The sequence below is a fragment of the Eriocheir sinensis genome, chromosome 51 (genome assembly GCF_024679095.1).
Source record: "Eriocheir sinensis breed Jianghai 21 chromosome 51, ASM2467909v1, whole genome shotgun sequence".
Classification (NCBI taxonomy): domain Eukaryota; kingdom Metazoa; phylum Arthropoda; class Malacostraca; order Decapoda; family Varunidae; genus Eriocheir; species Eriocheir sinensis.
The window spans coordinates 5,051,093-5,117,255 of NC_066559.1; the positions used below are offsets into that span (position 1 = coordinate 5,051,093).

The following is a 66,163-nucleotide window of genomic DNA, read 5'->3' on the forward strand; positions in this document are numbered from 1 at the left end:
AAGAAGCAGCGAATCCCTTTCTCCCTCTGAATCTCCACCTGTAGGAAAGGGAGTCAGCATGCTGCAAGGGCGGAATAAGCGGTATACATGTTACCAGTGTTCTCGGATCACCCAAGACAATGGTCTCGCTTCGTACCACCGGATAGCAGCATCGAGGTCACACAGCGCCAGCATCGCTGCCCTCACGCCGCTCTCAGACTTGACTGATCCGTCATGGGCGAGGAACGCAGAAACTACCTCCGCCGTGTCCTTCGTGGCGGCCTCCAGGCAGCGGGCCAGGAAGCCGAACACCATGGAGGACAGCTGAACGGGCAGTATGAGGTGGAAGATGTACGAGGCACTCAAAACGAGAATTACCATAACTTCGAGAAACTCCTGGTAATTCCAATTTGTCGTAACGTACAAAGTCATGAACATCGTCGTGAATGTGAACAGAGACAGGAACGCCAGAGTCTTGGGTCTGCAGTACCAGCGGTGTGTGGGCGGCGGGGTGACACCCTGCACCCCCGACATGGCATGCAGGATGGCTGCCAGCTCGGGGCTCTTCACACCAAGGAGCAAGGGAAGGAAGCTCAATATGATTAACGTGAAGGAACCGCAGTAGATGAATGCTTTGCTGCCCAGTTGAGGCGTTAGATTGTATTTTGCTATATTTGTGCAGGTCATACTAAACGTTGGAAACATAAACATCTGATAAAAGACAGCCCACAGGCAGAGCGACAAGCTGAAAGTTGGCGGGCCGCCTGTCATGGACATCCTGTAAGGGAAGCAGCCGCTGAACTGTATCAGGGGCACCATCACGCGCCACGGCAGCAGGCTGGAGTATGTGTCCGGCGGCAGCATCCTGTTGGCGACTGAGTTACCTGACAGCCTAATAGACTTGGACCCCTGTGCTCTTTTCCTGCTGGCTGAGGGGTGGTTGTGGGGGCTTTGTGCGGAGCAGAATGGGGGTGCACGGCCTGCCGCGCCGAGAGCCAGTGGCACAACGGCCGCCGCGTCAAGGAGCTCACTGAATGCCTGGTATCGAGCGGTCAGCAGCTGCTGCCCACTAACTACTTCGCATACCGTTCGGTCTCGGGTGTCATCAGCTATGCTTTAGTTGCATTAACAATAAAATTGAAATAAGACGATCACAACATTGATGGAATAGTTTGCCCTCTCTATATTGCCCTGCAAAAGATATTGCATTTTCCCTTGAATATTAGAAAAGTCTTCAAGTAATTTATAAATTGATAGCGGAGAACTTTGAACATAATTTCAATGAACGCTTTTCAAACAGGATCATACGATGAAAGGAAAGAGTGTTTTCGGCTTAATATGAAAAACTACTGTCAGTCCTTGCAACTAGGCACTGACGGTCAAGTACACCAATGGATCGCGAATTGGTCACTAGTGGCGTCCCTCAGGGCTTGGTTCTTGGCCCAGTGCTCTTCATTATTTACATCAACGATGTGGATGTTAGAATCAATAATCGCATTAGTAAATTTGCAGACGACACAAATTGGTAACTCTGTTCTCACTGACAAAGACAGGCAAAGCCTCCAAGAGGATTGCATAAAATTTCAGCTTGGTCGGATAGATGGGAGATGCCCTTTAATGTAGACAAATGCCAGGTCCTTCAAGTTGAAACAAGAAATAAGACGTTCGATTATGAAATGCGCGACGTCAAACTCAAAAGCGTTCAATACGTCAAGGACCTGGGTGTCAAAATCGCGTCAAACCTCAAATTCTCACAGCAATGCATCGATGCAGCAAATAAAGCGAACAGAATGTTGAGCTTTATTAAAAGAAACTTTTTATTCAAAAATAAAGATGTACTTCCGCTCTACAATAGTTTAATCAGACCCCACTTGGAATATGCGGTACAGCTTTGATCTCTCCACCATGCAAAGGACATTGCTAAATTAGAAGCGTCAGGCAACAAAAATGACCCCTTCCTTGCACAACAAACCCAACGAAGAAAGACTTTCCGCCCTTAACATGTTCTCTCTTGAGAAACGTCGCCTCCGAGGAAAACTGATCGAATGTTTTAAAATACTTAATGGATTCACGAATGTGGACAAATCAAAATTGTTTATGATCGATGACACTTTTCGAACGAGGAATAATGACACAAAACTTAAATATAGGCAAGTAAATTCAGACTGCACCAAATTTTTCTTCACCAACGTTGTAGTGCGAGAATGGAATAAATTCCCACCTTCAGTGGTCCAGTGTAACACGATTGACTCCTTTAAAAACAAGCTCAACCGACACTTCCTTCAATTTAAAAATTAACTAGAGTAGAAATACAAAGTTTTGGAGCCATCTGATTAATGTAGAATCACTTAGGTCTAAGGACAGACCACCTAGTCTGGACCATGGGGTCTGTGTGGTCTGATTTTCTATGTAAATCTACGTAAACCAGTCACCCAGGAAACAAAGAATCATTAATCAAATTCATCGCACAACATAAGGAAATCAACCACAAAACAGTTGCCTTCACTCCTTTATCGGAGGGATTCATTTATCCTGCTGGTTCATTCTGTTTTTCTATAGTTTCTTTTGTGACTGACCCAGATCAGCCCTTACATGAAACTCACTTTATCATCGTCTTTAATATTCCTCCTTTTTTTTTGGGCACCTTAAGAGATGTAGATGGCAGGACATGGTTTTGTTGAGCCTGGATGTCGTTTTTAGCTTCAACACCACGCAGGAAACCCTTCACAGAATATAACCATGATAATTTTATTGTTAGTATTACCGTCATGACATATATGACGGCCTTCTTACAAACTGATAATAACATATTTCTAAGAATGCAGTCGTGATACTAAATTAACTTCACATCTTAAAATTTTCATTTTCCTCGATACTCTTGAAGTAAGCTAATTTCTTGGACTCTTTGTGAAGTCCACCTGCACCAGTCGGCCCAGGAACACCTTATCCGAGGGGACCTGTTGGCTCTGCCGAGACCGAGGCGTTGCTTGGAGAGGAGGAGGAGGAGGAGGAGGAAGGATCAATGAGGACGTGTTTTCCCACTTGGAAGATTATCACCACGTACGTCAGCATTGTGTTGATCAGCTGCAAGCAAAGGGGAAGAGTTGAGAAAAGAAGTAATAATTATTAACATTTATTAGGAGGGAAAGAAAGAAGAGCACGTTAAGAAGGGTTTGCTAAGACAAGAAATATACGAATAACAGTTGACAGATAAAGCAGAGTAAAAATATTTCAACCTACTCATGTTCATCAGTGACATATTTACGGAACCATGGCGACAACTATTGGTTATAGTGTTTGAAGAATGGCGGGAGACAAGGAGCAAACTCATTTCAACAAGCAGAAGGAAACAAGGGTGTCAGCAAAGTGTTCAGAGAAGTAAAGGAATGAACGATGGGAACATAAGCAAATAATACATGAATGAATGCGTGACTGGCGACAGTAAGTGAAGCCTCGCTGAAGGGCCGGGGCAGGGGAGTGGCGCGGCACCTACCCCGAGGAAGGAGGCGTAGTCCAGCCTGTACCAGCCACACATGTCGAAGGCAAGGTTGTGCGACAGCCTCCCCATCAACTGGCTCACCTGCCGAACACACCCATTACTCGGGCGTTGACCTGTCACTTGCTTACTCATTGACTCCGAGGCCCGAGGAATAGCGCGTCTTGATCATAGAATGTAAGAACTTTATCCCAAGTAACATGCGAGAAATGCAGGGAGAGAATAAAGGCATCATTGTTTTCATGTCATTAATAACAATAATGATAATAATAAAAATAACAGTAATAATAATAATAATAATAATAATAATAATAATAATAATAATAATAATAATAATTATTATTATAGTTGGCCATATCAAACCAGCTGAGGCCAGCCAACCAGCATTGGATCCCGTCCCCGCTGCTTCGCCCACGCCGTCAAAAGTGAGACTCGCGTGCCGCCCTTCAGTCCTCGACCCCAAGGGCGCAGCTCTGATTCTGGACCGTCCCGATACAGAGTTTGAGGACATATATAAGTCTTGAAATTCCATTCCTTGCTGTTCTTGTTTCTTGAGTGCTGCCTTGCCCTTTACGAAGCTGAGCATTGCTAATCAGCAGAACCCAGACACGCAACGTTGCGGTCACAATCGTGTTTAGTCGTTGGCCTTGAAGCTTTATGACGTCGCTGACACCTGCCTCAAACATTTTGTGCAACTTTGGAGACTTGTCTCAAAATATTTACTTCGATGTGTCAAATTAACTATCACAATTCAACTACTTTGTTGCCCAAATACATATTTTTTTTGCTTATAAAATTGATTGTCAACTAGCACGTTGACGAATGAAATGTAAATAAGTTCCAAGTAATTTCGTTGAACTCTGAATATTAATAACTACTAGTAGACTTTGATGTCTTCTCGATATTGATTTGATTTATATCTTGCTCCCAACCAACAAAGGTTGGAGACCGCAAGTGGGGCGGTAAGTGGTGAACATAATGAACTTTGTAGAATGTTGATTGTTTATATTGAGCTGGAGGAAAAAAAAGCATATGTCAGGTGCGAGTTGCATAACCGACTATTATAGTACCTCCTTTGATACAGCCAGCCAGAAGACGAGCTGTGATGGCCAACACATTAGTTTCGTGGTTGCCAAAATTTGTGGGACAGATGAAATTCTTGCATTCAAATTCTATTAAAAACAGTGTTGCGATTAAGTTAAGCCTCACACACCTGTACACATCTAGCATCAGACAATATTCTCTCAGGGCTGATATGTATTGTTATCTGCACTGCTGCTTCACCACACACAAACCCAAACATAAAGCCGCCCACAAACCTTCAAGTTAAAGCTGAGAATAGGACTTTTTACTGTCAGGCCTCTCAGGAGTCCTTCGGCCTCGCTAACCTGAAATTAAGCAATGGTTATTGGAGAGGGAGGTAATATGACGCAATCGAGACACTGACTTACATGTAAAACAAGGCACTTGTCAGACGGTGCCCACCTGGTTGACGAAGGTCTGGCCCAGGTGACAGAAGCTGCCCATGATGTAGTAAGCGACGCCCAAAATAATGATGGTGCTCCCGTTCATCTGGAGATCATTAAGAATGGCGTAGGGGCACGCGATGGCCTGCAGGACGGCCAGCAGCAGCCACATGGTGATCACCGGGAAGAAGCAGCGAGTCCCCACTTCCCGCTGCAGTTCCACCTGCGAGAAAGGAATTCACACCGTCGGAATATGGACCTAAGGGCGAAGAAGACAATTGTTCTAACAAAGATAAACTCTCACCCTTGACGCCTTAGGCAATACTCTTGCTCCATACCTCCCAGATGGTAGCGTCGAGGTCACGCAGCGCCCGCATCGCCGCCTTCAGGTCGCTCTCACTCTTGAAGGATCCGTCTGAGGCGAGGAGCGAGGAGACCGAGGCCACTGCGTCCTCCGTGGCAGCCACCAGGCGACGCCCCAGGAGGCCAAACACCATCGAAGGCACTTGTGCTGGCATCATGAAACCCATGCCGCCGTAAATGGACAAAGGTATGAAGATCAAACATTCAGTGATCTCTTTCAAGCCCAAATGGATGGCGATGTATGCCGAGAAGACCGTGAGCGCGGTTATGAGGACAATAACAAACTGTGTCTTTGGTTTGCAGTACCAGCGGTATGTGGGCGGCGGGGAGACTCCCGTGACCCTCGACAGGTCATGCAGGAGCTGAGCCAGCTGGTGGCTCCTCACGCCCATGGCAACGGGGGTCAAAAACATGACGGCCACCGTGAATAAGGTGGTGCTCATGTACACGATATCGCCCACCTCAGACTTTACATAGTGTAGCAACTTTACTTCAAGTCCCTTACTGCCAAAGGCTGTATGTAGAAGGATCATAAAGACTGACCACAGGCATAAAGGGAGACTGAAGGTTGGCGGTCCGCTCGTGGCTGACATCCTGTAGGGGAAACAGCCGTACACCTGCATCGCGGGCACCATCACTCGCCACGGGAAAAGCGTCGATGAGGTGTCCGGCGGCAACATCCTGGCGGCGGCGGCGGCGGTGACCACTCTTCTGGACTGCTGGCCGAGCGGTGGCGGAAGGTTGTCTGTCCGGGGCGTGGCTGAGGAGGCTTGTGTGTTGCCTTGCCGGGTCAGGTCGGCGGAGTAAAGGCGTAGTAGACGACACCAGTGTTGTCAGGTTTTCTATGTGAGAAAATGCCAACTCTTGCCCATTGCCATTAAAAAAAAAAAAACTTTCTTAAAACATGCCATGAAAAATGCCAACTCTTTATACTTTGCTTTCATATAAAAGGACGCACGTTTGGCTTAATCAGACACTCTTGGACCTGGAAGAGTCATGTGAACTCTTCCATTTATTTTATCCTTAGGCATGATTCTGCATTTGTCTCACCATTGGGCGGGTGCCTCACCGTCACTCCGTCAAGAAGAAAAGTCAACATACAAAAGTAGAAAACTAGACAGGAAAAATCGTATCTGGCCTAACTTTTGTCTGTCCGAGTTGTTTGCAATGTTTACGCGCCAGCAATAAAACAAACAAACAAATGGACCAGTTATATTTTGTCCCTTCTATGGGTGATTAATTTAGTTTTAATGAGTTTTGAGCTATTGGCAATATCGAATGTTACTCTTGTCACATCCTACAATCCAAGTGTACCAAGAAATATCATACTTTCTCAAGGAATACCAAGAAAAATGCCAAATTCTTAGTAAACGCCAACCATCAAAATTTCATGCCAAGGAGTTGGCATGAAATATGCCAACCTGGCAGCCCTGAGACACTGACAAGCATTGAGCGGCGCGGCGAACTGCAGTTAATCATCTCTGGAGCTGCGTCATGTTTGTTTTGCACCAAGCCCTCGATCCCTCTCTCTGCTGCACGCTGCACGCCCTAAGCATATTGACTATTTAACGAGAAAGTTTAAACCATTATAGTAATGGAGAGAGGCGTGGCCAGACGAGAGTTTTAGATTCGTCTTATCATCTATTGAAGGTTTATCAGCAATGCCCCGCGTTAACTTACAATAATAGACCTGATCATTGCAAAACGCTGAGTGCATTAAACTAAAAAATTCCAATGACAACAGGAATGTTCGATCCAGGATCAAAATGGTTCGGTCTCTCTGCCAATATATCGGCTTATAACGATCAGGCGAACGTTTCATTTCACGTCAATTAATCATTAGAAGGTACGTAGCCTGCACCTGTGATCTATCCGTGTAGTCTCGTGAATGATAGTGGCTCCTTCATAGATTTAAAGGTCATTTTTGTCCGTCTCTTATATAATTCTGCTTCACTCATTAGCAGTGTGTCGACACGTGTGTCAAATCACATCCATCCTTATGTTTCCTTATATTTACCAGCCACGAAGTCAGACGCTGTTCTTTTTAACTTAGTGTGTGAATGTTTAAAGAAAAAGAAAAAAAAAATCAGATGAATTTGTGTTTTAATTAAGATGTGTTTTTGTGTGCAGTTTTTTTTTTGTATATGTGTGTGTGTGTGTGTGTGTCATTCTATCAACTGATAGAGCCTATATATATATATATATATATATATATATATATATATATATATATATATAGAGAGAGAGAGAGAGAGAGAGAGAGAGAGAGAGAGAGATTTACATAGATTTACATAGAAATCAGACCACACAGACCCCATGGTCCAGACTTGGTGGTCTGTCCTTAAACCTAAGTGATTTTACATTAATCAGAAGACTCCAAAACGTTGCATTTCTACTCTAGTTGATATTAAGTTGAAGGAAGTGACGGTCGAGCTTATTTTTGAAGGAGTCAATCGTGTTACACTGGACCACTGATGATGGGAGCTTATTCCATTCTCGCACTACAACGTTGGTGAAGAAAAATTTGGTGCAGTCTGAATTTACTTGTCTACATCTGAGTTTTACGCCATTGTTCCTCGTGCGCAAAGTGTCATCGATCATAAACAATGTTGATCTGTCTACATTCGTGAAACCATTAAGTATTTTAAAACATTCGATCAGTTTTCCTCGGAGGCGACGTTTCTCAAGAGAGAACATGTTAAGGGTAGAAAGCCTTTCTTCGTAGGATTTGTTGCGCAAGGAAGGATAATTTTCGTTGCCCGACGCTGAACACCTTCTAATTTAGCAATATCCTTTGCATGGTGAGGAGACCAAAACTGTACCGCATATTCCAAGTGGGGTCTGACTAAACTGTTGTAGAGCGGGAGTATTACATCTTTATTCTTAAATAAAAGTTTCTTTTAATGAAGCCCAACATTCTGTTCGCTTTATTTGCTGCATCGATGCATTGCTGTGAGAATTTGAGGTTTGACGCGATTTTGACCCCAAGTCCTTGACGCATTGAACGCTTTTGAGTTTAACGCCGCGCATTTCGTAATCAAACTTTTTATTCCTCGTTCCAACTTGAAGGACCTGGCACTTGTCTACGTTAAAGGGCATCTCCCATCTATCCGACCAAGCTGAAATTTTGTGCAAATCCTCTTGGAGGCTTTGCCTGTCTTCGTCAGTGAGAACCGAGTTACCAATCTTTGTGTCGTCTGCAAATTTACTAATGCGGTTATTGAGTCCAACATCCACGTCGTTGATGTAAATAATGAAGAGCACTGGGCCAAGAACCGAGCCCTGAGGGACGCCACTAGTGACAGGCGCCCACTCTGAGTTAAATCCGTCAATGGAGAGAGAGAGAGAGAGAGAGAGAGAGAGAGAGAGAGAGAGAGAGAGAGAGAGAGAGAGAGAGAGAGAGAGAGAGAGAGAGAGAGAGAGAGAGAGAGAGAGAGAGAGAGAGATTTACATAGAAAATTAAACCACACAGACCCCATGGTCCAGAGTAGGTGGTCTGTCCTAAACCTATGTGATTCTACATTAATCAGATGGCTCTAAAACGTTGCATTTCAACTTTAGTTAATATTAAGTTGAAGGAAGTGACGGTCGAGCTTGTTTTTAAAGGAGTCAGTCGTGTTACCCTGGACCACTGAAGGTGGGAGCTTATTCCATTCTCGCACTACAATGTTGGTGAAGAAAAATTTGGTGCAGTCTGAATTTACTTATCTACATTTGAGTTTTTTGCCATTGTTCCTCGTTCGTAAAGTGTCATCGATCATAAACAATTTTGCTCCGTCTACATTCGTGAAACCATTAAGTATTTTAAAACTTTCGATCAGCTTTCCTCGGAGGCGACGTTTCTTGAGAGAGAACATGTTAAGGGTGGAAAGCCTTTCTTCGTAGGATTTGTTGCACAAGGAAGGGATCATTTTTGTTGCCCGACACTGAGAGAGAGAGAGAGAGAGAGAGAGAGAGTACTCAGAGTGAGTGAGTGATGTCACACACCTGTCTCATCCATACAAACACCAAAACTCTCATCCTCTCTGCATTCACATCCATATGAGAAGATCTGATACTTTTAAGTAAACTGTCTCCCCCACCATAGCCTATATCTTGAGGACATCACATAAACCCTTCCTGTTGATCCTGTCATAAGCTTTCTCCATGTTCATGAAAACAGCAAATTGCTTCCTATCCATTCCCAAGCACCCTTTAATTATCATTATGTGCAAAAAGTTGATTCCCACATCCCCTCGTTCCTAAAATTCCCTCGATTATTGTCCACAGCACTATTGGTCATTTTCATCATCCCGGCGAGACTCACCACTGCTCTTTTTCAAACCCTTTCATAAACCTTTCCTAGCAGGCTAGCACACTCATTAAGCTGTTTCCTTATGACTTACAGCCATTCCAACTCTTTCTTTGTGCAGCAGAACAATGAAGGTCCTTCTCCAATCTTCTGGCACCTCACCCTTCTTCTGTGCTAGATTGAATATCCACATCATCCACTCTCAACACCCACTCCACAACTACATCTCCTCCATAATTGCTCTCATGTCATCAATTGCTTCCTATCTCCATATTCTTCACCTTTTCCTGTGCATTTAGCAGGCCTATAGTATTTTGACTCCCATACTGGTCACTTCTGGTCCCTGTACCACATTCTCATTCATCACGGATTCAAAATGCCTCTTCCATATCTACTAAATCTTAATCTTTTTCATCAGCATCCCATCACTTTTTGATTTTGCAAGTATATAACTCTTTCCCTTACTTCTCTGTTATTTCAAAAGAGCTTTTTGTTCTATGTATTTTGCTGATATCTTTCTTTCAAATTCCACTCACACAGCTCTCCTTGACAGAGTGGAGTCAAAGGCTCATCGTCTCATCAGCTCTCCTCCTCATACTGTTAGTCTTCTACCTCTCAAATTCTGCTGCCATGTTGCCTCTCTTTCTATCTTCTATCAATATTTTCATGCTGACTGCTCTTCTGAACTTGCTAACTGCATGCCTTCACCCCTCCCACGGCCCTGCTGCACATGACGTTCTACTTATTCTCATCCCTATACTGTCCAAACCCCTTATGCAAGAGTCAACCAGCATCTTCACTCTTTCATCCCTCACGCTGGTAAACTCTGGAACAATCTTCCTTCATCTAAATTTCCTCCTGCCTACGACTTGAACTCTTTCAAGAGGAGGGTGTCAGGACACCTCTCCTCCCGAAGTTAACCTCTCTTTTTGGACACTCCTTTGACCTCTGTTCGGGAGCAGTGAGTAGCGGTTTTTTTTTTCTTTCTTTTTTTGAGCCCTTGAGCTGTCTCCTAAGATGTAAAAAAAAAAAAATAATAATAAATCAGTGATCAGTCCTGCATTTTCCAACTAGTTCCTTCATCTCATTTTCCCTCTTCCCCTTTCTTTTAAATTACCCATTTCTTGCATTTTTACTCTTGTTACTACTTACTGCAAAGTGATCAGAACCATTGAACATTCCTCTTGAAAATTTTCCATCCAGTAAATCCTTCTTTCACTTACGGTACCATTTACTGCTATAAAAATCTATTAAGCTTCTTTCGTTCCTCCTTTTCCACGTAAACCTGTAGATCAACTTTTGCTGGATAAAGGCTTTTGCTAAGAAGAACAAACTGCTTCCACCACAGACACTCCCAAGGTACTATTACCTATTCTCATTTACTTCACCAATACCTCCCTTCACAATCACACCCCCAACCTTCATGCTCTTCAAACAGTTGCCTAAATCCTTCCATTATTTCTCATTCTTGCCTTACTTGATGATACCTATATGATTCGTCAGCCATGCAATCCATCCCTCTCCAGTACTTACCCACTATTAATCTGTTTGTGGTGATCTACTCCAGATGCAGTTTCCCTCAGTCTTGCTCTCATATATCCTCCTTTATATTTGTGTCGAATACCATTGTTCACCTATTCCACTTGTGCATAGTCCACTTCCCTTGCTCTTAAACCATTACAAACAGCCCCATTTATTCTCATAATTTTTTCAAACCTAATTCTTTTCCTTTATTTTACAGGAAACAAAGAGCTAAGCTGCACAAGATGAGAACTGATTTTTCAGCTGTGCGGTGACTGGATGGCAGGCAGACAACAAATACATGTACATAGGTAGGTTACGTATGCTTGTTTGCACTTGGGGTTGAGTAGTGGCCTGTGAAGTGGACCAGTAGGGTGAGTGAGTATTGGAGTTAGAGAGTTGGAAGTTCGGGATTGAATGTGCTAGAACAGGGAGATATGGAGACACTTCTGCTGCGGCCGCCCCCTTGAGGGAAGTTTCCGCGATATAGCAAGGTGTCGGAGATATAGATAGAATAGTGGTCTTCAAATTATTTTGGTGTTGTCCAACCTTATGGAGATATTGGAGAACCTGACCACCATAGATGGTCAATAGCTTACATAAAATACCTCCCAAAATGTCCTAAGTCATAACTACCTAAAAAAGTCTTCGGAGAAGAAGCAGTAGCCTGATTTGTTAAAACAAACAAGATGATTGGCCCTGCCTTTATATGTTATTATTGAATAAGTTACAAAATTCTCTAAATTAGATTAATATTGGTGCTTCTTGCAGAAACGTTGCACTGTGGACTTGTCAGGTATCCCAACCCTCCAAGAAGCCGTGATCCCATTCAGGTACTGCAACCCTTCAACATGCCGTGCGTAGCTGTCACGGAACAGTTTTTTTTCATTCAGGCAGTCTGTCAGGGAGACGGGAAAGATGTTAACTCTTGCTATTAGAGCAATTCTAAATGTAATTCAATGACCTTGCATGGCATGCTGATTGTGGCAATGTTTTGACTAAGCTTTGTACCTGTTTACAATATGTCTGGAAGTGATTATAAGAGTGTGGGAAAGGTCATAAATATAAGGTTGCTACTTTGCGGATTTTCGCATTTCGTGGGGGGTTCTGGAATAGACGAGGGATTACTGTAACAATAACAATGATGATGATAATAAAATTTATCTAGTTTCTCATAAAGCTATAAAGGTCATGCATGGCAACTAAGTGAATGAACCAGTTTACAGGGATGTGCATTACTATACCTTGTTCATTTAAGCTAGATTCCTGGCGCCTAGGCAGGTTGGAGCTGATTGGCTGCACCACTCTCCCGCTAACACTTGTGTCGGACCACATCTAGCATGCTCTAGTGAGACATGTTTCTATATTATATGCCATAGCCAGTTTTGGTTGACACCATCAGACTCAGCAGTGACTGTAGAATCAAGATGTATTGTAAAAACTCGACAAAATAACAAAAAAATGGTATTACGATGAGTTGAACTGTAAAGATGTTAGAAAGAAGTTTTAATTATGCTCACTATTTTCAACATTTGTTCATTGACTGCAGAAATATATTATTAAGGTATGTAAGAAAATCTCTTGTGAACATGATAGTGTGATCAGAATGCAGGTAAGGCTCCACATATTGAAAACGCAGGGTTATTTATAGCAACATGTCACTCGCTCGCTGTGATGGTTGCGGCGTGTGACATGTTGCTATAAATATGTAATAATATATTTCTGCAGTCAATGAACAACTGTTGAAAACAGCAAGCATATGTAAAACGTGTTATAAACATTTTTTTTAACATCTTCACGGTTCAACTCATCGTAATACCATTTCTTATTTGTTTTGTCGAGCTTTTAAAATACATCTTGATTCTACAGTCACTACTGAGTCTGGTGGTGTCAACCAAAACTGGCTATCTCGTATGTGAGGTGAGCTATGGCATATAATAAAGAAACATGTCTCACTCGAGCATGCAAGGTGTGGTCCGACATCAGTGTCTGCGAGAGAGCAGAGCAGCCAATCAGCAGCAAGCTTACCAACCTGCCTAGGTGCCAGGAATCTAGCTTAAGTGAACCTACTATAGTATTATGCAGCAGGTCAGTTTGCATACAGATAGTCACACAAATCCATACAGTCACAATAAAACAAAAATTTCATCTGGCCATAAGAAAAGTGAGAAGTGCAAAGCATTGATCCGTTTCCCAAATGCTCTTTCATTGCTTAAATTATAATCTATGTGCTACTGTTCCTGTGTGTGGGTTGGTGTGTTCATACAAGATGGAGTCAGGGTGGAGTGTCCTGTCTTCTCTAATTTCTCTCTAATTTTTTTACAGAATTGTTTCAGGAAATATGATTTCGTCAGGTAATAATATATTCCACAGATCCATTGCTCTGCTGGGATGTTGAATGGTTCTCATCTTTCTCTCCCACAGTGGCACACAGCCCTTACCGGTATCTTGGGCTACATCTGGAAATAAATAAAATGTTCAGAAAAGGCCATGGTTAATGAATTTGAGGTATAGTACTTGGAGGAGTGATAAAAAAAAAAAATGTCAGGAAATAGACACACCTCAGAATCCTTTGCCCTTGAGGATGGATAAAAAGAATGAAAGATATCTCATAACATGGCGTCGTTTGCCACAGTATGAACAACGGCACAACTCTACGCTCCCCACCTCAACACCTCTCCACCCTTCCCTTTGTTGTCTTCCGCGACCTTCCACCTCCTTCAATCCTCTCTTTGTATGTCCTCCACCTCCTCCTGTGGATGGCACGTGGAACGGTTTCAAGAACAAACTCCTAGAGGTAGAGAGAACAACTGTTCCCATGAAGACTAGGAGAACAAATAATGGCCACAAGCCCACCATGGATGACTACCCAAGTTCGACAGGCGATTAATTTAAAGAAGAGAAAATACAACTTGCTAAAGGAAAACAGCACTGACGAGGCTCGCGAACAGTACCATCAAAGCCTCAGAGCCTGCAGAACTCTTATTCGCCAGCGTAAACGCGACTCTGAAAAGCAGATTGCACGCGAAGCCAAGTCCAACCCGAAAAAGTTCTTCATGTATATAAGAACCAAAAAGAAGACAAAAAGCAATATCGGTCCCCTAAAAGATGAAAGTGACGTACTAACACAGGACAGCAGACAAATGGTTGAAATCCTAAACAGAAACTTCGCGTCTGTGTTCACGGTCGAGAACACCCAGTCCGTACCCAAGAGCCCTACCCCACTGATGGGAATCACTCCCCTAGAAATTGGCACAATCGATGAACGGGATGTGAAAAAGTACCTAGACAAACTCGAGACAAACAAGTCCACCGGACCAGACGACTTGTCACTCAGGCTGCTCAAGGAACTCAAGCAGCAAATCCTCTAGCCACTCACTGCCATCTACAATCTGTCACTACAACAAAACAAAGTCCCGAAAGACTGGAAACAAGCGAATGTAACACCGATCTTCAAAAAGGGAGACAAAAGCGTGGCCCTAAACTACAGACCAATCAGCTTGACCTCAGTGGCCGGAAAAATCCTCGAGAAGATCATCAGAGACAAACTCGTTAGGTTCCTTGAAGACATCATCATCATTTCCGATGCTCAGCACGGTTTCAGGAATAAGCGCTCATGCTTAACCAATTTACTGGACTTCTTCCCAAACTGGGATATTCATATCCCCAGTGGTTATATATCTAGACTTTCAAAAAGCCTTCGACTCCTCAACTCCTCCTCAAGAAACTCAAGTCGGCGGGGTTAGGCGGCAATCTGACAGCGTGGATCAAAGACTGGCTCACTGGAAGGAAACAACGAGTTGTACTCAACGGACAGGCCTCCGAGTGGCTCCCGGTCACAAGTGGAGTGCCACAGGGGTCAGTGCTGGGACCCATACTCTTCATCATATATATCAACGACCTAGAACAAGGATTAAGATCCAATCTTACAAAATTTGCCGCCGACATAAAGGTGGGTGGGAAGGCTCTCACGACAGCAGACTGCGAAATTATCCAGAGAGACCTGGACCTGATCACTCGGTGGTCGGAATAATGGTAGATGTCCTTCAACACTACCAAATGTAAAGTAATGCATATCAGATCCAGAAACCGCAATCACACATACCACATGGGTGGGGAACCACTATGTGTTATGCAAGAGGAAAGAGACCTCGGGGTCATCATCAGCAGTGACTTGAAACAAACAAAACACTGCAAGTCCGCCTGTAAGAAAGCCAATACAATGCTTGGGTTCATAGCGAGGAACTTCGAATACAAGACGCCGGGAGTTATGTTATCCTTGTATAACTCGCTGGTAAGGCCCCACTTGGAATACACCGTGCAGTTCTGGTCTCCAAATTACTGGAAGGACATTGAATTACTTGAGAGAGTACAGCGCCACGCCACGAAGATGATATCATCACTGAGGACGAAGCCCTATGAAGAGCGACTCGAGTGACTCAACCTCTTCACGTTGGAAAAGAGACGACTGCGGGGAGACATGATACAAGTCTTTAAGTACCTGAACAAGCTCAGCAACATTGATCACTCCAAGCTTTTCACGCTACAAACTAACCTGAGAACAAGAAACAACGGAAAAACAATTCAAGCAAAACGATGCAATACCGACATCGGCAGGAGTTATTTCTCGAATAAAGTGGTTCGCCACTGAAACAGCCTTCCTGCAGAAGTGGTTAGCGCAGAGACCATCAACTCATTCAAGAATCGCATTGATCGCCACTTTGCTGCATTGGGAGTGAACTGAACGTATCCAAGAGTAGGTACACAAGTGCTTTAATCCTTCCCTGCAAGCCACTCCTATGGCAAACGGATTGATTAAATCACTGAAAGCAGGCAGCCTAGTAATGAGCCAGCAGGCTTTCTGCTGCCTGCTAGTCCATGTTTCCATGTTTCCTCCTCCTCCTTCCTCTCTCTCCCTCATATGGACATTAGAAAACATACTTGAAGCTGATGGGTGTTTCCCGCAGACTTTTCCCCCAGTCACCTTTTCTCAAATATATTGGCACAAAAAAAAAAAAAAATAAATAAATAAAAAAAATAAACCCCTGCCTCCCACAATCCCTTGGCGGCGATGACGTCTCCAACAGGGGATGTGCACACACCACGTCAGTCCTTTGTCCCTCCTTTCTCTGCAGCAGCCCATCGATCTGAAATATTAAGAGTTGAGAATCGTTTGTTTTGATGAACGATTTGTTAGTAAGTTAATACATTTGTTAAGTGGACGAAAGGGAGTAACTCATCCCCCATCTCGACCCAAATTTGTAAAGAAAAAACAACTAAAAACAAATAAAAAAGCCGGACACACAACGGAGCGGGGGGCGGGCGCATGTACGAGGGAAATGAAGAGGAAAAAAAAAGGGTGAAAACGAAAAAGCTTTTATAGGGGATGTACTTTTCCCTCGGTTCAAACGGCAACTCGGCGCCACGGCGGGGCAGCGACTGGCGAGCCGGAATATAATTGACAAGTGACGTCCAGCGAACAGTAAAAAGATATTTGTGTGTGAGGGATTTCAACCGTGGGGAGGCCAGTTAGTTGATGGGCTTACATGTTGCAGTGCTGAAGGCTGTGTGTGTGTGTTTGAGCAATGGCGTGTGTTAAAAAAGCCAAATGTACGTATACCAACATTGGAAAGGCCACAGACAACATTCTTTTCACTCCGACGTTGAAAAATTAGTGAGGGGAGGGAGCAGGTGTGTGTGTGGGGGGGGGGGGGGGGTATGGGGGCCGCGCGCGCACTGCCTAACACCCTCCCACTCCTGACAGCGAGACGAATGGAAAGATTTACGTCTAGCGTTGATTCATTGGGGTCAAGATGAGGATGGGGCGAGCTGGTGTGGCGCGGCGGGGGTGTGGCTGCGAGGGTGGCGTGGGAGGGGTGGAACACGGGTAACAGCGAAGTGATATACAACTGAAAGACAGATGGGTACGTGGGAAGATGTGGCGTTTGGAAAAGTGTGTCAACGGAAATAAGTAAAGATGGAGATGAAGAGGTGGGGTTAGGTGAAGATTATTGTGGAGATATTTGTGAAAGAAAATGGTAAAGGTTGGGGTGTATAAATGTGGTGGCTGGGATGGAAGCAAGAGTGGTGAGGGGGTTTGATGAAAGGATACGTTGGGATGCAGATAAATGTATAACTGTATGTAACGGGAAGACAAGGGAAGCCACACAGTAAAGGTCGGGACGTGGGTGGTGACTGAAATATCGACGAGAGATGACTGATAGAAGGCAGACTGGAATAGTAACCAAACGAGAAAAATGATTGGTTAAAGGAAATTCATACATTTGGCTGAGAGTGATGTTACTGCATTGACAAAGTATAGGATGGAGCAAAACAGACAGGAATAGGAATAGAAATAGGAAAAGGAAAAAGGGATAGGTGTTAGTGACGAATGGAGCAAAATAGATATATATGCAATAGGAATACGATACATTAGGAATTAGGTGATGGTATTGCAATGACAGAAAAAGATACGTAAAGATGTACAGATGCCAAGAGGGTGAGAATGGAGGTGGGTGAAGGAAGGAAATAAGATGAGAAATAAATGGGAGGTATTAGACTAGGCAAAATCAGTCTGATACATTAGGGATTAAGTGATGGTACAGCGATAACAAAAGGTATATGAATTTTTTTTTTTTTACAACAAAGACAGCTCAAGGGCACACAAAAAAATAAAAAATAATAATAAAAAAAGCCCGCTACTCGCTGCTCCCAAAGGTGTAAGCAGGTGAGAGTGGAGGTGAGGGAAGGAAGGAAATAAGGATGGGAGGAAGAAAGGAAGGAAGAAAAAGGCTAGACAAAAGGAATCGGATACATTAGGAACTTGATGATGGTAAAGGGGATGGAAACAGAAAGGGAATAAGAATGAGGGAGAGATAGGAAAGTCTGGACAAAATGAATAAGATAGATTAGGAATTAGGTGATGGTCTAGCGATGTTGGAAAACGTAGGTAAAGGTGTATAGGTTTAAGTAGATGAGAGTGGAGGTGCGGAAGGAAGGAAATGAAAATGGGAGGAATAAAAGTAAGTATGGAAGGAACGAAGGTAAAGAGGGGATGAAGGGTGAGTGGAAATGCATGAAGGAAAAAAATAAGGATGGGAGACATGAAAGGTAGGAAGGTAGAAAGGTAAGGTGATGAAGGAACAGATTCGAGGCCGTGTGCGCGGGGTGGTTCGGCTCGGCGGGACCCAAACAAAGATTCAGTGCCGGATAAGGAGAATAATCCCATAGCGCCAGCTCCCATTTTTCGTCCATATCGCTTGGGATGAAGACGAGGCTTTCCCTACGATTATTCTTGTCGTTGTTGTTCGTTTGTATTGCCTAGGATAAAAGTGAGGCTTTCCATAAGATTGATCTTTGTCTTCTTCTCTGCCATTTTCTTGTCTTTCATCGTCTTGTCTTTTTCTTCCGTGTCTTTCTTCTTAGTCCTTTTCTTTGTCCTTTTCTTCTTTTGTCATTGTCTTCTTCTTTTTCTTCTTTGTCTTCTATTACTTTTTATTCTTTTTTCTTAATTTTGTTCCTACTCATCAGCCACCTCAATCTCCCTTTTTCTTCTACCTTCTTTTCCTCCGAACTTCCTTCCTCCATTTTTCTCCTTCTTTCTTTCCACCTCACCACCATCTCACCCTTTCCCTTTTCTTCATTTTCCTTCTCCCCACCTTCACTCCATTACTTACCCTCCTCCTTTGCTTATACTTTCCCAATCATCACCACCACCATCACCATCATCACTTTCCACGTGATCCCAAAATACTCCTTCCCTTTAAGTTTAACTCATCCCTGTCATCACTATACTCCTTCCTTCCCACCCCTTCCTCTCCCTATCTCTCGCTCTCTCCTTCCCTCCCCCTCCCTCCCTCGGCGTCCTCAGCTTCACAATGCTTATATCTCAGGGCTATTTTAGTATCGGGGAAGCCAATAGCTGCCACATACGAGCCCGAGGACACACGCGCGCACACACATGCAGGAATCACTACTTCTCTCCTCTACTCTATTCAACTCTTCAATTTTCCTCAAACGTTTCGAAGCGCACGAAGACAAGGGTGTAAGTAACGTTTGTAAGTGACGAACGTTTATGAGGCGAGGGAAAGAACAAAAGGAGAGAGAGAGAGAGAGAGAGAGAGAGAGAGAGAGAGAGAGAGAGAGAGAGAGAGAGAGAGAGAACGCCCCCCACTTCAAGAAATACATAAAAAAAAATATATATATATATTGTCAGCATACGAACAAGGAGAGTAAGAATTCAACTAGAAAATTCCGGCAAGGGGTGAACGAAAAATGAATTCCACGCCTAATCCCGCGAAATATTGGAATGTAAAAATATACGAACTGAAGAAAATATAAAACAGATTTCGTTCGGAATAAACTGTAGGTCAGATCGTTGCCTCGCTCGCCTGGTTTTGTTCCCTTTCCTTTTCTTTACCGAGTTTCCTTCCTTCCCTTTCCATAAGCCTTTTTTTTCCCTCGCTCGCTAGTTGTTCCCTTTCCCTTCCTTTATCGACTTTTCTTCCTTCCTTTTCTATAAGCTTTTTTTTTTCCCCCTTGCTTCATGATTTCCCTGTACCGTTTAAAACCTTTGCGTATTTTTTTTTATTACTCCAATTCTGAACCGCTTTCCCTTCCCTCCCTTCCCCCTACGCTTGTGTTTTTTTATTTTTTTTTATTTTCATTATTTCACGATGCGTATTTTTCTCCTCCTGCCTTCCCTCCGCTTTTATTTTTCATCTTCATTGGGTCTATTTTTTTTTATCCGAATTCGTTCCCCTCGTTTTCTTTTTTTTTCCTCTCTCTCTCTCTCTCTCTCTCTCTCTCTCTCTCTCTCTCTCTCTCTCTCTCTCTCTCTAGTAATTTGGTCTTCTTCCTATTCACAGATTCCCTCCTCCTCCTCTCTCTCTCTCTTTGCCTTTGTCAGGTTTATAGTCCTTCACCTTTACGTTCTCGCAGCCGTTCACTCCTAGCCCGTCTTACAACCACGTCCACGGCAGAAGACAAATTGGACTCCTCCCCGCCACGATCTGGGACGGGGAGAAAGAGCACAGAGGGGGAGAGGCGGAGAAGGCAAGGATGGGAGGAGGCGGAGGTTCGAGGAGGAGGAAGAGGAAGAGGCAGGAGGCAGGGCTATATACGGAGGGGCCCTTCTCTGCTACGTGCCTGACTACCTGACTCTCTCTCGAGGCCGCCTTCTCATGCATTCAAAGAGCGCCCCTTCGGCAAATCCCACGAGAGCGCCGACGTGCCTTTTGTTCACGGCCAATTACTTTAGGTTTTCGCAGGACGAGACCAGAGCGGAGTCCTGTGTTCTCGTCGCTTCTGAGTTTCCATTCCTCGATAACAACAATACGCATCAACCGAGCTTCATTTCTCTCCTAAGCACCGAACGATCAGGAGTAACTTTGGGTCGTATTATAAAACATTTCGTCCCCCAAACACATATTTGACAAGGCTTTCGTAGGAGTCGTGGGCATTTCCAGGGATAGCTTTATGATCCTGGTGGTAGTATGACCCTTCTTCTGTACCATGAACCTAAAATACCACCTATAAGAAGCCGACTGATCTCCTTTTTGGCCTTTGGAAATAATTGACGTGAGACCTGAAAGCGTCTAACAATACCGACCTGGTAAGTGTCTTCGTCTCCCTATTTCCTTTCCCTTCCTTCTTCGATAGCAGCAGTGGGTATCAAGAAACGTGTTAATTTCTTTCTCGGTGCATCACAGAACCCAGAGTAGTATTTTGTATTTCCGTTCAAAAGCGGTGTATTCCTTTCCCTTCCCTTCCTCGCTATCAGTAGCTCCCATCATAATAAGTCTTCAGTACACTACAAGATCTTAAGAGGCAGTACTGTTTCTCCGCTGTGACGCGGCATGGCTGTGTAGCAAGGGCATTACCTTTCGTCCTCTTCCATAGCAGCTACCACTCATTCTTTCAGTTTCAGTCATCGCCTGCCAACAAAACCACCCACCTGCTGTCCACAAGACCACCCATCTACGAGGAGAAGTCCAAGAAGCGAAAAAGAACGAAGAACGGGGGGCGGAGCCAAATGCAAGATGCGCTACTATAAACAACACTCGCCTGCCAGAACGCAGGCTGGGCCATGACCATCTGGCCACCACCTGGAAGACCGACCATCAGGAACCCCCAGGAAGATGCAGGAAGGCGGCGCAACAGGCAACGAAAAAAAAAAAAAAAAAAAAAAACGGGGAGTATACGTCAGGGGGCGCGTCGCTTCATTCACTCAGTCTCCAACCCCGACGGTTCCTCTGAGCGAGCCCCCACGCAGTTACCCTTCTCATTCAAGGTCACTCTTGGCAGGATCGATCAACTTGCCCCAGTCATGAGTTACGTGGGCGTCTCCTTGGTTTCCTGCACTCCGGGCTGCCTCGTATATAAACAGCCCTTAAGCAGGATCGACGTCTGGGAAGCGTGCCGCGTGCCTATGTAGCCGGAGTTGGTGTTCATGAACTAAGCTGGTAAGAGGCAGGGAGACATCACATTAGCGTTCACTTCTTTCCTAACGCATCACAATCTTAAAAGAGCAGCCGCAGCTCCTGTGTCTTCGCTGCGGCACGGGATGGCTGGCCGAGAGCACCAGGGTGACTCCTCTTTTTATCTCCCTATTCCTTTCCTTTACCTTCGCTTCCATTTCTCGATACCAGCATCACCTATCAAGCTACAGTCCATTCCTCTCCTAAAGAACCGTAGGCTAAAGGTAACAACTTCAGTTCTATTTCTCCGGAGGCTGGGACACAGAACGGATGTGAGCATGACAGGACGGGCGATCTCTCCTTAAGCATCGCATCACAAACTCACTACCTCTCTTAAAGCAATACGGCCTGAATAGATCGCCGCCGCAGCTCAGTTACTGCGACGCGCGGCGGTGTGGCTTGGCCGTGGGCATGACGGGCGTCTGGGCGAGCTCCAGAGATCAGTAACGTGGCCGCGAGCTGGGATTCCTTTTGGTCGCGTCGCCACAAAGGGACTGTGAAGCCGGAGAGCACATCAAAGTATCCATCAAAAACCCCGCCTCGTTACCGCCCCTCCGCCGCCACTACCGCCACCGCCGCTATAATTATCAACATTTTCCTCGCTACCACCACTAAGGGCCCCCACCCCCCAATACCCCCCCACCCTCACCAGCAGCACCACCACCATCTCCACCACCACCACCACTATCCGCTGCGCCGCCACTGATGCATAAAGAGACGCTTTTCATTTACGATTCTACTGTTCGCTCCTTTCCTCTCAGCGTGTTTTAAACTCTCTTCCATCATTTCGTCGAAAAGGGCATCATTCAACGTTTTGGGTGCGATTTCGGAAACTATTTCGGGTTCTTTCTTCTCTGCGATTGGGAAAATACATCAATTTGTGTTCTCGTATATGAAAAAGTGAGTGAAGCGACACGTCCCCAGGTGTATACTCCCCGTTTGTTAGTATTTGAAGAAAACTGAAAACTTGTACAACGTTTTGGGTACTATTTGGGGTTCTATTGTCTCAGCGATTGGGGTCATACATCAGTTTGAGTTCTCGTATTTGAAGAAGTGAGTGAAGCGACGTGCTCCCGGGTGTATGCTCCCCGTTTGTTAGAAAGTTAGCATTTGAAAAATAAAAGAAAACTCTCAAAGGTGGGAGTCCCTGGTGGCGGTGGGCGGTGCGGGTGATGAATAGCCTTGTGCACAGTCTCGGTGTTGCACAGGCAAAACTCCAAAGAAAAACCAACACCAGAGAGTCAAAACAAATCAAAGAATCAAAACAAACAAGATGGAAGAGAGGCTTTGATCATGAAGGTGACCATGAGGGAGGGTCTCTCTCTCTCTCTCTCTCTCTCTCTCTCTCTCTCTCTCTCTCTCTCTTCCTTTTCTTTCTCTGTCTCTCTCGGTCTTTCCCTGTCAGATGCTTATGATGAAAGGAGAAGTAGAATAGTAGTAGTAGTAGTAGTAGTAGTAGTAATGGTAGTAGTAGTAGTAGTAGTAGTAGTAGTAGTAGTAGTAGTAGTGGCAGTAATAGTGGCAGTAATAGTAGTAGTAATAGTAGTAGTAATAGTAGTAGTTGTGTTGAAGGCAAAAGGAGGAGGAGGAGGAGGAGAAACAAGAGGAGGAAGAGGAGAGCAAGGTATGGAAAAATATTGAAAAACATGATGAGAGAGAAAATGGAAATGGAAAGGTTAGGGAGAATATTGCAGGGGAGGGGGAGTGGGAGTAGGGGAGGATATGAGGGAGGGATGGGGAGGAGGGGAGGGGGAGGGCAAGCCGATAAGGAGGGGGGGGGGGAGGGGATCAAAGGAAGATGAATGAGGACCGGGTTTAGGGGGGAAGAAAGTAGATCAGTGGCCGGGAATATAAATGACAGGTAGATGAGGGAGCGGAAGGAAGGCAGGAAGGTGGGCAGGTCCGGGAGGTAATAAGGGGAAGGGGAGAAGGGCGATACTCGGCGCACTTCCACTTACCGACCCCACAACTAACCACTTCCTACTCTCCCGTATTCCATCAAGTGAACTTTAATGACCGCCGACGCAACCAGCAACTTCTTCTTCCGCAAGTTTTACCTAACCCGTAAAAAATGTGTCAACTTCCATCCCATAAATAACCGTTGCATTGGTATTTATTACTGTAAAGGACACAGCTCAATGGCAAAAAAACAAAGGAAAATAAAAAAGCCCGTCAGTTTGATTTTATTACGCGGCACTGTAGCAAAAATTTAGGTACCGCCCCTACAACCAAACATTTCCTCGCACACTTATAACGTAAAAAATCAAAGTCCGTCCCTTAGAAAATGATAATAGGTGTAATAGTTTAACCACAGCGCGTCACCAACCAAGTTAATGACCGACACCCAATGATTTTCTTTTGTTACCCGCGAAGCCAATAATAATAATACAAAAAAGGTGAAAAAAAAGAAAGTTCATCTATAAAATTAAAAGTTGAAGTTGTTTAAACGCGTTGCATCACCCACCACGTTACCAGCCGACACCTAATGATGATTTTTTTTGTTTGTTTGTTAAGCGTGAAGCAAAATGCGTAAAAGTAAAAAAATAAATAAAAGAAATAAAGTTTCTTCTAAAATTAATAGTTACCGGCAGATACCCAATGATTCATATTTTTGTTTCAAGCGAAGCCAAATAAGTAAGAGCAGAAAAGCTGAAAAGTAAAAAAAAAAAAGTAAAAGGCAAAAATAAAAAGCCAAACGTGAACTAGAAAAAAATCAGTTCCTTAGCAAAAAAAAAAAAAAAAAAGTAAAAAGCAAATAGCCCCCCCCCCAAAAAAAAAAAAATCCATCCCTTAAGTTAAAAAAGTATAAAGTAAAAAGTTACCCCCCCAAATCCACCCCTTAAATTAAAAGCTGAAGCCATTTACGTAAAAACAACAACAACACTAGTCGGTATTATATTATTCTGATTGTTGTTCCGATGAAGCCCGACACGCGGCCGATACATTTCCATTAAGTGGGCGAAACGTTAATGCGAGGGAGCGAATATTCCATTAAAAAAAACAGCCAAGCAATTTTTATAACGCTCCACTCAAAGCTGATTAATTTATAGTTTTCGAAATCAAACGAGACCGATAGAATATACGCAAAAGAGAACCGAGGCAATATTTCAGTTTTTTATATTTTTATTTTATTATTAGATGGATGGAAAATAAGTTCCTGTGGTTTCTCAATATAGTAAAATCTACGGAAGGAATGTGCGGTTTACAATTTGATTTTTATTTTATTTATTATTATTTTCTCACTTTATTTCTTTTATCCTTCTTCTCTTTTCCTTTTTCCGTCTTTATCACAGCACTGTTATCTCCTTTCCTCTTCAGCTATTTTCTCATTCCTTTTTTTCCCCTTTCCCTTGACGCCCTTTTTTTTTATTCCATTTTTTACTCGTATCTTTTATTTCTTCCTCTTCCCTTTCTCCTCTTTAATTTTCGTTACTTTTCTCTCCTTTCCTCTTCAGTTATTTTCTCAGCACTTTTTTTTCCATTTCCCTTCATGTATTTTTTTTTGTATTTCATTTATTACTCGTATCTTTTATTTCTTCCTCTTCCTCTTCCCCCCTTCCCGTCCTTTCTTCTCAATATTTTTTCTCTTTTCCTCTTCAGTTATTTTCTCAGGACTTTTTTTCCATTTCTCTTCATGCATTTTTTTTTTTATATTGCACTATTACTCGTATATTTTGTTTCTCCTTTTCTCATTACATTATTCTTTCCATATCGCTGTTTCCATGCTCTTTTGCTTTTCCACGAACCATTTATTATTTCCTGTTACGGTTCTTTGTCTATCTTAATTTTTTCCCATTTCATCTATTTCTCATGACCATTTGATTTAATTTTCTAACCTTTTATTTTGTCATATTTTTCATCGCCTCATTTTCTCTCATCGTTTCCACCAATTTCTTGTAATGACACGATTCTTTTTGTTCCTCTTCCCCCTCTGATTCATTTTTCCGAACGTTAATGTTATTGTGTCCATTTTTCTTTTCCTTTGTCAAATTATTGCTATGAATTTTGTCAAGCATTTTTTTCCTTTCTTTTCACTCATCATTCATAACTCCTTTCCTGTTTTTCTTTCCTCCCCTTCTTTCCAATTCCTTTTTTTCTTTTTAATTGTTGTCTCCATGGAAGAGGAGGAGGAAGCGAAAAAGAATGGAGATGATAAGGAAATTACAACAACACTAATGATGATGATGATGATGATGATGATGATGGATAAAATGGTAATGAATAGTAGAAGAAAAGAAAAAAATAAGAATGTTAAAAAAGGAGGAGGAGGAGGAGACGGAGACGGAGAAAGAGAAGGAAGAGAAGAAAAGGCGAAGAGGAGGGAGAAGAAGGAAGTGAAGTAGGAAAACGAGGAAGAGATGGAGTTGAAGCACAAGAACAGGAAAAAGAACACAGAAATAGAAGGATGAGGAGTAGCGGAGAAAGAACAGGAAAAGAAGGAGGAACAGGAGGAGGAGGAAGAGGAGGAGGAGGACGAGGACTAGAAGGGCAGCGTTGCAATGTCTCGTCCTTCTAGTCCCGGCGGTGCTCGTACACAATAGACACGCGGGGTCCCGCCGGGGGTTCGCTGCAGCCCGCGCCGTCTCCGGAATGATCACTCCTCGCCTCTCTCTCTCTACCTCTCCTCTTGCCGCGGCGCGCTGGGAAATCACGGAGGCGTCGCCCGGCTTATGACTGTATATACGCGCTGGCTATTTCTTGTGTTTATTTTCCTATTTTTGTTTCTTTTGATTACTTTTTTCATTTTCGTGGAAAGGGGTGTGGTGTCGTCTACCATCACGCATCGTGAGACATCCCATCCTGAATACATACATGAATTTCGACACGGTACCTGTCTTTTGTCGACTGCTTGTCGGGATTTGTCCCACCCAAGTTTATTTATATTATTATACAAGCAAAAGATGACGTGTGTATGTACTTAACTAGGATGTAAAAAATCACTTCTTCTTTTTGTGGCCTGTTCCGCTTTGCATCGCTTTTTAGATCCTCCTTGGTACTTTTTTGCACTTCACTTAGTTACTCTGTGATATAGTAAAGATTGGGTTCCGCGATGGTTCAGGATGGGATGTCTCACGATTCTCGCCTTCCCCAGCCCTCGGAGGTTCAACCCGATTTAAGTCAGGGTCTGGGCATATTGTGTTAATATACATAAAAGAAACCAAGTGCTTCCCCGCCTTCAAACTCCTGCCACGACTGCAGACTCAGTCACAACTACAACTCAACAACAACAACAAACAACTACAACACTGTCGGCATGTCCATGATAGGTGTGATTTTTCTTCCTTAGCTATTTTTTTTTATCTTGTTCCACCTTAACCTTTTCCCTTGTTGGACTGTGAGTAGATGTTATTTATTTACTATCGATCATCGCTTTTCTTTTGTTTTGATTCGTTCTCCTTTACATCAGGGAGAAGATTATTAGGAGATGCTGAATATTCTCTCTCTCTCTCTCTCTCTCTCTCTCTCTCTCTCTCTCTCTCTCTCTCTCTCTCTCTCTCTCTCTCTCTCTCTCTCGGGGGAAAGGAGGGGGGGTGGAAGAAGTGGAGCGCGGAGAGTGGAGGAAGATGGAGACGGAGACAGCAGCAGGAAGTGGAGACGAAGATAGGTGGAGGCTGATGTAGGGATAAAGTTACGTGGAGGAGGAGGAGGGGGAGGAGGTGAAGGTGGGGAGGTGATAAAGGGGGAGGAGGAGGAGGGGGTGGAGGAGGAGGGAGGAGGAGGAGGAGGAGGAGGTATAGGCAAGGATGAAGGTGTAGTAATAGAGTGATTCAGAGGATTGAGACAAGACGAGGGAAAGCAGGAGGAGGCAGAGGAGGAGGAGGAGGAGGAGGAGGAGGAGGAGGAGTAGGAGGAAGAAGAGGAGGACAACTTCAACTATTAATCCTTTTCCTTTAAGCCACAATGTTACTACAGGTGAACCAAGAAACATGAACTTTAATATGAGCACTCTTAAGCCATCCTAACCATACATACGAGGACTCCTTTAAGTTAAAAAAATAATCTACTTTTCACAGAGCAAACTAAGAAGGTAAAGAAAAAAACAACCTCTCACCCCCTCAGAAAAAATAAATAAAAATGTCTACTTCTACAACTTCTTTAAGACGCCGACATGATTTAAATGGTTTTACGGCGTGAGTTTCGAAAAGGAAGGAGGGAAGGAAGAGAAGAGGAGCGGAGAGAAGAAAAAATATAAAGGGAAGAGACAAAAATTACAAAAAAGGAAAACAAAAAGGATAATGATAAGGAGGAGGAGTAAAGGAGGAGGAGGAGGAGGAGGAGGAGGAAAAACACCAAGAGAAGAAGGAAGAGAAAGAAAAATCATTCGAAAACAATCTAAAACAACAATCGAAATAACAGTTCACACACAAAAAAAGAAAACGGGGTGGCAGGAGGTGGCGGGCGGGGTAAGGTTGCAGGACGGACAAATCTCGGTCGTCAAGTTTGCATGCTTGTTTATTTAAATCCGGGTGATAATGTGGCTTGGTTCGGCTTCGCTCTTGATTACATTTGCATTTCGCCGACTGCTGATCAAGGGGAGGAGGAGGGAGGGGATGGGGAGAAGGGAGGAAGGGGAGGAAGTGTGAGGGTAGGCCGCTATTTCTGTTCAATTAAGTGTTGGTTCTAACATGCACGGGAGGAGAGGGGAAGGGTGGGGAAGGGAGGGAGGAGAGGGAGGGAGATGGGGGCTGGAGGGGAGGGGAGGAGAGGTGGGGGCTGGAAGGGAGGGGAAGAGAGTGGAGGGGTAGGGACTGGAGAATTATTATGGTGTTCATGTTGGTGTTGGTGGTAGTAGTAGTAGTAGTAGTAATAGTAGTAGTAGTAGTAGGTAGTGGTGGTGGTGGTGGTAGTAGTAGTAGTTGAAGAAAGTTTTGATATTATGTTGATCATGGTAAAAAGGGTGGTGGTGGTGGTGGGTGGCAGTGATCGTGGCGTTAATGGTGGTGGACAGGTGAAGTTGAGGTGGTGATGGTGGAGGTGATAGTGCTGCTGGTGATGGTGATAGTGGTGGTGGTGGTGGTGGAAGCTGCAATTCTACCACTGAGCCAACAAGCAATAAGAAATAATTTACAACTTTCGGAGGGGGAGAGGGAAAGGAGGAGGAGGAGGAGGAGAGACATGAGGGTGCCGGAGTGGAAGGGTCAGAGGAGAGGGACGGGGAGGGAAGGAGGGAGCGGGAAACCTAATGGTGGACTAAACATTTCTGCTAAACAGCCTGCGATTTTTCACCTCTGCGCCATTGTTCGAGTAAATTATCACCAGCGAATTCATTACAGCGAATACACGTTACAAGCCCCCCCATGCACCCCCGCGCCCCCTCCCCCCTGGTTGTATATACGGAAGCCGGTACAACGCGAGAGAGAGAGAGAGAGAGAGAGAGAGAGAGAGAGAGAGAGAGAGAGAGAGAGAGAGAGAGAGAGAGAGAGAGAGAGAGAGAGAGAGAGAGAGAGAGAGAGAGAGAGAGAGAGAGAGAGAGAGAGAGAGAGAGAAAGATATGAAAAGGCAAAGAGAGGGTGTGAAAGTTAAATTAGGGAAGAGAAGTGAAGGGGAAGGTTGTGGAAGAATAACTTATGTGATAATTCGACAGAAAGGTTCACAACTTACCGGTTTGGCGATAACAGCAGAGATTTCGTAGCCTTCTTCATCCTCTTCCTGGGTCTTACATATGCGAGGGACTTCACCCGAGCCGTGACTGCTGCGACGCCTGTAAAATCAGATGCATACAAGTTGTTGGAAAGTTGGAAAGTTTCGTTTAGTCGGCGCAACATCTGTGGTCATATGCCGGAGAGAGACAGGAGGGGAAGGAATTATACAAGGGAACAGATCCAAGGGGACGGGACACAACCCTCGATTAATACCTGGTACCCATTCACTGCTACATATGAGTTGTACTGTGCAAACCTCACTCACTCGTCTGGGAAACACGGGCGAGGACTAATAATTTATCCTCAGAGCAATAAAAAATAAAATGAACATAAGGCATATTAATAAGAACCGAGCAAATGTAATATAGCACATAGGGCCAGATTCAGAAAAAAAAAACATGCATGTGAAATGTACAGCGCAAACCTCACGCATTCCTTTTAAAGGTTGAACGGGAGCCTTAAAAGTTATTCTCACGATTGTCTGAAAATGATAATTGCACGAGAGGCTCATTTATAAAAAAATCGAAAAAATGTAAAAAATAATCCAACGTAAGGGCCAATTTATAGAGATGAAACAATAGAACAATGTAATTTTGAGGGCATGGATAACGTTACAAAAGGGGGGAAAATATCTGAAAATAATTAATCACGGCAAAATCGATTTAACACACATGGAACATCTAAACGCTGAAATAATAGTAACTTGAGCGGGATTTCTTTACCTTCTCCGACCTCAACATTTCTACCCGAGCAGCCCAGCACCACTACCTCACATACATATAGTTACAGGGACACCTCCTCTACATTACCCATAAGCGAAGGGGTTTTCCTGCACTCTTAATCCTGACATCAGCGCTCCTGAATAAGAAACGCTGAACTAAATGATGTACGTATACGATGAGATGGCGATAACGAAAAAAAGAAGACAGAGAAATGAAGGTAGTTGATAAGGAGGGAGGGAGGGAAAGTAGGGGAAGAGAGATGCACGATGTAGGAGGAATATAGTTCAAGGAAGGGAGAGGAAACAAGTAGGAAAATATATGGAAGGGGAGAGAAGCAAAGTAGCGAGGGGATGAGAGAGAGAGAGAGAGAGAGAGAGAGAGAGAGAGAGAGAGAGAGAGAGAGAGAGAGAGAGAGAGAGAGAGAGAGAGAGAGAGATGAAAATTCAAACTCTCCATCAATTAGGAAACAATCGACACACACACACACACACACACACACACACACACACACACACACACACACACACACACACACACACACACACACAAGAAAGCACACGGAGAACGACGGCGGACACTGCTAATTGAATGGGAGACTAACGTAACGTAAAAAAAGAACTCACAACAGGAGCGAACGCAATGATCAAAGGGTTACTTTTCACCAGTTTCACTTGAGAACAAACATGCATGCATTCTCTCTCTCTCTCTCGTCTTTTGCCTTACTGGGGGAGAATAATATTGAGAGTATAAAGTTAAATACAAGTCACCAGGAATATCAAGTGGCTATAGAGGAAATACTGTGATGGTTGGCAGCCCCGAGACCACAAGGTACGAAAGGAAGGAAAGGAAGGGATCGGAAGGGATGGGAGGGGGAGGTACGAGACGGGGAGGGAAGAATAGGGTACAATGGTTAAGTGAAGAGGTAGGATGGGATGGGAAGAGGAGGGAAGGGGAGGGAAGGGAAGGGAAGGGAAGCGATGAGAAGGAGAAGGGATGGATGGGAAGAGTAGGATAGAATGAAGTAGGGAAGGAAGGAGGAATGTAAGGGGAGGGGGAATTAAATAAGAGAAGAAACGTAGAGGCTTGTGAGGGTAAAGGAGGAAAGGGATACAGAAGGAAAGAAGGCAAAGGAGGTATGGAAGGGAAAATGAAGGAGAGAAGGGAGAGAGTGGCGAAGGAGGGAAGGGAGGCAAAGGCTTATTTGGGAGAGAAAAAAAAATTGTGTGAGGAAAAGGACTAAGGCTATATAGAAACAAAGGGAAGGGATAAAGAAAGATGGAAAGGAGAAACAAGGAGGAATGATTAGACAATTATGAATAAAGAGATATATATGGAGGGATTGGAGGAGGGAGGAGCAAAAATATAAGAGAGATAGAACGGAAGGGAACAACAATGATATATAGAAGCGGGACTGGAGAGGACGCGAGAGAAAGGGGAAGAGGAAAGAGTATGATGAAGCATATTTAATAGAGAAAAGAAAGATATTTAGAATTAAGGGGAGAAGTAGAAATGTAGGGAAGGAAGGAATATACTCGTGTTAGAGAAAAGTAGGGAGGAGAAACAAGACGAGAGGGGAGAAGCAGGGCGAAGCACATCATTACAGGAAAGAAAAAAATAATACTTTGTGAGTTATAATTGAAGGACTATAAATGTAGGGAAGGAAGGAAGAAAGGTAAGGTAGAGGAGACATGATGGGAGGAAACGAGAGGGAAGGAGAAGTTGAACGATGTATTTAACTATGAAAAAATATATATTGTGAGTTTCAGTGAAGGAGTAGAAATGTAGGAAAGGGAGGAAGGAAGATTATAGGAAGGTGAGGGAAGGAAACGGGATGGAAGGGGATGAAAGGTAGAGGAAAAGAATTGAGCATAAAAGAGAAAAAGAGGAAAGAATGGAAGTTCAGGTGGAAAGGAGAGTTAAGAGAAAAAAAGGAAAGATGGTATTACTACTGCAGGAGAACGGGATAAAAAGGGCTTACAGCAGGAGGGAAGGGACGGCAGAATGAGGAGGAGGAGCAACATGAAAAATAAGGAATGAGGGGGAGCTGAAGGGAAGGTCAGAGAAAGGTATGGGAGAGAACACAGGGAAAGGAGAAAAAAGGATGACAGGAAATGGGCCAAGGGAAGGGAAGGGAAAAGGGGAATCATGAAAAAAGTTGGAGGGGGAGGGGAAGGAGGAGGAGGAGGAAGGGACGAGGAGGAGAGAGAGAGGTGGAGGAGGGGAAAAACACGAATATAGGGCAAATGGGGGAAAAATATACAAGCAAGAAACGAAAAAGAAAATGAACAAGGTAACAGGACTGTCGTTATTTAAGCTTACGTAAATAACTCTCTCTCTCTCTCTCTCTTTCCCTGCAGTTTTCGGCGCGGGACAACGGAAAGCGATAGGCATTTGTTTATCTCTTGCCCGCGGCGGCCAGCGAGTTCACTTTAACGAGACTCCAGAGAACCCGAGCTCTTCCTCCTCCTCCTCCTATTTCCTCCTGCTCGTTCTCTTCCTCCTATCTCCTCCTCCTGCTGTCATTCTCTTCCACCTGTTCATGCTCTTCTATTTCTTTTTCTCTTTTCCTTTCTCTTTTTTCTCTTTCTCCACTTCTCTTTCACCTTGACTTCAGAAACTCGGTTTTCTTCTCCCCTCGTCTTCCTATCTCCTCTTCCTCTTCTTCGTCTTCCTCTTCTCATTCTCTTCCACCTATTCTTGCGCTTCTCCCTATATCCTCTTTCTTTTCCTTCTGTTACTTTCTCTTCCCTTCCGCCAAATCCTTTCCCTTCCCTCTCAGGCAGCATCAAGGTGGCTTAGTTTTCCACCTGCCTGTCTGTCTGTACGTCTGTGTCCTCTCTCTCTCTCTCTCTCTCTCTCTCTCTCTCTCTCACACGACGCAATAGTGATGTTCGTTCCCCCTTAAGAGCACCACAAGAAAGGGTCAACGTCACCCATCCCTTCAACCCGCGACCCACCACCACCACCGCCTCCTCTCCTCCGCCCCCGCCCTCGCCGCTCCCGTCCCCACCGCCGTCTCCGTCTCTCCCCCGCTGTCTCATGCACCTCCGCCACCTGGACCCCGCACGCGACGGTATACGAGGGACTACAAGAAAGTAAAACGGAAGACAGGAGAAAGGAGGAGTCTGAGGGGATAAAATTGGACTTTATTGAAATTAGAGAGGTAAGAATTTAAAGATAGGAAAAATAACATGAGAGGAGAGGTGTGAGTGCTGAAGGGGAACTATATAAAGATGAAAAGGTAAAAAGTTAAAGAACATGAACAAAGAAGGGTTTCAAGTGTTATAAAGTGGAATTATATTGAGATGAGAGAGGTGAGTATTTAGAGAGAAAAAAATGAGAAAGGCGTTTGAAAGTTATAAGTTGAATATATAGAAATGAGGTGAATAAGAAATAAAATGGGAAAGGAAAGGTGTGGAGGTAAAAGTGAATTATATCGAAATTAAAAGTTAAAACCTTAGAGAAGCAAAAACGAAAAAAAAAAGCAAGGGTCTTAAAGGTTTAATGTGAATGATATTGAAATTTTAAAGAAAAATAATTAAAGAAAAAGACAAGAGCGGGGTAGAAGGGCTAGAAGTGAATGATATAGAAAGTAATAAGCTAAATAAAACAAGAGAGAGAGAGAGCTTTAATATTCTCGATTCTTGTGAAAAACAAAACACTGTCACATAAGTAGGGGACGAAAAAGAACCCTGGAAAGTAAAAAGACGGAAAAAAATGATCAAAGGAGAAAGGGGGACAAAAAGAAAAATGAAAAAAAATCGAAAATGAAAAAAATGAAAAAAACATGAAAAATGAAAAAATGAAAATGAAAATGAAAATGAAAAAAATCGATCAAAGGGAAAAGGGACAGAAAGAGTAAGAAGGATAAAGAACGGACCAGAGCGGTTAACATTTACGAGCGGTAGTAGAGAGACAACCTGCCAAAGCGTTGAGTGGAATTAAGGAAAAAAAAACGGAGAAAAGGAAACAGAAACAATGAATAAAGCACGAACAATGTAAATACCAAGAATTATCGTTAATCATAATGCAACATCGTGAACAAAAGCATGATAAACTATAATTACGAAACGTTTCCTTAAAGCAGTGTTGTGGAAATAAAATACATAAGAGGAAAAGGAAAAGCGTGGAGGCGAGAGGCGAGAAGTAGTGAGGAGAAAAATGGGTTTAAACGGAGCAGAAGAATGAAAGAAAATCTCGACAACCCGTTATTGCCCTCGACGCGGCGCTGCGGAGCTAAAGGAAAAGGGAAAGGGAAAAAAATACGAAAACGGTTTTAAGGCGTAACCACTAAAAATAAAATATAGGAAAGATAAAAAAACAATACAAAGAAGTAAATCAAACAGCAGTATGGGATAAAAAACTAAAAAAAAACTAAACGAGAATCTTTTAAGGAGTGAATAATAATGAAGAATGTAGATAAAAATAAAGCAATAAAAAAACGAAGAAAAGCAAACATCGTGAACTCCACATCTAAATGAGGTAAAGATTAAATAAAAAGGAAAATGATAAAAAAAGAGGTTTTAAGGGGTAACTATTAATACAGAAAAAAATAAAACATGCTAAAAACGGAGAAGAAAACACCGTAAACTGCACATATGAGGAGGTAAAACTAAACAAAAAGGTCTGAGAAAAATATCCCTCCTCCTCCTCCCTATTACCTCCTTTCGTTCTCTTCCCTTTCTACTTCCCTCCCTCCTTTCCTTCGTTCTGCTGTCCCTCTCTCCCTCTTCTCTTCTTGTTTCTCCTCTCCCTTCCTACCTCCCTCCTCTTAAATATATAAAAAAAAAACGAATATAGAAAAAAAGAACGCAGAGAAGGAAACTCAGCAAAACCACACATACTTTCCTCTGAGGGCGAGATCTCAACAGATGATAAAATAAGGACGAGGATGAAACGGAGTAGAACGAACCACCGAACGAGAGGAAGGTGGGAAGGCAAGAGCGTGAAAAACTATACGATCTCGGCCTCTCTGGGGTTGTGAAGGCGAGGGGCGGCGATGGTGGCGGCGGCGGTATCGGCGGCGGGGCGGCGGGAGGTCTCGGGAGGCTCGTTGGGGCAGTTCGCTGGAGATGAAGAAGCTACCAACCCACCCAGAGCCCGGCACTTGGTCAATGGTTATCTTTATTAATACTTATTCTTGTAAAAGGACAAAAAGAGGGATGGGAGAGGAGAAGAATGAAGAGAATGTGAAAGAAATGGCAGGAAAAACAAATAAGAGGAACCCGACCGGTGTGTTGTCTGAAGATGGTGTGTGTTGCGTCGGGCAAATATTATCAAGCAAACACTGCAGTCACCCCACCAATAAGCGGCTTCAAGTATTTCCCCGGCCACTCACACTCATCAGGGAGAACTAATACGTCCTTCAGACAGCCATTGCGAGTTAAAACCAAAGCGGTGTCGAGACTGTATAGCTGAGAATAAGAACAATGGTAAGGCTACGTTCTTTCCTCTCTCACGTGTCCACCTTTATTCTTTTGTTTTCCTTTCCATTCCTTTGTTTCGTCTTCCTTTTCATTCCTTTGTTTTGTTTTCCTTTCCATTCCTTTGTTTTGTTTTCCTTTCCATTCCTTTGTTTTGTTTTCCTTTCCATTCCTTTGTTTCGTCTTCCTTTCCATTCCTTTGTTTTGTTTTCCTTTCCATTCCTTTGTTTAGTCTTCCTTTCCATTCCTTTGTTTTGTTTTCCTTTCCATTCCTTTGTTTTGTTTTCCTTTCCATTCCTTTGTTTCGTCTTCCTTTCCATTCCTTTGTTTCGTCTTCCTTTCCATTCCTTTGTTTTGTCTTCCTTTCCATTCCTTTGTTTTGTCTTCCTTTTCATTGTCTTCCTCTTTATTCCAACGTCTTCCCCTTTATTCTTGTGTCTTCATTTTTGTGTCTTCCTCATTGTTCATGTATATTTCTTTTTATTCCCATGACATTCTCTTCCTTCATGTGTTGTCTTCATTCCTTTGTCTTCCTCTTAATTACCGTGTCTTCTCTGTACACGTATATTCCTCTTCACTCCCATGTTATTCTCTTTATTCATGTGTCTCCCTCTTTTATTCCCTTTCTTTGTCTTCCCTCCCTCCTTCAGGCCCATTTTCCGACCTTCCTTCAGACTCGTCACAAGGGGTCGAGGAGGAGGAGGAGGAGCTTCAGGGGCAAGAGGAGCAAGGGAAGGAGCAATGAACCTGCCCATCAGTCCGCCGTGTCTCCCCATTTCATCTCATTTGCGTTCGCCGTCGCCCTCACTCCCCCCTCTACTCCCCCCACCGCCCACCTCTGCCCTGACCCATCCAAGGGGGACCGGATCGACCTGCCTCTCCGTCCTCTTCCCCTGATCGCCCGACGGTCTATTACCCTGCTGATGATGCAATCTAGAGGTGCAGTTCCTCCTTCTCTCACTCCCTTCCTCGCTCCCTCTTTCCTTTCCTTCGTCTTGCTGTCTCTCCCTCCCTCCCTCCTTTCCTTCGTCCGTCCCTCCCTCCTCGTTATTACCTTCCTTTCGGTCTCTTCTCCCTTCCTACTTCCCTCCCTCCTTTCCTTTGTCCTCCTGTCCCTCTCTCCCTTCCTCCCTCTTCTTTCCTTCTTTCTCCTCTCCCTTCCTACCTCCCTCCCTCATTCCTTCGTTCTCCTTTTCCTTCCTCCTTCCCTCCCTCTTTCCTTCTTTCTCCTGTTCCTTCCTCCCTCTCTCCTTTCCTTCGTGCTCTTGCCCCTCCCGCCCTTCCCCACTCCTTCCTCACGCTCAATTTCCAAACCCAGTGTTGGAGACGAGTTGGGGTGGGTTAGTGGGGCTGGGGGGTCAGAGGGGGGGGGGGGGGGGAAAGGGGTGTAGGTCGGGGTTGTGGCCGGGTGGTGGTCGTGAGAAGGCGTCGGTTCGTTTCCCTTCGCCATTGTAAGCCACTGAGACTGCTGCAGACAACTTACCGAGGCCGGCTGGTGAGTTTCACGTACTGGGTAATTTGAAGAGGAGGATGAGGAGGAGTGGGGAGGAGAGGAAGGGGTGGAAGAGGAGCAGCAGGGGCGGAGGAGGAGGAGGAAGAGGAGGAGGAGAGGAAGGGGTGGAAGAGGAGCAGCAGGGGCGGAGGAGGAGGAGGAAGAGGAGGAGGAGAGGAAGGGGTGGAAGAGGAGCAGCAAGGGCGGAGGAGGAGGAGGAGGAATAGGGGAAAGACAATAATTACGAAGAGAAAGAGAAAATAGGTAGATGAGTTTTACGTACTAAGTAATTTGAAGAGGAGGAGGAGAATGGAGAGGATGAAGGAGAAGAAGGAGGAGGAGGAAGAGGAGGAGGAGGAATATAAGACAACTACGATAAAAACGACAACCAGAAAGACAAGAAGAACAAACACGCGAACAAAATGATGAAAGGTGAGAAAATTATTGGGGAATGGAAAAAAAATAATGTGGGGAATAGAAAAAAAATGTGGGGAATAGAAAAAAAAATGTGGGGAATGGAAAAAATAATGTGGGGAATGGAAAAAAAAATGTGGGGAATGGAAAAAAAAATGTGGGGAATGGAAAAAAAATGTGGGGAATAGAAAAAAAAATTGGGGAATGGAAAAAAAATGTGGGAATGGAAAAAAATGTGGGGAATGGAAAAAAAAATGGGGAATGGAAAAAAAAATGTGGGAATGGAAAAAAATAATGTGGGGAATGGAAAAAAAATGTGGGGAATAGCAAAAAAATGAGGAATGTCAAAAAAATGTGGGGAATGAAAAAAAAAACGATAATGGGAGTAGATGCTTAAGGGCAGGGCGTAAATAGCCTATTGAGAATATATTGGAGATGAAGAGGAATAAAAAGAGCGCAGTTAACGGCAATCAGCATCTTTAATACGCCATCAACCTCGCATTAGGCCGACACGCGGGAGGAATGGCTGCAGGGAAAGTGGAGTGGCCTTGTAAAGAGGAGAGGAGGAGGAGGAGGCGAGGTTCTATTAATCAACCAACGGTGTGGAAAAGGAAGTAATGACCCGCTAGTAGAGTACAATGGAGAGTAAATGAGTCGAATTAAAGAAGTGGAGTATCGTCGTTAAAAAAAAAAAAAAAAATTCCGACACGTGGTAAAAGCAACATTGATTTGTCCGTAGACTTTTCCGATTTGGTGAGACCCTTGTCGCCCTCTCTCTCTCTCCCCCCCCCTTCTCACACTCACACTCGCACTACACTCACATTACACTCACACTACACTCACTACACTTACTCCCTTGTTCATGATATAATTTCACTTGTTTTATGACTGAAGACAGCCTTGACTCTCTCTCCCTTTTCTTCATAGTACTCACGACCGAAGCCAAGAAGTGACGTACCTGACAGTAAACTCGCCACTCGACGCTTACACGACAAGGAATTTACCACTTTGTCAATGTAGAAGGACAAGTAGGTACAGATATTTTTCCGTTGTTAAGAAACAGGGAAGTGAATACGGTCAAGTAGGCGAAAAACTATACCTCGTTGAACCTTTTATAATCTGCCCCACTTTGTTCTGGAGCGGGCGAATTTTTATAGTGGCGCCAGTTCTTAAGATTTATACAACGTGCCGGTGTTCCGCCCCTCTAAAACCTCATTCGAGTACCAGCCACCCGCCAGCCGCCTCCCACGCCCACGCAGCGTCCTGGCACGGCCCACATTCAGCGCTTTGGGAGTGGATGGCAGCGCTGAGTGTAAACTTGAGGGGTTGAAACACTCATGAAACGTCCCCGGAGTATAGTTGTATTCTCAGGGTACGTCCAGACTTGCTTACCTCAGTGCACGCCTACATTCACTCACACACACACACACGCACACACACAGACATCTACTCCTCCCTTTTCTGTTTCCCCTCACTTCGGCACCTTTCCCATTACCTTCTATTCCTTCCCCATCATCACCGTCCCGTTCGTGCCTCCCCCCCATATCCTTTCCCTTTACACCCCAATGGCGAGCTCTACCTCCCTTCCCCCCAACCTTTTATCCCCCTTTTTTAATGCCTCCCCTCCCTCTCTCCCTCCCTCCTCCTCCTCCTCCTTTGTGTCTGAGTCCAAACATTAATTATCGCAGCACAACAGAGCCGGGAGGAGAGAGAGAAAAAAAAGAAAAATATCACTAAGCTTCCTCTCGCGCTCATCAGCAGGGAGAGAAAAAAAGAAGAGGAAAAAGAAAAGGTGTGAACAAAAAAATGCTATCCCACACAGCGCCATCCACCGACGACTCTCTGAAAAGGTGTGATGTATGTGAATAGGATTTTAGTGGAGTGCTTGTGTAGAGTTTTGGAAAGCAGTAAAAAAGTAAAGTTGCGGCCATACACTATACCTGCGCGTGGCCTCAGTGCTCATCTCCGTCCCAATAGCCCGTTGAGTCTTTAAAAAGTGCGCTGGAGAGGATTAAAAAAAGGAGAGTGGGGTTTGGGAGGTGAGGGGGTGAGCTGACGTAGTGAAGCTTTGTGATGTGGAAAAGTTTCGTAAAGGGGGAAGAATGCACTGGATTTAGTTAAGTGGAGTTGTGAAGTGAAGTGGAAGGGAGAAAAGGGGAGTAGCATAAAGGAAGAAAGAAAGGGTATAAAAGGAGAGTGGGAGAGAGCAGATGGAAGTAGGAGGGAGAGGGAAGTAAAGGAGGTAAGGAGAGGAGAGTGGGTGAGAGAAGAAGTAGATATGAGGGAAAAGGTAGTGAAGGGGATGAGGAAAAAATGAGAGTAGAGTAAAAGGGAAAAGACTGACAAGAAAGTGAAAAGGCGGGAGAGGTCGGGAGAAGAAAACGGGTGAAGGAAAATAAAGGTAAAAGAAATACAATAAAAACAATCTTAGTGAAATATGGCAAAATAGTTGATTAGAGTTTAACAAAGTGGCGTTAATGAAAGTTTAGTGCCCTAGAGTAAATGAAAGAGGAGAGATGGGGAGTGAAGAGGACGAGAGAGGAGGAGAAGAAGGGAGGAAGGGAAATGTGGGGATGAAAGGTGAGAGAAGTGAAAGAAAGAGGAGACATAGGAACGTAGGAATATGAACGTAATGGGTGAAAGGCTGAGGAGAGGAAGAAACATGGTGGAGAGAAGGAGAGAAGACCGAAGATAAAGAAGAGGAATAGTGGTGAGGGGAAGTTTAGGTGGAAAATGGAGGACAGATGAGAGGAGAAAGGAGGAGGAGGGGGAGAGAGAACCATTACGTTCATTAAGACTTATGACGATTTGAATTTAGTCGAAAACACTCGGAAAGGAGGGACGGAAGGGTGGAGGGAGGGAAGGGGTGGAAAAAGAAGGGATGGGTGGAGGAGGGGAGGAAGGCAAGGAGGGGGGGAGGTTAAATGGAAAAGGGGTAATGAGTGAGGGAGGAAAGGAGGGGAGGGAAGGTGGAACGGAAGGGGGAAGGGAATCAGGGGGTGGGAGGAAATGAGATGGAAAGGGAGGGAGACAGGGAGAGACCAGGGGAGGGGAGGGAAGGGGAGAGGCAGGGTGGGGTGTGTGGGGGGATGGGGGGCAATTCTCCCGCCCAGAGGAGGGGAGAAAAATAATATCTCATTCCTCTTTAATTACTCTCGAAATTTAGAATCGCCTTGAGAGTTGCGGCGAAGTAATAACGGGCTGAAGAGGTGGGGAGAGGGGGTAGGGGGGAAGGGGGGGTAGGGAAAAGAAGGCTAATGAACAGGGAAGGAGGGTAATGGCATGGGGAGAATGGGAGGGGAAGGGGGAGAAGTTGGAAGGGAGAGGAGGGAGAGGGAGGGGAAGGGGAAGAAGTGGGAAGAGAAGAAATGGGGAGGAGAGGGAGGGGAGGGGAAAAGAAAGTTAATGAACAGGGAAGGAGGGTAATGGCATGGGGGAAATAGGAGGGGAAGGGGAAGAAGTTGGAAGGGAGAGGAGGGAGAGGAAGGGGAAGAAGTGGAAGGAGAAGGAATGGGAAGGAGAGGGAGGGGAAAAGAAAGTTAATGAAGGGGGAAGGAGGGTAATGGCGGAGGAATGGGAGGAAGGGAAGGGAGGGGAAAATGGATAATGAAGGGGGAAGGAGAAAGGGAAGGGAAAGGGGAAGGAGAATGGAGATTGGAAGGGGAAGAAGGAGAAGGAGAGAGAAGAGGAGGGGAAAGGTGAAGGAGAAGGAGAGAGAAGGGGAGGGGAAAGGTGAAGGAGAAGGAATATGTGAAGGGGAAGGAGAGAGATGGGAAGGAAAAAAAAAAGATATTATTACAGAATCCCATCCGTCTCACTCCAGGTAAATGATCACTGTGCTATTCTTCAACCTGGTAACAGCTTTCCATTTCTCATCAAATAACTCACTTTTCTTTCGTTTATTGGAGACTGGCCGCCGCTGTGCCTTCGCGTGGCCGCCTACCGAGATGAGCAGCAACCGGTGGGGCAAAATTACTTACATTAGTGGCGAAATATAACCAATTTAAAGGCAAAAAGAGTCCTAATTTAGCGGCGATAACTTACGTAGCAATTTAACGGCGATAGGTTAGCAATTTAGCGGCGATAACTTAGCAATTTAGCGGCGATAAGAGGATAATTTAGCGGCGATAACTTAGCAATTTAGCGGCGATAAGAGGATAATTTAGCGGCGATAACTTAGCAATTTAAGGGCGATGAGATAGTTGTTTAAAGGCGATAAGTTATCCATTTAGAGGTGATAAGTTACTGTCCATGTACGTTGGGTTAGGTGGGCAGGACAGGTTAGCTTGGATGACCGGGGAAGGAGGGGGAGGGAGAGCTCTGATTCCTGACATATGCGTCTGTCAGATTATAATTACTGATACGCCCACCCAAACTAGTCCCGCCCGCCATATTGAGGTGGGTGTAATTCTAGGATTTTACCAAGAATGTTTAATGATGGGGGGGAGAAAGAAGGAAGACCGGGAGAGGGGAGAGGAGGTAAAACCAGGCTAATGAGGGGGAGGTAAATGCCAGGAGAGGGTAAGGAGAGAGGAGAACAGAGGAAGGGAAGGGTATGGAGGGGGAGGAAAAGAGGGGAGCTGGGGAGAGGAAGAGAAGGGGAAAATAGTCATGGTTAATGATGTGGAAGGGGGAAGAAAAGTGATATTTTAGAATGAAGCAAAAAAAAATAAATAAATGCGTTGGACGAGAGAGAGAGAGAGAGAGAGAGAGAGAGAGAGAGAGAGAGAGAGAGAGAGAGAGAGAGAGAGAGAGAGAGAGAGAGAGAGAGAGAGAGAGAGAGAGAGAGAGAGAGAGAGAGAGAGAGAGAGAGAGAGAGAGAGAGAGAGAGAGAGAGAAGTATAATATGGCTGATGGTTATTTGCATTGTGAAGTCTGTTTGTTAATTCGGCCACCTCTTTGGATTCTTTTTAGGAGCAGCGAGTAGCGGGCTTTTTTTTTTATTAATGTTTACTTTTTTGTGCCCTTGAGCTGTCTCCTTTGCTGTAAAAAAAAAAAAAAAAAAAATAATGATGATGATATTATTGTTGTTGTTGGTGGTGGTGGTGAGTCAAGGCATTCTATTACTTTTGCTTCAGACTTTTGATGAAAATAGAAAAAGCTACCCCTTCTCCCTCTCCTTGTCTCTCCTCATTTCAACCCTCCTCCTCCTCCTCCTCCTCCTCCTCTCGTATACGCTGTAAGAATGCAATAATAATAAACTTAAGTATTTGCCTTGCGGCGTGCAGAGCGGACTTGCTAAGGAGGAGGAAGATATGAAGGAAGAGGAGGAGGAGGCGAAAGGAAAGAGAGAAAAGACAGTGGTTAGTGAAGGTTAGAAGAGAGAATAGAGGAAGAAGTAACGAGGAGAGAGAGAGAGAGAGAGAGAGAGAGAGAGAGAGAGAGAGAGAGAGAGAGAGAGAGAGAGAGAGAGAGAGAGAGAGAGAGAGAGAGAGAGAGAGAGAGAGAGAGAGAGGGGGGGGGGGGACGGGCGAGGGATGGTGAGGAGTGGGAAAGAGTTGATGTGAGGTTTATGGGCTCGTAAAAGAGTCTATAAAACAGTCTGACGCCGGCGACCAGTCTTTATAGTTGTCGTGTAATAGATAATCAACCAAACTAGACTTGCACGCTTCAAGGACAGATGATATTGACAGCTTAACCATTTAGCCTTGCTATTATGAACTTAAAAAACTTTCCTTGCTTCAAAACCTTTTATCACCACCTTAAAACAAGACCCAACCTTGCAGACATGCATCCCTTTTCTTCCATAATTCTCTCTCTCTCTCTCTCTCTCTCTCTCTCTCTCTCTCTCTCTCTCAGCGTGTCTGTGCATGCTGGTTATTTTTTTGTCTCACTATCTTATCTGACCTGGGAACGGTTATTGCCTGACGGTCACGACACTAGAGAGAGAGGGAGGCAAGGGAGAGGAAGGGGATGGGCGAACTTTAAGGGCAGGGAGAGCTAGGATGGGAAGAGGGAGAGAATGGTGGCTTGGGGAGGGGAGGAGGATGGAGAAGAGGGGAGGAGAGAGTAAGGAAAGAGAGAAAAGGAGCAAGAAAGAGTAAGGGGAAAGGCTTTAGATTGGAAGAGAAGTGGAGCAGAGAAGAGGAAGGAGGCAAGGAGTGGCAGGGGAAGGGAAGGGGTTAGGGGGCGTGGTGATGGAGTGTAAGGAGGCAGAGAAGGAAAGAGAAAGAGGGAGGGAGAGAGTCTGAAGGAGGAAGGACTGGGAAAGAGAATGTGAGGCAGGTCGGGAGCAAGGTTGTGGAGGAGGATGGGAAAAATGCAAAGTGTGTGCTTGTTGGAAGTGTGTGGAAGGAGGGGAGGGACGAGAGAGAGAGAGAGAGAGAGAGAGAGAGAGAGAGAGAGAGAGAGAGAGAGAGAGAGAGAGAGAGAGAGAGAGAGAGAGAGAGAGAGAGAGAGAGAGAGAGAGAGAGAGAGAGAGAGAATGTGTGTGTGTATGTGTGTGTGTGTGAGTGTTTAAAAGCGAGACAGCTATATTATTCGTCTCTTGTCTGTCTGTCTGTCTGCATGTGTCTGTCTGTCTGCATGTGTCTGTCTGTCTGCATGTGTCTGTCTGCATGTCTGTCTATCTGTCTGTCAGCCCATCCATTTGTTTGTTTGTTGCTTGTTAGTTAAGGAAGGTTACAGAAGGATATCAAACAATTATGAAGACTTAACGACCCACCTTCCCCGTACACCTTCCCTTTCTCCCCTTGGCCCTGAGGCGCGAAGGAGGGGAGGGGAGGGGAGGGAGGGATCGGGGGTGAGTGATTAAAGCTTGTTATTATGGCAGGGCTTCAGGGCAGACCGCTTAATAATGAATTGGTGTAATCTAATTAGTTTTGCGATCACCGACTTTGTTCTTCACGCATCCCTTTGATTCCTTTGTTACCGCTTCGTTATATCTTAAGCACCGCCACCACACGTACAACGACCACCACAATCTACTACTACTACTACTACTACAACTACTACCACCACCACCACCACTGCTCCTAATTTTGATCTTTGTATATTGAAGGTCGTGTTACAAAGCCACCCACACTCATTTATAGTTTTCATGATCGTCCACTTTTGCTTTCCCCCACACTGCCCATCCATCAAAGCCCACATTCGTAAGTTTGATTCAGCGGCTTTGATCGTTCAAGAGTGTCCTTCGGTGGATTTCAACATGTCTGCGTAACTGTAAACCATATCGTATAGTTTTATAATAGCTGTGGAGGAGGAGGAGGAACGAGGAGGGAGAGGGGTAAGAGGACGAGGAAGAATGAGAATGTTAAGTGCAATAAAAAGATGTAAATGAGAAAGAATAAGAAGGGAGGAGGAGGAGGAGGAGGGAGAAGATATTAATTCAGACTGTAACCAACTGTGTTCATATTTTACCTATTTTGCATCGAGAAAAATAATCAATGTTTAAACGAAAAGGGGAAAGAGAACTGAACGCGGACAACATACTTCTAAGATACAAATAACCGATTCCCAAGAACTGCCATATTTTGTTCCAGGCTGTCTCGATACTCTCCTATTCTCCTCACCTGTACTCTCCTTACTAGCTGGCTCACAATCGAGGTCCAACTCTTGTACTTTCACCCTTACAATCTCTCCTGTTGCTTTCGTAATCGCTCAAAATAATCTCTTCACCTCACAGACTCTCCTAACACGCTCACAATCTCTACTGGCACCCTCACAGTCACTGAAACTCACCTCTTCTCACAGATTCCCCCGGCGTGCTCAAAACCTCTTATGACACCCTCACAATTGCTCAAGCTCCTGTCTTCCTCATAGATTCTCTCAGCGCGCTCAGTCACTCAAACTCAGCGTTACCAAATTATCGTACTCAGCCACTCAGCACATCGTATTTTCCGGTTTCTGACGAACAGCTTTCGCTAACAAACACCAATGAGTAATGATTTTAACGATAACTTTAACTAGAATTTCGTTATCTGTGTGGGTAGGAAAGTTTCAGGCCCTGGAACTGATAAACGCGATGTTTTGAGTACGATAATTTGACAACGCTGCTCAAACTCCTCTCTACCCCTCACAGACTCTCCTGACGCCCTCACAATCCCTCGTCTCCACCTCATACACTCCTCCGCCGCGTTTACACAATCCAAGCACAATAGAACACCTGAGGCGACACCTGCAGCCTTTCAACCTTCCCTCCTGCAGGTGTTGTCGTCGCCACGGGGGGAAGGGGGGGGGACGGAGGGAGGGGAGTTAAGGGCGCGGCTTCGGTGGTGGTCCGCGGGTGTTTGTGTGTCGTGGAGGGGCGGTGCGGGGAGGTTGAAAAGGTGTGTTGTTGTTTTTGCCCCGGCCTTCCTTTAGCGTCACCGGGTCGTTACCGCCGCGGCCTCTCGTCACCCCGGCTAATGAGCGTCAAACTGGGGCGCCGCGATGAAAAATGTATGTTTATGTGACGCCTGTTTTGCCTGTATGGTGTTTTTTCCCTTTTTTCAAGTTTTCCTTTTTTTCAGTTTCGTCCTATATCGTTCTCGTCTTCGTCCTTGTTCTCGTCCTCCTCCTCCTCCTCCTCCTCTTTGTCCTTCTCCTTCATCTCTTCCTCTTCTTCCATCAACCCCTCATTTTACGTTATTGTCCTTCACTTTTCCACATTTCTTCTTATTCTCTCTTTTCCATTCACCTCCTGTTATTATTATTTCAAGTCGTTGCCCTCCACTTCTCCACACTTCTTGCTCCCTCCTCCTCTTCCATTCACGTCATTGTCCTCCACTTCTCCACACCTCCTCTCCCTCCCTTTCCTCACATCTCTATAGTTTTACTCCTATTTTCCTTCTTCATATCCATTCTTCCAGCCGTTTATATTTTTTATTTTCTCCAATACTAGTTTCTTTTCCTAATCTCTATAGTCTTTCTACCGTAACTATTTTTTTGTAATATCTTAACCGTTTCTTTCTTTTTCTCTCTCCATTTTCCTGATTACGCTCTTTATCCATCTTACTCCTCCCATTTCTTCACCAACACTCTTCCTTTTGCACACACTACTCCACTTCCCTCCTTCGTACTCATTTCTCCAACTCATTCCATCATTATTCCTTCATTTGCTCACTCATTCATTCAATTTCCTTCTCGCTGATTATACCCTGCCATTCCCTGGTTACACCCGTCACTGCTCTTGGTATAACCCGCATCTCTGGGTGTGAACTTAAAGCCTAACATAGCAGTATCAACAAGGGTTTGATTCCATACATTCAGCGCCCTTCGTCTGTTCCTTTGTTGACGCGAGAATGGTGTCAATGATCTACAGGTGGATGATGAGGAGGAGGGAACGGTTAGAGGTAGATGAGGAGAGGAAGATAATTTAGTAAGCAGATGGAATGAGGATACACGAAGAAAGAGGAGGGTGGGAGGGTGAAAAGAAACAGATAGAGAGAAGAATGGAGTAATGGAGACAGTGAGAGAAAATAGGAGGAGGAGGAGAAAGACAGTGATGATGATAAGTGGTAGGACTGAAAAGAGGAAAACCTGCAGGAGGAAGAAACAAACAGGAAACAGAGTGGAGGAAAAGAAGCAGAAAGAGAGTAAAGAACGAAGTAAAAGAGACAACGGAAGATAAATAAAACCAGAGAAGAAGGAGGAGGAAGAGAGAGAGGAGAAAAGAGGAAATACCACAGGAGGAAGAAACTAAAACAGGAAAAGAAGGGTGAAGGAAAAGAAGCAGAGTGAGTGAAAAATGAAGTAAAGGAGACAATGGGAGAGAAAGCTGAGGAGAAGAAGAGGAGAAAGAGAGGTGGAATGAGGAAATACTGCAGGAGGAAGAAACTAAAACAGGAAAAAGATTGCAGGAACAGAAGCAGAAAGAGTGAGGAACGAAGCAATGGAGACAATGGGAGAGAACACAGAGGAGGAGGAGGAGGAGGAGGAGGAGGAGGAGGAGGAGGAGGAGCAGAGGGCCTAAAAAGCCTCGATGGGCGCGGCGAGTGACGGGAGGTAAACAGGAGATGACAGGGCGCTGACGTGTCACTTTTATTCTTATCCATTTAGACAGCTTTCTCTCTCTCTCTCTCTCTGCGTCACCCAACTCCACAAACAAATCTTTCTCTCCCTTCTCCTTTACCACCCACTGTTTCTCTTCTCTCTCCAGCGATGTTCTCCCCATCCCTGTTCTCTCCTTTTTTTCAATATCTCCCTCTTCTGTTTCTCAATCTCGTTCCTTCTCACTTGCCATCTCTTTTTAATTCCTTTTCTCAGCTTCTCTTTCTTTTCTCAATCTCTTCCTTCCCTTCTTTTCGTTCGTTCAGTTACACACCCCAAACTCCTTTTCCTTCTCTTTTTCATTCTTTTCCTTCTTCCATTTCTACTTTTCCCTCCTTCACCTTTCTCTGTTCTCCTTTTACCTGTCTTTTCCCTTCCTCATTCTCACCTTTTCTTTTTCATCTCACTCCCTTTCTTTCCCTACAATTCCTTTCCCTTCAATTTCCTTCCCTTCTCAACCCTTCCTTTCTCTTCACCTCCCTTCTCTTCCCTTCCCTTTTACTCCCTTCCCTTGCCTTGCCTTGCCTTGCCTTGCCTTATCTTCAATTTCCTTTCCTTCCTTTGTTATCTTTCCTTCCCTCTTCTTCCCTTTCCTTTTCTTCCCTAATTTTCCTTTCCTTTCCAGTCCTTTCTGTTCATCTCCTTTCTGTTCCCTTTCCTTTTCCTTTCTTTCCTTTCAGTCCCTTCCCTCACCTTATTTCCCTTCCCTTCTTTTCCCTTTCGTCACCTTCCCACTCCTCTACCACACCATCACCACACACACCCACAGTCCTAATACTCAAGCTACATCACACGACTGTTAGATTCGCAAGGCTACAGGGATCACCAACAACAGAAGAGAACCGCCCATGAGAATAGTGACCGTGTTTTGGGTTGCCGAGTGGAGGCAGAGAGGAAAGGGGAGCGGAGAAACAAGTGGTTGGCTGGAGGAACAAGGTCAGGGGGAAAAACAAAAGAAAAGAGAGAGGGAATCGGGGAATTGGAGACAACGAGTTTAAGAGTGGGGATGAAAAGGGAGGAACTAAGTGAAGAATAAAACGGAATAGGAGAAGAGGATAATGTTTTAGGGAGCGATGAACAAAAGGAAGATAGAGGAAAAGGGAAAGGGAAAAGGAAATTATCGGGGAAACTGAAATTCGGGGGGGAAGGAAGGGATGAGGATAAAGACAACGGCGGGTGAGGAGAGGCGGGACACCGTAATAAAGGAGAGAAGGGACATAAAAACGAAAGAAACAAAACCAGGAAACACGACAAATGGAACATGAAAAAAGAAATAAAACCGAGAGGAAGAAAGTGAAACGAGTGAAAGTGATGAGACGGAGGAGAGGAGTGGATATGAAGAGAAGCAATAACAAGAGGAGAGGAGGAGGAGGAGGAGGAGGAGGAGGAGGAGGAGGGTGGGTGAGGTGGGTAGAAGGGGGGGGAAGTAAATAAAGACTAGGATCTGTGAGGGTAATGGCGAGGAAAGGAGTAGTAATCTGTCCTAATTAAATTGTTGTGTAGACTTCGGTGGAGGGAGGGAGGGAGGAGAGAGAGGGAGGGAGGAAGGAAGGGAGCGAGGAAGGGAGGGAGGAGGATGAGGACGACCCGAGGGAAGACAAAACAAATGGGAGGAAGATTGTTCAATTTATAACCACACACACACACACACAGACACACACACACACACACACACAGACACACACACACACTCTGGTGACGTAGACTGAACTGTTTACCCATCTATATACAGCAGTTTCCTCCCTTCCCTCCCTCCTCCTCCTCCTCCATCTCTTCATTACCTGTCTCTTTGTGAGTGGCTCTGAAAGGTGTGTGCAAAATGTCGCCTCAAAAAAAAAGACGAGATGAGGTGTCGAAGGATGCTGGAGATGACGTTTTGTTTGTTGTTGTTATGAGAGAGAGAGAGAGAGAGAGAGAGAGAGAGAGAGAGAGAGAGAGAGAGAGAGAGAGAGAGAGAGAGAGAGAGAGAGAGAGAGAGAGAGAGAGAGAGAGAGAGAGAGAGAGAGAGAGAGAGAGAGAGAGAGAGAGAGAGAGAGAGAGAGAGAGAGAGAGAGAGAGAGAGAGAGAGAGAGAGAGAGAGAGAGAGAGAGAGAGAGAGAGAGAGAGAGAGAGCGAGAGCGCGTGTAGTTGACAGGGGAGGGAGGGTGACGAGGCTGCAATTGCTGGTTGGGTGGAGTCTCGATAGGTGTGGGTTGGGAGGAGGAGGAAGGGGAAGAGGGGGAAGAGGAATAAGAAGAACGACCGAGAATAGGGAGGAGAGTGTGAGGTCCAAACTTTAAAGATGGAGATGAAGATAGCATACACAAAGGGGAGAAGGAGGAGGAGAAGGAAGGGAAAGAGGAAGAGGAAGAAAAGGAGGAGGAGGAGGAGGAGGAGGAGGGTGATAGTGAGGGAATAAAAACGCTAAAATAATGATAGAATGCTGGGGAATGGGATGAGGATGAGGATGAGGATGAGGAAGAGGAGGAGGAGGAGGGTGAAGGAGATGGTGAGGGAAAAGTGGAGAAGGCAGGGACAGGATGCAAGGAGAGACTGAGTTATATCAAAGACGAAAGGTCACAAGTAAACAGAAATACATTGACTTCACAACCTCCCTCTCTCCAACTTCTACGAACTTTAGACGTACTGAGAACATTTAGAACAACGAGAAGCAGCAGAAATTCGGAGTTAGTAGATAAATGGATTCCTAAAATGAGGCAGACCACAAAACCTCAATGCCTAAGATAATGAAAAAAAGTATTCAAATTTAGACGTACTGAGAACATTTAGAACAACGAGAAGCAGCAGAAATTCGGAGTTAGTAGATAAATCGATTCCTAAAATGAGACAGACCACAAAACCTCAATGCCTAAGATAATGAAAAAAAAAAAAAAGTGTTAAATTTAGACGTACTGAGAACATTTAGAACAACGAGAAGCAGCAGAAATTCGGAGTTAGTAGATAAATGGATTCCAAAAATGAGACAGCCAACAAAACCTCAATGCCTGAGATAATGAAAAAAAGTATTCAAATTTAGAACGATGAAAAGAAACAACAATTCGGAGGTAGATGAAAGGCTTCCTAAACTCGCATACAAAAAAGAGAGAACCGATCCTCATTACCTCTAGATAATCTCCGTTTGTCCCGATTAAGTCTTGAACCACGATAAGAAACAGATATCCCGAGCTCGCTACAATGGTGCCAAAAATCACACACAAAAGAGAGATTACCGGTTCCCATTACCTCTAACTAGTCTCCGTCTGTGGTGATTAAAGTCTTGTTAACGTCACACAATTACCAGGAAAAGAGAGAGAGAGAGAGAGAGAGAGAGAGAGAGAGAGAGAGAGAGAGAGAGAGAGAGAGAGAGAGAGAGAGAGAGAGAGAGAGAGAGAGAGAGAGAGAGAGAGAGAGAGAGAGAGAGAGAGAGAGAGAGAGAGAGAGAGAGAGAGAGAGAGAGAGAGAGAGAGAGAGAGAGAGAGAGAGGGGGGAGGCTTGTGGTGCGTCATGGCAAAGGAATATTTATAACGATAGAAAAAAAGTCGAGAAAATTAACTAAACCCTGAGGGAAAATAATAACAATAACAAAACAATGCATAGCGATACCCAAAGACCATCCATCACTAAGCAAATTAATTAAAAGATTAACCCAAATGCTAATACCGATAACTACTGATAAATAAAGGGATAATACATGAACTTTCAGAATAAAGCCATAATTCTGAAGAGGAGCAGAGAGGAAAGACTCGCAGCTTGACACAATTAAAAGCGGCGAAGACGAAGACAACGACGATTCTGTATTTCTGTCCCTCGTTCCTCTCTCTCCCACACACACTCGCGGTTGAGGGGAAGAAGAGATAATCAGTCAGTCAGTCAGTCAGTCAGTCAGTCAGTCAGTCAGTCGGTCTCTCTCTCTCTCTCTCTCTCTCTCTCTCTCTCTCTCTCTCTCTCACTTTTCCCTTCCTCCTTCCCCTCTCCACAGCCTCTTAAACGTGAGTGAAGATCCGAGGGAATTCTTATGCATACGCCGAACGTCTGTCTGCCCTGATTGCTTTTCCATGAAGTTGTCTGTTGGGGTTTGTCACACGCGGCCAGCAGTGAGGGTGAGGGGAGCGAGGTGGGCGGAGAGGAGGGAGAAGAAAAAGAAAGGATGGAAGAAGAGGTAAGGAGAATATGCTAGGGATAGAATAGATAACAGGAGAATAGAAGAGGGAACAGGAGAAGAGGGGAGGCGAGGAAAGCAGAGAAGAGAAAAAGATAAAGGGTGAAAGAGAAGCAGTAAGGAGAAATTGCCACGGAGAGAATAGATTGCCGGAGAAGAGAGAATGGCAGAGGATAGAGGAGAAATGAGGAGAGAAGAGAAGAGAGGTGACGAGACAAGAAAGAGACCAGCCTAGAGAAGAGGAGAGGAGGGGAAATAAGAGAAAAGGGGAGAGCGACAAGAGAGGAGAGACGAGAAGAGGAGAAAGGAGACGAAATCAAAGAGGAATAGAAAAAAATATGGATAAGATATGTATGTGTATAAATACCTGGTGATAAAACAAAGGGAATAGCGCGTTACAGTGAAGTAAAAGAGCGAAATAACACGACAGAAGAGAGGCACACGAAAGCAGGTGTTGGTGGGGTTAAGGGTTGGTGTTGTCGGTGGTAGTGGTGGTGGAGGTGTTGGTGTTGGTGGGGTTAGGGCTTGTTGTTGGTGGTAGAGGTGGTGGTCGTGATGGTGGTAGTGATTGTGGTAGTGGTGGTGGTAGACTGGTAGTGTTGGTGTTGGTGGGGTTAGGGCTTGTTGTTGGTGGTAGAGGTGGTGGTAGTGATGGTGGTAGTGATGGTGGTAGTGGTGGTGGTAGTGGTAGTGTTGGTGGGGTTAGTGATGGCAGTTGCGGTGACAGACTTTTCGTGTCCTCCCCTCCCTCAAGGCTATACCCCAACCAAGTCACCCACGCCAAGAACAGCGGTGCCACCCTGCCCAGCCCAGCCCGGCCACGCCCACTCGCCTGCGCGTTAACACACTGAGGGCATGTTTGTCAGCCAGGCCCGCCCTCTCGCCTGCCCACCCACCCTGCCGTCCGTCACTGGCATGGCCACGGAGAACGCGGGGACACTAATTGAAAGCCCAAACTAGAATTCTACGTCACCCCAGATTATGATTTTATGTCGCTCTATATTAGGATTCTGCGTCGCCCATGTCCCCTCTTTTAAATCGTCCACAAATTAACAAATATTGGCCTTTCAACAACCTTACGATGTCCGCCATGAATACTACAGCCGTGCATGTGCCACCCTAAAAATAGATTACCCTCTTTCATCAGCCGCCCACATGCGTCTTGAATTCCTAGTGGGCCTGACAAGTACACTCAAAGCGCATCACTCGCCACCGGCTCAACCATGGGCGTGGGATCCTATCGGAGGGCTTAGTTAAGGAGACACGTTGGTATGGTTAGTAGAGTAATAAAAGAATAAACAACATCAACAACAGCTCTGGTAGAAACTAGAGAGACAGGAGAACAAACAGGAGTAGTAACAGGAACAGAGGCAAGTGTATATTAGATGGGCGCGGGGTTGTGGCGAGTGATGAAAAGTATTGCCAACAAAAACAACAACAGCATCAGCACAAACAGAAGCATGAGAAACAAAAGAAGAAAAATGAGTAGCAAGAGGAATAGAGGGAAGTGTTTACCAGACGGGAGCGCGGTGTGGCGAGTGATGAAAAGAGTTACCGAGAACAAACAAAGGTAGCAGCGGCTGAGACAGAAACAGGAGTAGTGAACGATGAAAAGAATTAGACAAAAAAACACACACAGTAGGAGCAGCAGAGAGAGAAACAGGAGTAACGGAATATTATCAGCATCCGTGGAAGGAATTGTGCGTCAGATGAATTAGGGAGACGCGGCCCGTGGCATGGAAACAATGATCGATACAGATGGAGCAGCAGCAGCGACATTATCAACACCAACGGCGGCGGGATATAGTTCATCAGACGGGCTGGCAAGGAAGACGCGCGGGTGTGGTAATAATAATGAAAGTAGCGGGAACAATGCCTCGGGAAGCTGCCGTCTCCACTTTGTTTCCCTAAAGCCACCTAATGGACCCGCCGCGCCGAGGGATGCCTGACACGCTCCCGCCGAGGACGAAGAGGACGAGGACGACTTGAGGATGGACGGGCTCACTTTACACACGAGGACGATAATCTTCCTTCCTCTTCCCCGCCGCTTCCTCTCAAGCTAATGGGAATAATAACAACAAATGGGAAGGAGGGTATTATCTACTTCAGTCTGTGTCTCTCTGTGCGTCCCATACTCTACGCTCGCTCGAGGCCCCAAGCGTTACGGTAATGCCTCGAGGACACACACTAACGCACGTACGCCGCCCAGTCCCTTTCCCTTCACCGCCTCTACCGCCGCTAATGGCCGAGTCGTGTTCTGTTTCTTGTTTTATGGCGAGGATTATTGTCACTCGCACGCTGAGGAAAGTGGACGATTTCTTTGTTCCATCCTTAGCTATACTCACCGGAGGGCAGCTTTTAGCCACGCATAAAAACCACATACGAGTACTTCTTCCCCCCCCATCCCCACTCCACTGCACTCCTCCTCCTCCTCCTCCTCCTTCCTTCCACTCATGATCCTCTTCAACCTTCGTCCTCTACTCATGTTCTCCTCCTCTCACTCCTCTTCCTTCCTTCACCTTATCATTCTACTCTTTCTCCTTCCTCCTTTTCCTACCACCTATTCATCGTCTTCCCAGTCTGTCTTCCTTCATCAGTGCGTTCTTCTCCCTCTCCATCATTCTCTTCCTCCTCCTCCACTCTCCTCCGTATTCCTCCTCCTCCCTTTTCGTCCTCCTCCTCCTCCTCTCCCCTCTCCTTCATTCTCTTCCTCCTCTTCCTCTCACATGCTCCTCTTTCCTCATCCCCTCTTTCCTTCTCGTCTTCCTCCCTTCCTTCCTCCCTCCTTTTCCTCCTTCCCCCGAGTTGGATGAGTGGAAAGTGTCGTGGGAGGCAGAACGTCTCGGAGGCCCCAACCCCACCCCACGCCCCCACGGAGTGCTGCGGCGCCAAGAGAGCTTCCAGACCCAAGCTGTCTCAACGTTGGGTTTAGTGAACCAAATGTAGTTGAGGGGTGTCTTAATCTATTTACTTTTTAACACGAGAATGGAAAGTATGCAAGTTAAAGTTTGCATTGTGTGTGAATATGAACGAAACAAAAAAATGCCGTTTGTTGGTAGAGCATTCCATTCACCTTTGTTAATGCGACAGCTGGCCAATCAGATTACCTGACGCTCATTACGTGGATTAAAGGTCAATCGTCGTTTTCATATCAACGAAACTGCGCATAAAGGCAAAGTATCGTTTAGAGACACTTATCTTTAAAAAATTAAAACTGAGTGTGTAATCCCCGAAATGTTTGAGAATATCGGCCACCGTTGCCAGATTGTTGTACTCAGAGCATAGTATTTACCGGTTTCTGACGCCTGACTATTGCCAAGAAACATCAGGATCTAACTCTTTTAACGATAACTATAAATGAGTTTCGTTATTGGAGCCCGGAAGATAGTTTTGGGGTAGGAAGTCGAGAAATATAATCGGCCGAGTACGACAATCTGGCACAGTTGATATCGGCGCTCCTCTCTTCTCGCTCTTCGCCTCGCCTCACCCTCCATCGCCACCGTTCGTCCTCGTCTCCTTCCTCGCACGATATTAAAAACTCCCAGCGAAGGAGACGTTTTCTTTAGGAGGACATATTTCAGCCGGTTCAAAGAGGTGAGCAACGTACCTTCGCAATATTTATCGTCTTCACTGATGTATGTACGCTTTTTCCTCCTCCTACTCCTTCTGCTACTACTCCGGGCTTCCCTATAGAGACGCAGGACCTCCAGACTTCGAGATTTGCATTCCATGGTGTTCCTCGGAGTCTCCCTCGCCCCCAAAGAACTGCCTTTCCCCCGTCCCTCGGTCTCCCCGCCTCTCTCGTCGCCCCCCGTCACGTATTCCAGCACGGCGTCGCGGAATTTTCACGAGCCCTGGAATGAAGGAACAAAGGGAGTAGCGTCTATACATCGGTGTGCTGGAGGGGATCGGAGTGGGGTTGAGTCTTTTATTGCAGGCGGACGAGGGCGAGGAAGGGATTTCAGTTTTTTATCTCATCAGGTCACGTACTGCATCCCTTCGTGTCCTCGCGTTTATGGTCGGTGTTCTCAAGCTTACGCCTCTAACAACTATTATCAAAGGCCAAAATGTAGATTCATCGGGTTCTGATGCGTGTTATTTTTAGGTCCATCATGGTGCAGAAGGGTCGATTTGCCAGGGTCATAAAACTACTACTGAAAATGCCCACGACTATAACGAAAGAATTGTCCGTGATGAGTACTTGGACGCCGAAACGTTTAACAATATGACGCTATGGCTCGAAAAGTCTCGGTTTGCGCTGTTTGAATGTAACTCATCTTCGCCATGTCTTACTGGGGGGTGAGGGGGTGGGGCGTTTATGCAAAAAGCACCTCCTCCGCTTCGAAGTCGTTCTCCGCGTATATTTCACAAACCCAGAAACTAAATTTATAACTTCTTGGATTTCGCCTCAATATGACCTCCGGCGCCCTACTGTGTCTGAAGGCGAGGCGAGACAAGAATAGGGATGGAAGGAATTGAATTATTGGGGCGTTTGTCTTGGCGCCGCAACTGCAAAGGGATGGAAGGAAAGGGAGAAGGAGGGAAGGAAAGGAAATATGAGAAGGGAAGGTAAGAAGGAAAGGAAAAAGGGGAGCAGGGAATGGGAGGAAAGCAAAGGCATTGGGAGGAACAGGAAAGGGAAGGAAAATGAAAGGAAAGGAAGTAATGGGAAGGGCAGGAAAAGGAAAGGAAATGAAGTAATGGGAAGGTAAGGAAATGAAAAGGAAAGAATAGGAAGGAGAGGGAAGGGAAAGAAAGGGAGTTTGGGGAATGGAACAGAGATCAAAGAAAATCAAAAGAGGAAGGGAAAGGAAAGGAGAAGAAAGGTAAAGGGAAGAGATGGAAAGGTAATGGACAGGAACGAAATGAAACAGAAGAAAAAAGGGAGGGGAATTAAAGGGAGTTAAAGAAAGAAGGAAGAGGACGGGAAGGCGAGGCGAGGAGATGGGAAAAGGAGGGGATGAGGGGAGGGGAAGGGAGAGCAGGGGAGGGGAGGGGGGAGGGGAAGGAAGCGCTGTCTTTGGAAAGTGAGTTAGCGATCTGAATTCCCTGACTGAGCTCGTGCATCCTCAAGTCGCTCTCATCAAGTTATGATAATGGAAATGACGACTTTCTCTCTCTCTCTCTCTCTCTCTCTCTCTCTCTCTCTCTCTCTCTCTCTCTCTTGATGTGTGTGTGTGTGTGTGTGTGTGTGTGTGTGTGTGTGTGTGTGTGTGTGTGTGTGTGTGTGTATACTGTATTTCCGAGTCGATTTACAAGTGTCAGTAGTTGTCTGTCGCTTTCAGTCCGTTTTTTCCTGTCTGTGTGTGTTTGTGTGTGCCTGTCTGTGTATAATTGTCGATCTGTCTGTCTGTGTATGTCTGTGTCTCTCTCTCTCTCTCTCTAATTCCTGGCAATGGTCCAGTCGTCGCATTATCAGCGGAGATCTGATTACCAAACTTACCTGTTCAAGGCATCAGCGTCCGGTAAGCTCGTTAGGCCGCCGGTATTAGGTTATGCCTCGGCCAGGTGAAGTATCGGGCCGCCCCTTCTTTCCCCCTTAGACTCACGGGCCGCCATACCCGGATTGGTAGAGACTCGCGGGGCATAATCAATGGAATCAAATTGCGTGTCACGTTGTTTTGTGCGGGTTTGTTCTCTTTGCGGCGCGAAATGCTTGAGTGAGGTAGACTTATGCGGGGAAATGTAAAGTAGGTATGCTTTGAAATCTCTCTCTCTCTCTCTCTCTCTCTCTCGTACTCTCTCTCGTACCAAGTAACGAGGCAACAACATTGGCTCCCGGTTTGCCCTCGCGTTGCTAATGCGAGAGAAACGTTTCGAAGAGTTTCTTTAAAGTTTCATAAATTCAGTTATATTTCCGTCAGTTATAATACCTTAAACATTTGATGAATCCTTCTCATAGAGTTGACATAGATAGTCCTAGTAATATCAACCGATCACCACGCCTTTGAAATACGGTAAATAGTACTTTTTCCCGAATATGTTGTCCGTCTCTGCCGGACGTAAAAACGGTGGTTGATTCCGTTGCCGCTGCATCCTCCCTGGGACTTTGCTGTCCCGCTATTCAAGCCTTTATCAATTTATCGAAAAAAACTATATTCACTGGCAGCAGGGATGAGATTTTTTTTTTGTGGTGCTCGCCGGCCACTCTGAGACGGACCTAAATCAAAGCAATATATAAATAAATAAATACAAAAAATTGCATGACATCATCGCAGGGATACAAAACACCTGAATGGGAGCCGAATCGCCGGATTCGAACGATTCTTGGAACATGTTTCTGACGCCGCCGCGTAATCGCCACGCGTGATTAGATGGCGAGGCCGTGGACTCGTCTGATTGGCCGTGGCGAGGCGAGGCGAGGCTCCGAAGCTTCGAGTTCGATACACCGACGCCTCGAGGGAAAGGAAGTGACCGTGAACTGTCAATTATTGTGCCTCAGATAATCTGTGTGTGTGTGTGTGTGTGTGTGTGTGTGTGTGTGTGTGTGTAATAAGCACATGCACACACGAAAACGAAATATATGTTGCAAGACCCGGAAGCATCTGAGAACAAGGGCCTGAAAAAGCACTACCCTGAAATCCACACCAATCACAGTTGACCCCGAACTCTTTCCTCATCATGCGTCAGCGAGCAAGACGATCCTGTCCCTCCTCCCCCCCAACGCCAGACGCCAGAGCAAACACGTCGAGAGGAAAACTCCACACGTCCCCTATTCCCCCAAACCCTGTCCCCCGCTCCCTGTCCTCCCCACTCATACCCAAAAAACGAAGACAGGAGCTCTCACACCCAGGCTTCCCTTTTCCCCTCTCCCTCCCTCCAACGTGTGTGTGTGTGTGTGTGTGTGTGTGTGTACAGCCGTGAACTCTAAACTGCGTAGTGGAACCTTTTGTTTGCTTGTTGGAAAAGCTCAGGAAAACAAACTAGAGGAGATTAGACTTACCCATCAGTACACGCGCACAGAGAGAGAGAGAGAGAGAGAGAGAGAGAGAGAGAGAGAGAGAGAGAGAGAGAGTCGGAGGGGGGACTAACCTGATCTCCTCAAGCTACACGTACGGTGGGGCGGGACTGACTACAGCAGCTCTCAGTTTCTCTTTGTTGTCCTCTCCTCCTCCCATCACGACTGCCGGCGGCCATCAGTACTGGAAGACACGGGGACAAGGGACGCTTCAGGAAGGAGTGACGACAACGGGGTCCTGTATGTCGTGTAGCGTGATGGTGAGGCAAGGGAGGAAGGACACCTACGAGTACTGTGAACAGATGGAGGCGAGGCGAGAAGGGGGATGAAGGTGGAGGAGGGAGGGAGGGAGGGAGGAGAATGGCATGGCTTAGGGGGAAGGGATATGGGAGAGGGAAAGAGGAGGGAGGTGGGATATAGAAGAGTAGGAGAGGTGAATGCAAGCAGGAAGGTGGAAGAGAGGTGGATAGACAGGGTATTTGTAATAAAGCAATTCGGTAGTTATCACTTGACAAGGTGGAAGATGAGGGAGGGGAGGGAGTAGTTCGTAAGAAGGATGCGGGAGAAATACACAGGTGGTAGAAGCTTATGAGGAAGGAGGCCGAAAGAGTACCATGAAAGAGGAAGGAACAGCAAAAAACGATATGGTATTTAAGGAGCGGGGTGGGTGGGGGGGAGGGGAATGATTGTGTTAGTAGGAAAGTTATATGCTAGGATGCAAGTAAAGGGAGGGAAGAGGAAGAGAGGAAACAGACGAGGGGGAGGCGGGGAAACAGGGGCTGATGATAGGGAGAAAAGGTCGAAAACAATACATGAGAGGGAGGGAGGGAGGGGCCAGTGTGCTGTAGAGAAGGGAACGCCAACAATCGAATAGGTTGATAATGGCTTTCGAATGGGCTTAACTGCTTAGGTCATCAACCCTTCCTGGTAAACCTATTGCAGGAGGGCTCGAGACCCACCCATTACAGGAAGGCACTACGATCCTCTTATAGGTGCGTGCTAACAATGGCGTGCTAACAAAGGCAGAGGTGAATAGGCAGGGTACGGCGAGGCAGAGGAGGGCGGGGGCAGGGAGGCTGTTGAGCATGACTAAGTTTAGGAGGGTCGGCTGAAAGCTATGATGGACAGGATGGAGATAAAAGGAAGGTAACGGAAAAGGAAAGGATAACAGGGCGGGAATTGGTCGTTAATTTAGTGGTTTAGGATTGGTCGTCAATGGGGTGGTTTAGGAAGGTTAAGACAAGGCCACGGGGAGACAATGAGTAGATGCGGCAATGGGGGAGAGAATGGGTAGAAACGATGGTGGGTGAGGGCCATGATGAGGAAAGACATAATGAGAGCCTAGGAGTAGTACTTCGATACTTATAACCAGTAATGGAGCCACAGTTACCATTAAATGAGGGCGGGAGGAACCACATACGTGAATGCACAGACGGAAAGAAAATTTAAGTCCCCAAAAGTGCAATAAATTATGAAAAATACTTCTTGACCATTATTGCCGTTTTAGTTCCTAATTCTCTGCATACATTTTCTAGAATAGTTTCACAATAAAATTCCACCACGACAGTCACCAACAAATTAATGACATCAATGACAAGTATTCATAAGCATCATTATCTTCCTAACGAGCATGCATATTCTCTCTCTCTCTCTCTCTCTCTGCACATATAACACCTGCAGGAGTAACAGGATCACCCACCTGAAGCCAAGAGTTGCACCAGCAGGACCCAACTCCTCCCTCTTACTTCGTCTTCACACATCGTTCTCGCCATCTTGCCCCTCGCTCCCTCGTCTCCTTAGTCACATGCCACCTCCTTGTACTGTTTCCCGGGCACACTGAGGGAGGGAGACAGCCAGGCAAATCAGCAGGGCGGGCAGCAGCACTCGGGGTGTGATACGGGTACGGTACGGGTGGAGGAAGGACAAGGAACGGCTGATGTTGATAGTGAGTGGTGTGTGGCGATCTGCGGGTGTGGGAGCAACGTTGCCAGATTGTCGTACTCTGCCACTTAAGTTTCCCGATTTCCGACCCCAAAACTGCTTTCATCACCCAAATAACTGCCTTCATATATGGTTATCGTTTAAATAGTTAATTTTTGGTGTTTCTTGGCAACAGTTATGGTCCTGAAACCGGTAAATACGCGGCTCTGAGTACGACAATCTGGCAACAGTGTGTCGGAGTGCGAGTTAGTTGGCCACTCCACCGCTAGGCGTCCACAATTCTGCCCCGACTAGATAATTACTGATAAAAGAAATACTAACTTACCTTCTAGAGCAATAGATAGTTATTACATATAAGACGACTGAAAAAGAAGAGTGCTCCTGTTGATATCTGTCTGATTATGGTGACCAGAACACGAAATAAACCAATAAACAGCATATTGAAGAAACGATCATTTAAGGACCCCCCTCTCTCTCTCTCTCTCTCTCCCTGCAGTCAAGGTCAGTTCAGGGAAGCATTACACCGAGTTTTCCCTTGATCGAGAATATTCAAGTAACCAACCACTCCCTCGGCGCGGGGCAGCCCAGAGGAAGGGAGGGAGAGAGAAAGGAGGGGAGGAGAGCGAATGAATGAAGCTTCGAAAGGAGGGGAGGGAGGAATACGATACAAGACGAGATGAGAAGCAGGAGGAAGAGGAGGAGGAGGAATAGGCAAAAAAAAAAAAAAAACTTCCCCTTTTTCGTTCCATTTTTTCTTTCTCTTACACACACTCTCTCTCTCTCTCTCTCTCTCTCTCTCTCTCAAACAGCCAAATATGCAAGCTTCAAAGAAAAGGGATGAACCGGCAGCCTCCCGCAGCTCATGTCGGCGGGCAGGGCAACGCATGCATTCTTTATCGTCCAATTTCAGATCAAATAGCAAGCCCGACCCAGCCATTACGAGGGCATAAACGGGCTTTTTGTGCGTCTGGCGGCGGGGTTTTCTTAGGGAGAGAGAGAGAGAGAGAGAGAGAGAGAGAGAGAGAGAGAGGGGGAGGTGAGTGGGGAAGGTTAGGGGTAATGAAAGATAAGGGAAGGGAAGGGAACGTGGGGGAATGGAAGGGGGGAGGGAGTAGAGAGGAGGGGAGCGGACCGGAGGGGAGGGGAGAGAGAGAGAGAGATAATATTACGTAATCACGAATGCAAATATGCAACACCGCATTCATGTTTGCGATTGCATCATCATATATTTACCAGGCGCCTCTCTATGAATGATGGACGAACACAACGCTGAAAGCTGAAAAAAAAATGACGTGAACGAACAATAATGCGAGTAAAATAAAAGCTACTCCCAGATAAATAAAAATAATAATGACAATAATAATAAAAGTAATGAAACTTAATAAAAAACAAAAGGCCCCCAAAGTGAATGTAGAATAAAAACCGAATGAATAAAAACAAATAATTAAAAATAAGCGGCTAAAGAGAATATTTAAATTTAAAAAAGATAAACTGACGTGATTAAGATTTTGACAAGGTGGTCCCTTCACAACAACAACAACAACAACAACAACAACAACAACAACAACAACAACAACAACAACAACAACAGTTACTACTACTACCACAACTACTTCTGCTATTCTGTCTCTTAATATCTGATAAACTCTTCCAGAAACCAAGACTTCACTTATGAGGTAACCTTTGGGCAAAACTAAAACACAAGGTAGAGTAGAAAAAAACACCTGACAAAGCAGAATTAGGAATACAGAAGATAAGTATATTGATAGGTGGCAAATATTTCCAGCCTCGTTCATTAAACACGCAAAAAAAAAAAGTTGCACCGCCGTTCAGCTAATAGAAAAAAAAAAAATAGATGAAAGAAAACTATATTGAGCTTTGCAAATACGTCAACCGAGTATATTAGAAAGAAGTTGAGATCGAAAATTTGAGGGTGTGTAAAAGGAGTGTATCAAGGGAGTTAAGAATTAAGAAAGAATTGAGCATCAGCTGGGTTAAGTATTGAGGCGTGTTACAGAGAAAAAGAATATAACACGGCTGTGAAGGAATAAAACGGCACAGAAAGTTTGAAGAATTGTGTTTGGAAAGGTGAAAAAGAGAGAGAGAGAGAGAGAGAGAGAGAGAGAGAGAGAGAGAGAGTAAACATACATCTATCCACCCACCCACACCCACGTCTGCATCCACCTCCCCCACCCACCCCCACACACACACCAATCCACCCACACGAAGAATATGTAAATGAGGGAGAACGAGGGAAGTAAATAAACCATAAAATATTCACCAACCCGCGGAACACTACGACCATGTGTGTGTGTGTGTGTGTGTGTGTGAGAGAGAGAGAGAGAGAGAGAGAGAGAGAGAGAGAGAGAGAGAGAGAGAGAGAGAGAGAGAGAGAGAGAGAGAGAGAGAGAGAGAGAGAGAGAGAGAGAGAGAGAGAGAGAGAGAGAGAGAGAGAGAGAGAGTAATCAATCTTTTTCTTTCTTTTTTGCTTTTTTTTCTCTCATTTCCTTTCTCTTCCCTCTCTTTCTCTCTCCCGTCAACCACCACCTTCGTTTTTCGTAAGCCATACCAACTCTCTCCATCTCTTTACTCGTCTTCCTCTCCTCCTGCTCCTCCTCCTCCTCCAGCACCACAGCATCCTTCCTCTCCTAAAGTTTCCCTCCTCCTCCTCCTCCTCCTTCTCGCCTTTCGTCGCTCCTGGAAGAGGAAACAACAACAGCGAGTGTGAACAGAGGGCGTCGGGTCGGGGCACGATTCGCTTCATTTCCTCGGCCGATAGTATTTGCATAATAGTCGACTTATTTTGGGCCTGGAGGTCGTTTTGGCTCGATTTTAACACGGCCGAGACACAGTTACCAGGAAATGCCGTATTGCAGCGGAGACGAGGAGCGGCAGTTGAATAAAGAAGAGGAAGAAAACGGAGGGAGAAAAGAGAGGATAAACAGACTCGGCCCCACAAAAGGAGTGCGTGTGGAAGAGTATTTTTCTGTTCCCTTTCATCCATCGACTACATGTAGACTGGCTGGAGGAAGGAGGGAAGGAGGGAGGGAGGGAGGGTGGAAGGGAAGGAGAGGATGAGAGAAGGAAGAAGAGAGAGAAGGAGGGTAGGAAGGAGGAAAGGAAGAAAGGAGAGAAGGAGAGGAGGAGGAGGGGAAGGGGAGTCAGGGAAGGAGAGGAGAAGGGAAGGAAGGAGAGGAGGAGGGAGGGAAAAAGATAAGTAAGGAGGGAGGGAGGGAAGGAGAGGAGGGAAGGTGAGAGGGGGTGTAGGAGACAGGGAGGGAAGGAACGAAGAAGAGGAAGAGGGAAGGAGAAGAGGAATGGAAGGAGAGAGGGAAGGAAAGGAAGGAGAGAGAGAAGAGAGGAGAGGAAGAGGGACGATGGGAGAGAAGGAGAGAGGGAGAAAGAGATGGAGGAAGGGAGAAAGAGATGAAGGGAGGGAGGGAGAGAAGGAGGAAAGGAGAGCGAGGTAAAGGAGAGATCCGTGATTTTATTTGGATATTTTACGGTTTGTCTATTTTTATTTTCCTTTCTTTCCTTCCCCGCGTTTGATCGTAATTCCCTCCATGTTGCTGTCGTTATTTTTTGTCATCGCTCTTGTTTGTTTGTTTGTTGTTGTTGTTGTTGTTGTTGTTGTTTTCTTTACGGTTTCTCTTTTTTCATGAATGTTTTGTTTTTCTTATTCTTTTTTTTCCCCTGATCGCTGTAACCTCCGTCTCGGTGAAGGAAAAATAACGTTCAGTCGGGAGTTTCGTTTTATTTTTACGCTGTCGTCGTTCACGGCCTTAATTACAGGGGGTGATTCTTGGTTACCACGCTTGTTTTCTTGTGTATAACCCCAGAATTAGTCTTCCAGGTAAACCTCAGAGGCTCAAATATTTTTCAACGCTTAGTAGGGTTATAAGTTCCATTAATAGATGTGTTTTGGGGGCGTCTGGATTCGTCAACACAAGGAAAAGGATGAGCTATTACCGGGTATATTAAACGCGAGAGGTTCGTCTTGTCACTAGGGAATATTGATGACAAAGAATTACTGAATAGATTCGTAAACGTCTGTAGCCGAGAGAAAAGGAGTTACGTCAAAGCTCCCTGGTAAACCGGTTCGTTTTGACGTGCAAGGCTTCACCATACATATTTACTCCTGTATCCAAACACGTATTTTCAGATTGCCTCAAGAGACTATTGAAGACTGGAGGCGGGCTATCACGTGAATGTCTTGTGAGGCATCAAAAGAATATGTTTACAAAATTCTCGGTTGAAATTCCGTATGAAAAAAAAAAAAAATGCTGGTAATGAGTAGCCTGTGATGTCACCTGCTTCTTAGTGGATTTGTAATGTTGCGTAATGGAAGTGTTTATTATGATTTTAATATCGACATTTTGGTGCTTTTCTTGGTCTGTCAAAAGAAGACGTCTTAATCATGTTGTTGTTGTCGTTGTCGTCGTTGTTGTTGTTGTTGTTGTTGTCGTCGTTGTTGTTGTTGTTGTTGTTGTTGATGATGATAATGATGTTGCTGTTGTTACTGATAGGTAAGGTTGGGGGCACACACCATGGCTGCGCGTGGCGGCGGTGCTCATCTCCTTCCCTGTGGTGCGAGATAACCTTTAACTCTACACAGGGCCAGTGTGGCACCCGGTTTACCACAGCTTACCTTCCCCAGGTTTCTCCAGGTACCTATTTATCGATCATCCTAAAAGAAAGGATGAACAGCTGGGTGAGGCGCACGCCGAATGGTCAGGCCAGGATTCGAACCCAGGCCTGCAGATTCGTAGTCAGGGTCGCTAACCACTGCACTGCCTTGTAAAAAAAAAAGTCGCACCTATATGACGGCAGGGGTAAGAGACAACTGTCGAGAGCAGACATAATTGTTTAAAAATAATGTATGGTTGTCTGGGTTCGGCGTCACCCTCGTCTGGCTCACCTCACGACCTGTAGAGGACTCGGCAGCAGAAAGATAGGCGAGACTCGTGTCCTTCCCCCCCTCATCTCAAACGACCCTCCCGCATATCACCCAGCGGAAGCATGACCATCACGGCCACGACAGCCAATTTCCGCGCCCACAAAGCCTCAAAATCATGCATGCGCTGCTACATAAACTTTCTCTTTCTCGCGGGCGTATCAATCCGTCTGTGTGAGCCGCAGGAGCCGCGCTACGGGAGAGGTCGTGCGTCACATGGGAATTTCATGGAATCTAATTTATTTTTGGAATCCCCCCGAGGCTGCCGCATGCTGATTCAGGGCGGGACGTGCTCGTAAACAGATCGGGTTTAATAAAAGAGAAATGTGGCCGCCGGCGTGGAGGGTAATCAGCGGCGGTGCTTCCGGGGGCCACATTCCGCCGGTGGTGGTGCGGGCAGCGCGGCCGACGGGGAATGCGAGCGAGAGCTGGTGCATCCTTCCTTCCTCTCTCCCTGACGCTGGCTGTTTCATCATTCCTCCTCTTGCGTCTGTCCTCCTGTTGCTGCGTCTGTCCATCTGCTGTTGCGTTTATTCTGCTGCTTTAACTCTTTCTGCTGCTGTCCCCTACTTGTTGCTGTTTCATGCGTCTCTGTTTTCGCATCGTTTTTCTGCTGTTTTATCTATTCTGTTGCCGAGCCTTTCTTTTTTCACCTGTTTCACACCTCCTAGTGCTGCGTCTATCCATCTCTTGTCGCATATATTCTTCTTCTGTTCCCTCATCCATCTTTCTCTTTCCGCATTTATTCTTTTCCTGCTTTATTTCTTTCTGTTGCAGTGGCTTCCTTGTCTCCGTTTTACTCCTGTTGTTGTTGACTCTATCCACCTGTTGCTGCATCTATTCATCTGTTGCATCTGTTTTTTCTTCGGTTCTTTTACCACCAAGCGTCAGCCTGATACAGTCTCTTCAATA

General features: G+C 45.3%; 1 long non-coding RNA gene across 1 annotated transcript; it reads right to left on the reverse strand.

The window, feature by feature from the left end:
• Positions 1-13,543: 13,543 nt before the first annotated feature.
• LOC126982588 (uncharacterized) lies at positions 13,544-60,319 on the reverse strand. Its single transcript, XR_007735255.1, has 4 exons — positions 60,056-60,319; positions 58,431-58,540; positions 29,197-29,296; positions 13,544-16,263 (listed from the first exon to the last, which is right to left on the reverse strand). It is a non-coding gene; the product is annotated as an uncharacterized LOC126982588 (long non-coding RNA).
• Between the last annotated feature and the right edge of the window lie 5,844 nt (positions 60,320-66,163).